This window comes from Alosa alosa, chromosome 3, assembly GCF_017589495.1.
Source record: "Alosa alosa isolate M-15738 ecotype Scorff River chromosome 3, AALO_Geno_1.1, whole genome shotgun sequence".
In the NCBI taxonomy this organism is placed as follows: Eukaryota; Metazoa; Chordata; class Actinopteri; order Clupeiformes; family Clupeidae; genus Alosa; species Alosa alosa.
The window spans coordinates 16,620,992-16,691,905 of record NC_063191.1 but is presented as its reverse complement, the minus strand read 5'-3'; the positions used below and the strand labels follow the sequence as shown (position 1 = coordinate 16,691,905).

Below are 70,914 nucleotides of genomic sequence, written 5' to 3'. Positions count from 1 at the left end.
TCACAGAAAAAGGATGGGTTGTTGTGGTATGTTTAGAGAGGGACGTTTAATACAACGTTCTCTTATGTACATGTGAGGTGTAACCACTCTTCAGAATTCGCCCCCAGCCCTGAGACAATCAAAGCCCTGCACCAACTATAAGACCACAAATAGACCATTAGTCAAATAAGTGAATGCTGTTGTGGAGTCTCTCACTGTTCCATAACTCTGCAATTTGATTCTGCAGGTATGTAACAGAGTTTGTAAACCTAGGCAATGTTTCAGCTCTGCGCACATTCAGAGTATTGAGGGCTTTGAAAACTATTTCAGTGATCCCAGGTAAGCAGTGGCTATAGTCCGACAGTGCTGCTGCCAGCCTGCGATGTTTGCGTCCGCTCTTTCTCCTCTTCCTCCTCTTGGTCCAGCTCCTCCTCATCTCCTCCTCGGACTGCTCCCTGTCCTCAATGTCACTGCATCTCTTGCCCTCCCCACTTTCCCCTCCCCCACTCTCCCGCAGATATGTCACATTTTTTCTGGAGGGGTATGTGGACCTGGGCAATCTGACTCCACTAAGAACATTCAGGGTGCTACGGGCCCTCAAATCTATATCAGTCGTTCCAGGTGAGAGCCAGGTGAAAGGGTGGAGTTGACCGATTAGACAGCCGGCTTTAACGGCCCTCTCCTCTACTATCAGTTTTGTACTATAAACAGCCAAAGCAACAATAAATTATTTCGTTTTCAGAGGAGAGAAAAGATCTCCTGTTTTCTTTTCTCAAATTCTCGTAGGTTTTTAATCGGTATTAATTATCATTCTTTTATATAATAGATAGCATATTACAAGCCTTGAGGATGGCATTCCGTTTTATTTGCATGAGGTATTGAGCATCCAAAAGGCCAGTCAGGGTGATTGACTGCATGGTTAGTGGGGAATTCTTTTCTTTCCTTTCTCTGCTTTCACTCTGCTTGATTTGTCCTACTGGTTCTTATATTGAGTTTGTTTTCATCACATAGTCCAGTTATTAGATATTCACCTCCTGATCTACCCTTGTGCACTATGGTTGTACCCTGTTCATAAGAGTATTAGATTGTCTACTTCAAACACTGCTTTAATAGGATGAAGTGAAAGCTAGGAAATGTGTTGCATTCGTCAGAAGCTCAGCTGTAGAGACTGATTAGAATGCTGTCTACTCACACTGTGGAATGTCCTCCATCACTTCCCATAGGTCTGAAGACTATTGTAGGAGCACTCATACAGTCAGTGAAGAAGCTGGCTGACGTCATGATTCTCACCGTCTTCTGCTTAAGTGTCTTTGCTCTGATCGGGCTGCAGCTCTTCATGGGCAATCTAAAGCACAAATGTGTGAGAATGCAATACCCCTCCAACAGAAATGCATCAATGAGTCTCATACTTAACTCAACTAACTATAGCTCGGACCCAAGTGAGTTTTGACCAGTGACGTGTGGAAACCGTCATGTTGCTATATGTGGGTGTGTTTGAAAGATATTCGTTTGAATTCATTGTTGAATAAAACAAAAAAATATAACACTGAGCAAATATTACCGTAACATTGCAGTACTTTCAGTTATGTCAGAGGTCAATAATCATTATTGTTTGCAGTCGTAATGAGACTTTTTCAGGTGGTCTCTGGCCACACAAGAATTGTATGACTCAAAATGAAGTTTGTGTGTGTGTGTGTGTTTGCTTTTTTTTGTTTAATGCTTTTGAGTAGTATCCAAGGTACTTGCCCTTTTATGAACGAAGTGTGTATTTTTGCTGGGATTTTGACCTTTGAGCTTTGATTATGTTTACATATTGTCAGTATTTTTGTGAATGTATTACTATTAGCAAAACTGTAACTCCAAATGTTCATACATTTCTAGGTCTGGAAAACAGTATTTGATAATATCATACTTTTACAGACAGTATAACTGTGTCTGACCATTCTTCCAGGGATGCATATTATACTAATGGCTTCCGCTGCATTTTTGTTTTCAGATAACCACTACTTTATCCAAGGCCAAAGAGATGCCTTGCTGTGCGGGAATGGCAGTGGAGCTGGGTAAGACCCCAACAGCTGCCCATATTGTTCAGACGAACCATTGTGCCAATTCAGCCCGTCTCTCTATTTCCTACACATGTGTATGCAGAGAGAGAGCCAGCATTTAACGAGGACGCATTTGTAATTGAATCTTTTCCAGAGTATGCCCAGACGGATATTTGTGCTATAAAACGGGCAAGAACCCAGATTACGGGTACACAAGCTTCGACTCGTTTGGCTGGGCCTTCCTGTCTTTGTTCAGGCTGATGACCCAGGACTACTGGGAGCGACTCTACCAGCAGGTGCGTGAGGACTGCCTGCTTGGCTCCTTTAGATGAGAGTGTTATTTCCAAAGGATGCTTTGCATGCAGTTTGTCCTGCTGCTTTTGATGGACTTTAAGGGCTGGTCTACATAGTAAACAAATGGAGGGCTTCCATTTGTCTGTATAGATTTCACATAGGCTATTCAAACAAGGGCAATTGTCAGTTGTACAAACCCCATTCTTAACGTGAACAGGTGTGTTTAGAACTACGTTGAGAATGACAATTTTGTACAGTAAGTAATGAAAGGGATCGCCACAATGGTTTTCAAAAGCAATAAAGCTTATGGTTTATTACTGAAGGAGATGCAGATAAATGCTCAGCCCATTCTGTGATTGATAAATGGCTGATCTAATAACAATGGGAATAATGACCTTTAAAGACTCAGAATTTTTATCTTTCTGTCTGAACTGGACTGTTTCATCAGGCTTAATTGAGCTTGGGTACGAGTGATTAAAAAATATTTTCTGTTGTAAACGAGGTTTGTAAACTTGTAAAATGGAAGGTGACTATAATTCCATTGGGTATTTGTCTTAAGACTCTCAGGGCAGCAGGAAAGCCCTACATGATGTTCTTCATCCTGGTCATCTTCTTGGGGTCCTTCTACCTGGTAAATCTGATCCTGGCTGTGGTGGCCATGGCCTATGATGAACAGAACCAGGCCACCATAGAGGAGGCCCAGCAGAAGGAGATGGAGTTCCAAGCTATGTTGGAGCAGTTGAAGGACAGCATGGTACAAAACGATTTAAACAAAGTAAAACAGAATAGCTTGATCTATTGCTTATGTATTGTCTTTGTTAGCATCATTTCTTCTCCTTTGGCTTTCAAAGGAACATATTTGTTCAAGGCCACAGTAAAAAATGACACTGCCTTTGACTGCTAGCAGTAGAGTATGTTGATAGGGGCAACAGGGGCTTCAAGTAATCAATCAGTTTTGTAAACATACTGGCAGGGGACAACATTTACAGCTTGCTCCTGAAACATGACCCATATGAGAATTGTGATGAAACAAACAAAGATGAAACCAGATAGTATTTACCATATGTGCAATAGATAGATAAACAGACTCACAGACAGACAGACAGACAGGAACAAATAAATACTTCAAATCATCCACTACATTTTACTGACTAAATTTTACTCTGACTTGTGTTTCTGACCCACAACTGGCAAATAGGTTAAGACCAAAATAATAAGTGACATAGTAGAGAACGAGGCCCTGTCGGAGTCATCTTCCAACATCTCGAGACTCAGCTCCAAAAGTGCCAAGGAGCTCAGAAACCACAGAAAACGCAGAAAAGATGGGGAGAGGGGTGACAGTGTGCGGTCACACAATTCCGAGTCAGAGGACAGCATCAGAAGGCCCTCTCTTCGTTTCCTGGACGGCAAACATCGCCTTTCCAATAAGGAGCATCCTTCATCCCCACATCAGGTTAGACTTCCCCTCTTGCTGTTGGCCACCTCGACAGGGTAGGCCAGAAACATGACATGGCAGGTGATTAATAGATGGATGGATGGATAAATGTTCAAATGTTGTTCTTCATGAAATTGAAAGCTTTAATAGACACTTAAGAAAGTTTAGAATTGTATGTTTTTGGGACTTAGTATCAATTAAATGGTGTCCCTTTAAAAATATTGCTTTTTTGTTGAGATTGTTCTTTTTATCACCTTGTCATCATATTTTTTAGATTTTTATTTCGGTTGTTGTTTCATCTTATTTTCTGTCATAGACACCATTGTTATTATCATCCACCTTTGTTATTGCAATCATTACTGTTTTTTTAAATCATCATCAGCATCATCAGCAACATCATCATCCTCATCACCATCAGTGGGATGCATCCATGCTTATTTGCTATTGTCATCTTTTAAATATTTTCTGCATTAGTATGGGACCATGACTGGTTTCATCACATTTGTATCATCATCATTATCATCATCACTGTCATCCTTATCAGCTTCACTGTAATCATTCATCAGATGTGTTCCTTCAGATTGCCCTTTTGTAATAGTCAACCAAGACCGAGGCATGTCTTTCTCTTCCAGTCGATCCTTAGTTTCCATGGGTCCATTTTGTCACCCAGACGGAACAGCAGGAGTAGTGTCTTCAGTTACCGTGGCGGGGCATTGGACGAAACTGGTTTCGCTGATGACGAGCACAGCCCCTTTGACAAGGGCAGCCGGCGTGGCTCCTTATTCCTGCCGTGCAGGCCCCGCTTTAGGCACGTCAGTGAGAACAGCGTCTCCTCCCATATCCTCCGGACAGCCAACAGCAAGATCCAGAGCTCCGTGAACCACAATGGGATAGGGTCCCAGGTTTCCGGGGGCTCACTACCCTCGTCACCTGCTCACCTTCGGTTGCCTGTGGTGATGATAGATGCCCCCACCCCTTGTGATGACGTAAGAATTTGGGTTCTCATGATCTCATGCTGAGCCAAGTGTTTTTTCTCAGTCCTCTGATGTCTGACTGACGGGTGTCGGATTTCATAGTAATTGTTTCAGCTCTGATTAAGCATGTGATCCTCAAAAAACATACAATACAAATAGCCACAAAACATTTTGTTTTGCTTATTGCTCATTTTTTTTACAGCATCACTGTGCTGTCATTTGCCATTTTGAGGCATGTTTTTAATAAGAAACTACAGTATTGTTAATTTGGGCACATGGTCATATGAAGGGCAGATAAACACACCTGGCATTCCCACTTAACATCCAGGGTATGCAACATTTAGTTATGTCCTCACACCTGGCATTCCCACTTAACATGCAGGGTATGCAACATTTAGTTATGTCCTCACACCTGGCATTCCTACTTAACATCCAGGGTATGCAACATTTAGTTATGTCCTTTAAGTCATCATTTTCAATATAAGAAAATCCTTACAACACGACATCTCCAACAATACTGGCAAAAGATGCCAGCTAGCATGTTAGCAAGTTTTATCAGTGTCAACTGGGCTTTTTTTGCTTCTTTAACTTAATTTATATGAACTTGACTGGAACTTGACTTAACTGAATATAATAAGTAACTGAAACACTGAACAAAGCTACATTTCCAGGTCCATTCAAGTAATCAATATTTTTGTAATGATACTAATTTGATGCTGTAGCAAATTGTGTATAGTTCTGAGCAGAATTTGTGTTATTGCTGCAACTTTATAGTAGGAATGTCATAAAAATAGTTTTATAGATGCAAACATATGATGTGTCATAAGAATGAATGGAATAGTTCATTTATTTTATTTCTATTTTAAAACATTTTTGTTCTTGTTCTGCTTTCTTTGTTTTGAGTTGATTTTGTTGTAAGGATATTTTGTCTTTTGTTACATTTGATGCTTGATAATATTAATGCTTGAAAAGATATATGATGATATGATAAGATGATATATGGGTAGTTTCACAATCAGGGTAAGTGACTAAAATTATGATCATTCTGTGTATATGTATATTCTGTGTATATGTGTAGCAGATGACTATCAACAGATGACTTTGCAACATTTTTCATAGAAAAAGTTGCTAAAATAAGTTCTCAGTTTGATGAACCTATAAGTAGGGCTTTGCCTTGTTTTGGCATATGGCATCGTTGGACTCTTTCTCTCCTCTTGATGAGGAAGCGGTCTCTCAAGTGCTTCGGCGAAATCGTCCAACAACATGCCCTTTGGGTCCTGTCCCGTCTATTCTTCTACATTCTTCACTCAGTTCTGGAATAGTTCCTTTTTCTTTAAACAGGAAAGGGTTACATCTTTGCTAAAGAAAAGTACACTTAATCCAACTGATAGGAAGAACTACAGACCTGTCTCCCTTCTTCCTTTCTTGTCAAAGGTTTTGGAGAGAGTGGTCTTCAAGCAAGTATGTGACTTCCTTTATCAGTATAACCTACTAGACCCTATGAAGTCTGGTTTTAAGAGTGGTAATTCTACTGAAACTGCTCTTCTGTCTGTGACTGAAGCATTGAGAGTAGCTAAGTCCTCTGCAGTCATCACTATTAATTCTACTAGATGTATCTGCTGCCTTTGATACTGTTAAACATGAAATTCTCCTTTCTACTGTACAAGGCAAATGACTGAACAATGTGTTTAATAATAATTTTGTAGGTGCTGCTAAGTCTCCTTATCAATGATAACTTATAGTTAGCAAACATAATCAGGTATCTTCAGGTACACAGATAATGTCAAGCATTTACCCTGATCGTGAAAATATCCATATACATGATCCCCAGGAGGTGTTTGTTGATATAATGTATCTTCCATGGACTATGTTTAGCTGGAATGAAGAAATGTCCAATAGCTATCCATTGCTGCTGTCTCCTACCACTTCCTAAAGTTGTGTGTTATTTTGCAATAGACATATTGTTTTGTTGTGTGCTTTATGGTTCTATGGGAATGTCTCTCTCCTCATCAGGCAAAGTCTTCTGGGTAACACTTTACTTGACAGTATCGACATAAGCGTGACATGACACTGTCATGAACACATGACCTTGTCATGAACACATGACCCTAATCCTAACCCTAACTTGTTATGACAAAAACCGAATATTTGGACACTTAATTACAGAAGTGTTATGTCATAAACGTTTATGACTTGTTTATGACATGATCATGACAGTGTCATGTCACTCTTATGTCGATACCATCAAATAAACTGTAACCGTTTTTTGTTGACTCATACATGAATCTCAAATGGCTAAAGCATTGCCCAGTCTTGAATTTCCCCTTGGGGATCAATAAAGTATCTATCTATCTATCTATTCCTTAAAACAGGAACCTTAAAAAAGTTCAGGTCAGGTCCTTCAGAATCTGTGTGTGTGTGTGTGGGGGGGGTGTATGCTGGTGGGGGTGGTAGTGGTTGTATTTCTGTTTGTTTGAGAGATGTGCCAAAGCTTGCTCCTGACTGAGCTTTGCATTTTCCTTCATCTCAAGGGTTCTCCTGGCAGTGGTTCCTTCAGGAGGGTCCGATATGGTTCTAACTCGGCAGACTTTTTAGATGATGTGTCCATAAGGCAAAGAGCCCTGAGCGTGGCCAGTATAATCACCACAGTGGAAGGTATGTGTGTCTTTTATCTGTTCCTGTGTGTAAAAGATTAATTTGACCTTACTGCAAATTTGAAATTACTATTTTAATATCCCTATTCAACCGAGACCGGACTCGAGTACTACATCACTAGTAGCTAGAATGCATCAAGAAAATACATAGGAAAAACACTGTTTAGACCACCAAGTCATGATAAACTATTGGCGCTGCGCAGCACCAGTTGTGATATTTATCCTACTGAGTGTAATCGTAGGTAATGTCATGTATGAAAACTAGTATTGTTAGGCAAGTTAGACACTATAAGTGTCAAGTCCAGGGCAGCTGTGGTGTGGCGATGACATCATCGATACGCAAGTATACGGTTTCGCCGTACAAACAAACTCGAAAGGGCTACGGTTTCGAAAATGTTCACCCTGGGACCAGGTTTTTACAGGATTCATTTGGTCGATCGGGCAAGACGATGCAAAACATGTGCGTTTAAACCAAAAAGCGTCTACGTGTGGATGGCCCCTAACATAGGGGTATGTATACTTATGGTCCCTGTTTTTTTGAGGAAGAACATTTATTTATTTGCGATAAATTATTCATACACAAATAAAATTGGTGTCCTTAAAGGTTGGATTTTTCCTCATTTTGTTAATTAAGGCATTAAGATCAATTTCCAATTTGTTACTCCTCTTTTTAGTCAACTTTAGCATGTGTATGTACAGGGTATGTAAACTTCTGGTTTCAACTGTATGTGCATTTGACAAACACACCACATGTGAGTGCATTGTTGGATTCCGAAATGTCACGTGTCGCAGACCGCAGGTGCTCGGGCACACCATCGCCGCTTGGCTATATTTTTTGTTTTGTTTTTTATTGCATATGACAATAAATGTGAAATTTTCAACAGAACTTGAAGAGTCAAGACAGAAGTGCCATCCATGTTGGTTTGAGCTTGCCAGAACTCTTCTGATCTGGGACTGTCCCTCATGGGTGAAAATCAAGAAAGTTGTCTACCTTATTGTGATGGACCCTTTTGCTGATCTAGCCATCACTATCTGTATAGTCTTAAATACAGTGTTTATGTCAATGGAGCAGCACCCAGGGTCACCCACGTTAACAAGTGTTCTCTATGTAGGGAATCTGGTAAGACACCCCCCATAAATAGTATTTACATTATTTTGTTATTTATGTGACATTCTTGCTAAATGAGTCTTAAATGTGTCCTAATCGATGCATTGTCTTATAATTTATTTTCTTGAATTATCTCATTATTTACTTACTTTAATGGCTTCGCTGATTATGTTTCTATGGGCAGGTATTTACAGCAATCTTCACTGGTGAGATGATTTTGAAGATTATAGCTATGGACCCATACTATTATTTCCAAGAGAGCTGGAATATATTTGACAGTGTTATTGTCATCTTGAGCTTGATAGAACTTGGGCTGGCAAAACTATCAGGGATGTCTGTTCTCAGATCTTTCAGATTGGTAAGATCAACCTCCCAAATGAGCTTATTGGTAGATTTTAGAGTCGTTACACTGACTTATATTTCTCTGAAACATTTTTTTAAGGACACTGTAAACTTTTAACTCATTATTGTCTTAAAATTCACATCATGTTATTGCAGTGTTTAAGGAAATTCTGTAAACTGTCAAAAACATTTTGTACTCACAGTTGAGGATCTTCAAACTAGCTAAGTCATGGCCCACTCTGAACATGCTGATCAAGATCATAGGGAACTCAGTTGGCGCCCTGGGAAACCTCACCTTGGTGCTGGCCATTATTGTCTTCATATTTGCTGTGGTTGGCATGCAGCTATTTGGCTCGAGCTACGAACAGAATAGTTGCAAGATAACGGAGAAGTGTCAAGATGACTGTTCTAAGGATTGTTTGCTGCCACGCTGGCACATGCACGACTTTCCCCATTCCTTCCTGGTTGTGTTCCGAGTGTTGTGTGGCGAGTGGATTGAGACCATGTGGGACTGCATGGAGGTCCATGAAGGCCAGGCCATGTGTCTCACTGTCTTCATGATGGTCATGGTCATCGGAAATTTGGTGGTACGTTAATGTCTCTACAGTGACTGTTAAAAGCAAGCATATTTACACTATAGCTATGTATTTGAGTCACAAAACATATGTCTGTCTTGTGTTTTTGAAACACCTCAGGTCCTCAACCTCTTTCTTGCGCTGCTGCTCAGCTCTTTCAGTGCTGACAACCTGACGGCTATAGAAGACGATAACGAGACAAATAACATTCAGATAGCCATGGCTCGGATTCATAGGGGCATTGCTTGGGTGAAGCTCACAGTGCGTCGCTCTTTTCGGAGCCTTTGCATGAGAAAAAAGAAGCAAAAGAAGCCCGTGAGCATGGTCAAGTCAGGGGACGACCACGCCAACAATGGAATGGACAATGGAATCTATTTTCCCAACCACAGCACTGTAGAGTTCATCAAAGACCTGGACTGTTTGAAGGAGCGGAACGGAGTAGCTGCAGGGTTGGAGGACACTGCAAAGAACTACATCATGTCCAACGAGGATGTGTATTTGCCTTTCGTCAGTAATTCTGACGTGACTGTCTCAGTCCCCATTGCTGCAGGGGAATCTGACTTTGAGAACCTCAACACAGAAGACTTCAGCAGCCTGTCCTCTGACATAGAGGATGACATCAAAGAGGTATGGAGAAATGAATTACTTGTTTGATTGTGCGTTTGTGGTTTGGCAACTAGAATCATTGATTTTGTTAGTTAAAAAAAAGCCATTTGTTTTGATTGTTTTGGTTGGTCCATTGTTTTGGCCTAAAAAATATTTTTTATTTTCTGAACTCTTTGGAGATGGGTTTCCATTTGTTGTATTAGTTAGCTAAATTTAGCTTTGCGATGCTCAGTATGTTTACCCTGTTAGGGTTTTGAGCAAGGTAGTAACCCTCATGTGTAGCCTCAGTAGTGCAGCACCAAAGCACTCAATCCAGACCAGAAGTCAACAGATATTAGCCAGTGACATTCCCATTCCTCTGAGTCATTAATCTTTGCTGTGACCCTTGATTAAGCCGAGGCAATGGAAACAGGAAAATACCAGTCTACAGATTACATTATCTGTCATGTGAGGCAGAGTGTGCTGGAGCTACCTCCTCCTCAGAGAGTAGAATGCTTCCTTTTGCCATCTTTCCTAGCCTGAAATGAGTAGGTAGGAGACTAAGAGGAAACATTCTTAATGGCAAGGGTTAAAGAGAGCACTTATTTGGCCTAACTACAATGCATAAGAATCGATATGAAAGAGTCATGTGACATGTGCATCCTCTACTATTACTTTGTGCACTATATTTCTCTCTCTCTCTCTCTCTCATACAGTGTAGTTCATGTCTCTGTGTCAGGTGTTAGATAGATAGATAGACAGATAGATAGATAGATAGATAGATAGATAGATAGATAGATAGATAGATAGATACTTTATTGATCCCCAAGGGAAAATGTAACACCTGAATTGGACAATATCCAAATATGATTACTGTAGTATTATTTTCCCATAGACACAAGGACTCTTATCATACTTATCAGTGTGCATCTTACATTGCTTACCCTTATTTGTTATTGCAGCTGTCTCAGAGATGCTCTGACAGTTTTCATTGAGAGGAGACCTGTAAGACACCTTTATTGTACATAACAAAACCATATTGCATATTGCCCCATACATTTTTTTGCCCCATACATTTTCCATACATTCACTCATTGACCCATCTGCCTCAGGATAGGTCAGTTTCCTCCATCCCATGTTTTCTAGGTTGAATCCATTTCTACCATCTCTATGATGCAAGGCTTCTTTGTTGTATTAATAATGACTGGGAAGCACTACTACCATTTGATAAATGTACAAGTATAATTTTCTGTTGTTATTTTTATACATCTTGTTACTTGTGTTGGTTTGATTCCTGAGACTTCATTACTATTACGACTCTGGTTTGACACACAGGATGGTAAATAGGTATTATTCTTGGAGTTTTAGAAATAGTCTAAAATTGGATGGTGAAAGTACTGATGTGTTGTTTTGAAGTTGAGAGGACCTATTTTTATTGTGTAGTTCACTATTGAAATCCAGGCAGGCTTTTCTATGGATACATACAAGTCAAACTTAATAGTAGAAATACCCAGCATTATGGAAGAAATGCTTTTTAACTGGCCTACCCAGACCCAGTTAGTTGGTCCTAACGGAAGGTGTTTGCTCTAAGAGTGGATCTGAGTTAAGCCTGCATTACTTACATCACAACCCCATTAGCATCTGCCAGTGTCACATGATCCACAGCGGAGAGCTGCTGCCCAGGGCTGAGAGACATGTCTGGCAGTTGTTCTCACAGTGTTTAGTCCAATTAATCTGACGGACACAGAAAAAAATGGAGGACAGTTATTGTCATTTTACACATTTGCCTGGTATAAACAGTTCTGGTTGGAGTAATCAAGCAACCTGATCGCCTCTGATGGTCTAGTACACAGCATTGGACTGGCCAATGCAAATAATGCCATCTAGGACTAGAATGATTATAATATCTACAACATCCTGTAATGAGTATAATATCTACAACATCCTGGAATGGTCGCCTGTATTTTCATGTTAGCTATTTTGAGACAACATAGCTAACTGGTCCACTGACGTCATTTTGCCAGACATGAAAATACTGAGCCACACGAAGTCTCTCATGTCTTACTCAGGCATCCCAGAAATGAGAATGCAAAGTTCATAGTGCATGTAAAATTAACAGGTCAAATCAATTTTACCCACAGTCATCGAATGGAACAATGTAGAAGGCTCTGTCAAATATTTAGTTATTGTTGGCCAAGACTTCAGTGATCTCATTAGCATATCACATGTCTGTGGGTACTTTTGATTAATAATGCATGAACTATTTTACTGTAGAAATGATAAGAATAATAGTAATCAAGTACTTAATTTAAGCATTAAAGGGGCAACCACTGTTTTGGGTGTTGCTCTCTGAGTCTTAAGCCTTTTAGTGTACCAAGTTTCAGTGCTTTGATCCTGTCCTTTCCCGTTTGTTCTTGTAGAAGCTGGAGGACAATGGCGATTGTAGCTCTTCAGAGGGTAGCACAGTAGACATCAGACTCAACTGTGGAGAGTCTATGGACCTGGAGCTGGAGGAGTCCATGGACCCTGAACCATGCTTTACAACAGGTAAAGATGGATGGCTTACTTGTTTTTATTGTATGTACCGGTAGATCCTAGTAATGCAATCATTTCCAGATAATATAATAACTCCCAATAGTATGTTAAATATCTCCTCTTTACTGCCAAAATGTAATCCTGATGATGTAATGAGTTCCAAATAATGTATAAAATGTATTTTTTACATTAATGGGAGGTTATAACATTATTAGGTTTAACCTTATTTTTTCAGCATCCAGTTATGTAATAATTTCTCAGTACTTGGCCAATGTTGCCATCAATAACTGATGGCCAAGCAGAGGATCTATGCAGACTATCTGTTTCTATACCTTTTTTTATTGGGGACAAAGCAAGGTGGTGTATCATTGTGAAAGGTGGTGTATCATTGTGAAAGGAAAGGTGTCATGATTCCTTTCATAAAGTGCCATGTCTGTGCCTTGACACGGTTGGATTTTTATGGACCACAGATTTTAACCAGTTATCTTAGCATTGATGAACCAACAAACCAATGGCTTTTCTTTTTTCAAAAGCTTCTTAAAACTTAAATGGCACCATATTTACATGGCAGCTATGCCCTGCTCAGCTGCTCGGCCTCCTAATTGATGCTTGCACCTGTCTGGACTTTAAAACCTTTAAACATTGAAGTGAAATCCAAAATTGTGGCACTAGAGCACATAAGACGTAAATTGGATATTGGTGGGAAGATAGGACCCTAGGATAGGATCTAAAAATAGCAGAACGTGATGCATCCACTGAGATCACTCCTGACCATTTAAGCGATGTGTGGAACGTTTTTGGATTTCCATCAGAAAATGAAATAAATAAATAGCCTAACAATGTCGTAATCTGCAGAATATGTAGGCTAAGGCCCAAATGAAATATCACTCGACAACGAGCAGCCTGAGTGCATATCTGGTAATGTTGCACCCTGACAAGCTAGATAGGTAAACAGTCCGAAGACGAGAAACCGTAGCTAAAGCAGGCAAAAATTAGTCGGGTTTTTGCCTCCCTCCTCTATGTCCAGTGCTTTTGTCACTTGTCTGATAGGCATAATGGTTCATGGAAACGTGGGCTGATAGAAAAAAAGAAAGCAAACTCAATCAGGAAGTACTTGCTAATTTGGCATCATCAAACATAGAGGCATACAATTAAGTGGTAGTGGTATGAGCGTTCATTCAGTGTGTGTGCGCGTCTGCGCGAAAGAAACTCAACCACTCAAGTTGCACAGATATCGTTGGAAGACTTGAGCTTTTGTTCAATATAACAAGTCAACCACGCATTTATAGAGGCATTGGCAATGCATAAGCCCGTTTATACAGTGTATAGAGATGCATAGTAAATATTAATAGGCCAAATTTGAGCATTAAATATTCGAATATAAATTGATTAATAAAAATAATAATGAATGAAATTCGAATGGGATTATGGAGGAAGATTGACAGCCCTAGTACTGTTTACATTTTTGTTCTGTTCATGCACTTCAGGTTGTGTCCAGAGATTCCCCTGCTGTCGTGTTGATATAGAGAAAGGTATCTGGAAGTCTTGGTGGACCCTGAGAAAGACATGCTTCAGAATCGTGGAGCATAACTGGTTTGAGACCTTCATCATCTTCATGATCATGCTCAGCAGTGGTGCACTTGTGAGTTACTGATGCCATGTGGAATATTCTTATGAGACAGAGGAGACGTTTTAAAAAATATTTCCATCAAGTAATGCTATTGTACAATTTTTGGCAAGGTTACAATTTATTTTGTGTGACAAACAATGCAGTGGCTTTTAAGCACGTCTGCAGGTTTAAGGCTGTACGCATAGTGCATACCATCAGGCTACCCAACAAAGAGAGATAATTTTGTGTGTGTATTCACACAAAATTGGCCTACCATAACTTCCCAACTCTGCACAGTATCCCATTAACTGCATGACAGTAGGCTATTTACAATTTTCTGTAAAGTGACGGGAGATGGCATTGGTCATCCCATCTTACATGGACCAGACTGAATCAGACTCTGATTAGTGCCAACCTGGCAATTCGAAGCAGATAGCTACACACAGCTACAGATAGCACACACCTTCACACAGACTAACACACACCCACACACGTACATACACATAAACACATATGCGGACACACAGACACTCAAAGACACACACGCACATTCCACAAATTTACATGTAAAAAAAGATGTGACAGCACTTTACTTTTTTTACATGATCTGAATGCCTGGTGATTCTCTCTCTCTCCCTCTCTCACATCCACATGCACAAATGTACATATACACACACACACACACACACACACACACACACACTCTCTATCAAACGCACGCTGGCACCCATACACACACACACACACACACTCAAACACACACAAATATACACACACCATATACTGGACGCCTCGTAAATCAAACTAAAACAATTGAGAACTCTCTATAAGTAAATTTTTTTGGGCTTTATGCCTTTAATGATAGGACAGTGGAGAGTGACAGGAAGCGAATAGGAGAGAGAACAGGGGTGGGATCTGGAAAGGACCACGGGGCGGGAATCGAACCCGGGTTCGCCGGCATACGTTGCAGGTGCCCCAGCCAGTTGAGCCACAGCTGGGGCCACAATTGAGAACTCTCTGACTGTCTATTGACATGGTTTGGTATGGCTTCTCACTCCAACACCTTTCTACAGCTGCTCTACAGAGACATTAGACTAAATAGGCAGGTTTCATATTTTTTCATTTTAGTTTAGTCACACATTATCATTCTTATGCTAATATACTGTCCAACACTTAATTAGTTACTTACTAATATAGGAATCTAGTACTGTTCATCATTCTTATTTTTCCACTCCAGGCTTTTGAAGACGTCGAACTTGTTAATAGGCCAAAGATAAAGGTTATCCTGGAATATACTGATAAAGTATTCACCTATATATTCATCTTGGAGATGCTGTTAAAGTGGGTGGCCTATGGATTTGCCAAATACTTCACCAACTACTGGTGCTGGCTGGACTTTGTTATTGTTGATGTAAGTTTCATTTAAGCATTATGCTTTCCAAATGCCATCTGAATATCACTAATATCTCTGACTATATATTAGTGCCAGCATCGGAAAAAAAATCCGCCACAATGTAGCAAAGGCTGCCTGATGATTTTCTCTTACAAAGAGGGCAAAGGTGACATAGTCATTCTTGGGTAACACTTTACTTGACAGTATCGACATAAGAGTGACATGACACTGTCATGAACACATAACACATGACACATGACACATGAACCCTGACCCTAATCCTAACCTCTAACCCTAACTTTAACCCTAACCCTAACTTTGTTATGACAAAAATCGAATGTAACAGAAGCGTTATGTCATAAACATTTATGACTTGTGTATGACACGTTCATGACAGTGTCATGTCACTCTTATGTCGATACTTTCAAGTAAAGTGTAATTCATTCTTGTCCACTCTCACGATCATGCAGAGTTAAAATTCCTATTCACTAACAATGCCCATTAGCTGTTCTAAAATCACTGTAAGCTATTGCCTCTTGGAACTAACTTGGGTAAGTTAGACAATAAGACAAGGTATGTTAAAATGTAGGCCAAATGTTATGCTAGTCACATTTCTCTCTGATATATTTTTTTAATTAGTTCTTCACAATGATGTTTACTAATCTGAGTGAGGTGAAAGCAAGGAAGACATCATCAAATGCATTGTGGAAGTCTTTCTTCTAAGGGCTTTTGGGCTCTGTTTTGTTTTCAGATCTCTATAATCAGCATGGTGGCCAATGCTTTGAACTGCAATCAAGGTGCAATTAAATCCCTGAGGACACTGAGGTCTCTAAGACCCCTCAGAGCTATGTCACGCTTCGAGGGCATGCGGGTAAGACTTCATATAGACACAAAACACACACAAATGAAAGGACACACTCATAAACACAAACACACATACACGAATAGCCGTACATTCAGAAACCATAGACAATCTTAGCATGCATGTGCATGTATAATTAATTGCAAATACTTTTCCTCACCTTGTCATCCTTCTCTGGCCAATTGTCTTATTTTTTCAGAGCTTGAGATTTATATACACTGTCAGGAGGGATGTAATGCTTGTACTCTAATTGAGTCTATATGTGACTGTCACCTACCCATTATTTTAAAGTCTACAAAACTCACTGGCCCCTAAATTGAGCAAGCCCTAGCTGCTTTAGTCACATTCCTAAAGAGTATACGCCCACTCGTTATGATAAAAGGAAAGATGATAGACTTGGCTGCAGGTTTAATTATGGAAATAATTGAAATTGAAATTCTTTGCCTCATTCTACTAAATAACTGTGGCTACAGTACGCATGCAAAGGCTTTAGCTTATGTAATGGGATGGGGGAGGAGTGTCGGGAGGAAATCAATGTGTTTCCTATTGATGAAATGTTTGCATGTTTGGTGGGTTAAGTTTCCAGAGCTGCTGTGACAGTGGCCTGTCCTCACGTGGTAGTCACTGGCTTTTCCTGTCTGCATGCTTGCCTCTGTCCTCTCTGCAGTTATATTGATGTTTCTCATTCTCTCTCTTTTGCAAACTTGCTCTTTCTCTTTTTCTCTCTCTCTGTCTCTCTATCTATCTATCTCTCTATCTATCTATCTATTGTCTCTTCTTATTCTCCTCTCTAACACTGTACTGAGTTTTGGTGTTGCTTACCAGAGGTGGATTTAACATGATTTTTTCATGTGTCATTTTTTCATTTACAGTAAACAAAATTTTGTGACTTCACCATGCCTCTACAAGGTTTTATTTCTGATTTGTTGTCTCACTTTAAATGAACACACAGTAAACACACTAGTAGTGACCTAGGCATACGACTCTCCCTCCTCTTTTCCTCATCTCTTTCCGATCACTTTCCTCAGTTGTTGTTTTTGCTTTAGCTGTCAATGGTGTGTGCTGTAGTCGCTTGTGTGTTGTACAGATATTGATATGTACTGTACACTTGCAGTATATCACTTCACTTCATTTTGTGTTTTCCTATTTTCACCACATCTGAACTGTTTAGTGTCTAAACTAAAAACAAATGCATCACTGTCATGGAAATCCACTGTGAAAATATGGGCTCCTGTTTGTTCCTCCAGGTGGTGGTGAATGCCCTGCTGGGAGCCATTCCTTCTATCTTCAATGTCCTGCTGGTCTGCCTCATCTTCTGGCTAATTTTTAGCATCATGGGAGTCAATTTCTTTGCCGGAAAGTACCACTATTGTGCCAATAGTACCAATGGAGAACGCTTTAATGCAAGTGAAGTTGCAAACCAGACAGAGTGCAATAAAACAGAAGGGGCTCGTTGGAAGAATGTCAAAATTAACTTTGACAATGTGGCGTCAGGCTACTTGGCGTTATTGCAAGTGGTAAGGTTTTTCAGTGTAACTTTGTGTTTATGTTATGTTTCCAGTAGACTTAGTAATCCTGTGAATTTTAGGAGCTCCTATGTTGTGGGCGGCATCCAATGCATACATTATTACTGTGCCATATTTGCTATACACTGAGAAGCTAGTATTAGCACTTGAGCAAAGGTTAAATATTAGGCCTAATGGTACAATGGCCGCTAACTACAAGATAAACATACAAGCAGGGGAAAGAAGTGCTACTAGGCTGTGCTGGCTTATCCTACAACAGGCAGTAGCAGGACTTTGATGAATACTTACGGTTGGGACACACCAACCCGACGGCCGACCGTCAGCAGAAAAGCAGTCGTACTGATCAGTCGGCTCCCATCTCCCCGAGTCAGTCCAAAAAGTGCCGTGGAACACACTAAAAAAGGTGACGCGGAGCATTAGAACATATACTATAGAAATATATATTTTGTACTATTTAATTGTCATTGCTTGTGTGTGATGCCAATGAAACACTCTTTTGGACACAAAATAAATCATTTATTTTTGCCCGTTAGCTAGCTAACGTTAGCAGTAAACAAAAAGTTAATGGGAATGTTCGCGAGCTAGGTAGCAACTAAGGACTTTGGTTAAACTTGTATGGTGTTGCAAACTAACCTGAAATAACATACGTTCAGCAACTGTATGGTAGTCTACTAGTTCTAGCAAAATATGTTAGGATAGTTTATCAAAATGGGTTCATAACTTCCATCGCTGAATGTAGGGCTAATGGTCATAGGTCTACTAATCTGAGATAATGTTTAGGCTAGTCAAGGGTTTTAGCCAATTAGATTGGTCATGGAGGCCGACGGCCAAAATGAACGGTGACTGACGACGGCACGGGACACACCGAACCGACTCGAGTCACCGACCTCGTCCGACTGACAACAGCCGAACGACTCCAGTCACCGACCTCGCCCGACTGACATGGCCGATAATCGGGTTGGTGTGTCCAGGCCCTAGTGGTCAAAACACATGGACTGTTTACCTATGCTCTGAAAAATATATAAACTTACATTCAAGACAGAGGGCCAGATGTACGTACATTTGCGAACATAGCGTTATCAGCGTCATGGACAAACCGCAGATTGCGAACGCTGTCAGACCCAAGTTTCCGTTGTATTTATCAATCGTTCAATCCATGGTGTAAACTGCGCCTTTCTCTGCCTTTCTCCGCCCATAAACGCAATTTACGAACGTCCACAACTGAATGGCAGAGCCTACATACAAGCGCAGTTGAATGAAGTTAACTGATGACAACATTAAAAAGAATCAAACGTTTAGCGATCATGAAATAATACCATACAAACTACTTGTGCACGTAGGCTATGGAAGATTGGTCAAATCTAGCAAGTAGGAAAGTTTAAGTGAATGACGTAAAAGTGAAAGTAAGACATTCGAAAGGCCAACTAAAGTTAAGGTTGCTTTTGATAGTACAAAGACTTACAAAACTGGTGCTCCAAATAGCGATTCTGTTGTCTTTGAAAGGTTCTGTTATTGACGAATTGAACTGCAATTTGGATTAACACCTGCTTTTACAATGCGGAAGTATTTAGGCGCAGAATAGATGTGCGCTTTCAGGAGCAGTCTTTGTACATACTGCGGAATACATAATTAGGCGCTCTTTAATCTTTTTACGCTAAACTCCCACTTTCCCCTGGATCCTCCCATGAATGCATATGCATGACACGAAATTTGCCATGTTCAGCTCCCACGACAGGCAATTTGCGATTTTACATCATTGCGGCCTGTTTGTACATACCTTGCAATGATTTTACACGCACGTTGCGAAACATATACGCCTGAAGTGGGCGCACATGCGTTAGTACATCTACTGTCAGAATGACATACTGTCATTCACTATTGCCTCTTGAAGTACAACATGGAGAGGTCGAACCGATGCTAGCTGGTTGGCAGATATCTGTGCAACACTGTGCATGGATGCTTTTGATATAAAGGAAATAGTTATTTCTTCACATCATGTCTTACAGCACTATTTAGAAAATGGTAACTTTCTGCTTAATTAAAGGAACCATATGTAAGATTGTGGCCAAAACTGGTACTGCAATCACTTTCAAAATACTGAAGAGCAATGTATCCCCTCCCCCTCCCCCCTGACTCGAGGTTGCCAACCCTGATGGCGAAACACTACTGACTTGACTAGTGTCATTAGTAGATAGTAGATAGGTGGAGGGTGGCGCATCAGGCCAAAACACAACATGACATGACAAAACACAACATCAACATCAGTTGAGGGCTGCAACTTCACTTTTTAAATGACAATATCCTGGCCGGACTACTGTTGTCAGTGATATAAGTATTTGAAATGAACATGATTTCTTAATGTCTAGTGACATATCAGGGCCATTTTATGATTAATTGAAATATTTTTCTTACATACGGTTCCTTTAAATAGCTAAATATATTTATCACTCATTTCTATACTACTAGCATGTGTAACATGGATCGATGACTGTGAATTTAGGCAAAAGATAGCTCCTTCCAATGGTGACCATTTGTCTGGATTACGTCTGGACAGTTCAGCTTTTTCACACTCTGTCAGGAACTAGGTTGTGTGCGTCTTCCTTTTTGGCATGCCATTTGACAATGCAAACTATGTGTAAGAAACCATGTTATGAATACCGGTATGTGCATTCTCTGCTGGGATTTGGAGTGGCATTCTATATTATGTTATAGGCTGTATAGGGCTTGGCAGCAGCCAAGACAACCTCCCTGTCCCCTCAACAACTTTATTGTGCTGAATGTAATTTTTGCCCCTTTGTCCTTTTTTTGTGTACTCCTTTTCAGAATCTCCAGTGGTTGCCTTACTCCATAGGTTTTACATTTCAAAAGTAGCAAACATTGTTGCCCCCAGAACTTTTTGATCAGAGCTTACTCTGACATTAATATTGTTTGAAACTTAAGAACACAAACTACCTGTTTTTCAAGGCCATACATCAGTGGTCACCAACCTTTTTGAGCCCAAGATCCCTGACCTCGGCCCTGAACAAAGGCAAGATCTACCTTGAAGCATCAAAACCAAAATACTTCCAATTTAAGGCCTTTTATTTAGGCAAATGTATCAGGTCAAAAATATCAGTATCAATAACAGTTGTTGATCGCTACATTTTTCCTTTTCCTTTCTTTGAGAGTGCTCCTGCAAAGTGGTTCTGTGTGCTTGTGTGTGTCTCTGCAAGAGGTTACATTCGGTTCATAATTAGATTAATGTTATCAGACAGCTGTAAAATGTGTGCTGGAATTTCTCACATTATGATGGCTAGAGTTACATGATTGGAATAAATCATGTGCTATACCCACAATCCCACACTTAAATTTAGGCCCTAAATCGACTAACTAGCGCCAGATTTCTAAGAATAGGAGACAAGACGAGATGAGCTATGAGACATACGTTCACACTCGGTATCATGTTTCAACACACTTTAGGTCAATATCACACCGGAATTCTCCTTTAAGGACTTTTTCCTTACATGGTTTGTCTTTTGTGCCCTCATCATAGACCAGAACCACATTTGGTTATGTTTTAGTCCCTCACATTAGTGTTGTGTATTGGGTGCAATACAACATCATAAATGCCACCTATTTGACGTTTTTGTAAAACTTTATTTTGGATATTCCACCAGCAGCATCACTATACATCACCTTAACCAAACCCATTCCCTAACCTGAACCATAGATTGATGTTAATAGTTTGAGTGTCAACAAGAGTCAACAACTGAGTATCAACAGGGGCAGCCGTGGCCCACTGGTTAGCACTCTGGACTTTTGTAACCGGAGGGTTGCCGGTTCGAGCCCCGACCAGTGGGCCGCGGCTGAAGTGCCCTTGAGCAAGGCACCTAACCCCTCACTGCTCCCCGAGCGCCGCCGTTGAAGCAGGCAGCTCACTGCGCCGGGATTAGTGTGTGCTTCATCTCACTGTGTGTTCACTGTGTGCTGTTTGTGTTTCACTAATTCACCGATTGGGTTAAATGCAGAGACCAAATTTCCCTCACGGGATCAAAAAAGTATATATACTTAACAGATAGTTTGTTTACGATCTGAGCATCTGAAGATCGTCTTTAGGGCACCATTCAAATAAAGTGTGGCTGAAGTGTTTTCCTGACGCAATTTACCAAGACAATGATAATGTACAGTAATAGGTTTGTCACATACTCTGGTTTAATTGTGGCCTTTTCTCTTTCTCTGTCTCAAGGCAACATTTAAGGGCTGGATGCCAATCATGTACGCTGCTGTAGACTCACGTCAAGTAAGTAAGAGTTACTCAGAGTAATTCAAATGAGTGTTTCATTTATATATTTTTTAATAATTGGAATATTATTTGATTTGGAAAGAGTCAAGGAAAATTGCTATTTGCATCTATACACTTATAGGTTGTTGAATATGATATAATTTAATCTTGTGGAAACAAATCTGATGTTTGTTGGTGTTAACTATATCCGCAGAGAGAAGAATGACCATGCTATGGTAGTACATACAGCAGCGTATTTTAGAATAGGGAGATGAACCATTCAGCAAAAACAGTGGTTGCAATTTATTGAGTATGGAACAATGAATATGTCTTTTCATTGGCATCGGCAAAAAATGTTTTAATTACCTACATTATATGTGGGAATTGCTTAATTGTGCCAAAATACTATACACAATTTGAAATACATGTACAACAGTACTAAAGGCCCACACCACTTTAGTAAAATATTATTTTCAATTGAATAAGATATCAGTTCTGTAACTTGGTGATCAGTGTTGCACTGTTTAGGATTATCATTCACTTCAATTTTCATAGTTATACATTTTGAAGATGCTCATTACTGATTTGAGGTTTACAGTAAATCCCAGAGATTACCTCCACATTTATTGCCATTGTAAAGGTGCGTAAACAGATGGTGTGTAATCTTCGTTTCACAATGAAAAAAGTAACACCTCTTTTTAATGCATCTCATATTAAACGGGGTTAGCTTGCTCCTCGGCCGCAGTGAGGGCTGGAGCAGTCAGAGGAAAGATCTGATGAGCCTGACCCAACCCAACATACTCAAAACCTTATACCCACTCCCTCTTATAACTAGGATACAGTACCACGACTCACAACATCTTATACTAATCCTGCCAATCCTGCTGATTTCAATGCATAAACATTCATCACTCACACACTTACACACACGGACATGTCTATTCATGCACACACACACACACGCACCTCCTCCACCCCCATTGTAATCGGTCCCCTGTAGCGTAGTGTTTTGTCAAATACTGTCTTTATATGTTTCATGTTTGTGCTCGCAAACTCTGTCTATAATTTCAAATAGTCTTTGTGTACTGAACCTTTTCATGTCTTTTACACTTAGTTGGGTTATGTAAGGTTTGTGGGTTTTTGTTAATATTTGTACACAAATGAACTCTTCACAAACTTACAGAAGCACAGTAAACCTTAAGGAAAAGATTGTTCCTAGAATTCCCCCTAGAAGGCACCTAAGACTTCACATGTCGTATGAGATATTGGAAGTTACCCTGCAATGGAGGGTAATGGTTTTTTTCTGTTGTTCTTGATGTTTTTCTTGACAAAGACATTGTCTGCCTACAGCTAAATGACCAGCCTATCTACGAAGACAAAATGGTTGCGTACATCTACTTTGTCGTTTTCATCATCTTCGGTTCATTCTTCACCCTCAATCTCTTCATTGGTGTCATTATTGACAACTTCAATCAACAGAAGAAAAAGATAAGTATTGAGAAGGGTATTCATTGGGTCATACAAATGCCCATCGTTCTGTTAGATTCATGAATACACGATTTAGCAGTCTAATCTTAACAGTGCTCAATAGTGTCAGTAAATAGCATGTGTTTATAACTAAATTATTGTCTAAACTAAACAACAACAACAACACATTACATTTATATAGCGCTTTTCTCGATACTCAAAGCGCATCACATGGATGGGGGACCTCACTAGTAACCACCACCAATGTGTAGCACCCACCTGGGTGATGCACGACAGCCATTATGCGCCAGAACGCTCACCACACACCAGCTTGAGGTGGAGAGTGAGGGAGTGAATGAGCCAATTACAGTGGGGGATGATTAGGGTCTAAAGTCTTGTTGCCAGTAGTACCTATTTTCTGGCAATTCCAACATATCCATCTATTAACAAATTAAAGATTTAATTACTTTTATTGTACAGAAGATTTTGATATTTGCACTAACAAACTGAGAACAAGTGCTCTTTTGGCAAGCATTTAACTTGTTTGCTTTTCCCCTTTACTTTGGAGGTCAGGATATCTTCATGACTGAAGAGCAAAAGAAGTATTACAATGCCATGAAAAAGCTTGGATCCAAGAAGCCCCAGAAGCCTATTCCTAGGCCATCAGTACGTCTGTAGTTGCCTTTCTCTTTACGTTTTAAGTTCACTTTATGAGGCCATGGGCAAGGCATGGGAAAAAAGTATTGTGCCTCTCTCCTATCCTTTGTGCAAGCTGCAAGCATCACACCACTCCCGAATATTTACTTGTTACTTTTCCATCTGAATGTGTCAGTTGTGTTTGTGTTTTCAAAGACATGCAAAGAGTTTAAATTATTGAGAGTAAAGCGGCAAAAGTGCATTTCATGTTAAATTTAATATTCCATGTACCGGTACTGTACATCAGTGTCATCTATCATGTTGTGAGTAACTTAATATTCATAATGACATCCACGTAGTGTGCTAACATGCTTTTCTCTTTTTCATTTTCAGAACAAAATACAAGGATTTGTCTTTGACCTTATAACCAAGCAGGGCTTTGATATTTTGATCATGGTTCTTATATTCCTTAATATGGTAACCATGATGATTGAGACGGATGAACAATCCATTGAGAAAGAGAACATCCTTTACAATATCAATTTGGTGTTCATTGTGCTGTTCACCTCAGAATGTGTATTAAAGATGATTGCACTTCGCCATCACTATTTCACTGTCAGCTGGAATGTATTTGACTTCATTGTCGTCATCCTTTCAGTAGTTGGTAAGTACAGATTGACAAACTGTACTGTGCAAATATTGCAACACTAAGAAATATCTTTGGCTAAGCAGAAACCTGCTAAGGACCCTTAGTTTCATCACTTCTCTCTATTCTTCCAGGTATGTTTCTAGCAGACCTGATAGAAAAGTATTTCTTCTCGCCAACCCTGTTTAGAGTGATTCGTCTTGCGAGAATTGGGCGCATCCTACGCCTCGTCAAAAGTGCCAAGGGAATTCGCACTCTTCTGTTTGCTCTGATGATGTCATTGCCGGCCCTGTTTAATATTGGCATCCTCCTCTTCTTGGTGATGTTCATCTACTCCATCCTCGGCATGTCCTTCTTTGCCTACATAAAGAAGGAGGATGGCATAGACGACATGTTCAACTTCGAGACGTTCGGCAACAGCATGATCTGCCTGTTCCAGATCACCACCTCGGCTGGTTGGGACCTCCTCCTGTCGCCCATACTCAACGTCGAGCCAGACTGCAACAAGACGAAAGAAAACCCCGGCAGTCGCAACAAGGGCGACTGTGGCAACCCGGCAGTGGGCATCGCCTTCTTCGTCTCGTACATCATCATCTGCTTCCTGATCGTGGTCAATATGTACATTGCCGTCATCCTGGAGAACTTCAGCGTGGCCACGGAGGAGAGTGCTGAGCCGTTGGGCGAGGACGACTTTGAGATGTTCTACGAAGTGTGGGAGAAGTTTGACCCCAAGGCCACGCAGTTCATCAACTACGACAAGCTGTCGGACTTCGCCAACGCGCTGAACCCGCCACTGCGCATGCCCAAGCCCAACGCGGTGGCGCTGATCAACATGGACCTGCCCATGGTGAGTGGCGAGCGCATCCACTGCCTGGACATCCTGTTTGCCTTCACCAAGCGCGTGCTGGGCGAGGGTGGTGAGCTGGACGTCCTGCGCGGCCAGATGGAGGAACGTTTCATGGCCTCGAACCCCTCAAAGGTTTCTTACGAGCCCATCTCCTCCACACTGCGCCGCAAGCAGGAGTTCATGTCGGCCATCCTCATCCAGAGAGCTTTCCGGAGGTATCTGATCCGAAGGACTGTCAAACAGGGCTCCAGCATATTTAACTACAGCGAGAGCGACGAAGAGAACCCTCCGGACAAAGGCTCCACAGACAAACTGAACGAGAACACTTTGTCGGCTCAGGGCTCGGACAAAAGCCCGTCCACACTGTCCCCGCAGTCCAGTAATAGTGTAAGAGGGCCAGGAAAGGAAAAGTATGAAAAGGACAAGAGGGAGAAGGAAGTGAAATGCAAAGACAATGAACAGGGCAGAAAATAAAATAAATGATACCATGATGTAGTATCATTTTGTGGCCAAAACAAAATTCCCAGCCCTTGAAGGTTACTAATGGAATCTAATCCCTTCAAGCCTTTGGATGTCTTATGTCAAAAAACAGCACCTGCAGATTACTGCAATTAAAGCTGACTGTTTGTGGCATTCTTAGGCATTTGGGGGATAACATTGTAGCCGGTTAATATAAATGGGGGACATAATTGAGGAAGTGCTATAAGTGTTTCATCTCAGTAAACAGTATCTTCTTCAGCAGCTCTCAAATGTCAAATGATGCAACCAGTCTCTATCATCAAAATGCCATACATTATGAAAAGTATGTGTCAAATAAAAACAGTTTTAATTATTTTACCCTAAATTGGCAATGGGGCATGTGTGCAGGACATGCGGAAACATTTTAATGTTTTAATCTTTAAGAGGCAAAAAAACGATGAAGCATCTTGAGACTTGTGTGTTCATCTCTTGCATGACAGTGCTGGACCAATCAAACAGAGGATAGGGTTGGAAGCACAAAGCTTTAGTCTCTCTGGTGATGTAGATTGGTTCTTAGTATACTGTGACGTTTCGGTGATTGAAAGCTGAATTGCTCGAGGCTAAAAGCATGTGCCAGTGGTTTCAGATTAGCTGCATCTAGCCCAGAAAACGTGTCTAGAACCATCAGCTTCAGGACATAGTTGATTCCCTGGTAAACATTTCTTAACTACATTCCACCGTGAGGCAGCCTATTGTAGTCCAGTGTTTCCTATGGTTTAACTGGTAGAAAATGTGCTATTTTTAGTAGTCACATTTTTATACCCATTTTCCAATCTATAGAACACCTGATCTTGAGAAGCATCACCGACATTCTTTGTGCATTGTGAGCATGTGTTATTTTCCCAGAGGAAACTGGAAATTCTCTGAATTATGGTCATACCTCCCATCAGCAAGAAGGCTTTTGGTCCAAAACTGCTGTTGCAAAGTGCAATTTTAAAGAGATAAATGAAAAGGCAACAATATTTATAGCTTTGTATGTTGCTCTCACATGTAAGAGTTATTGATTGTAGATATATAAATTTAAGCATAACATATGTATATATGCATTTCTTGTAATAGTATACAATTTGTAATATGTATTACGTTCATATGGTTCAACATTACTACATATGTTATGCAACATATACATACATATATATAATTTAATGTGCATAATGTATGATATTGTCTCTTTTCTGTATGCAAATTCTGTTGGAAGTTTCACTCTGTTCCTCTCTGTTGTAGTAATAATGTAATATACATGTTACTCATTATATGTTTTTATTGTTTATTTGAAGATATATTTGCACAGTCAGCATCACAGCCTAAACAGCAGATTTCATTCAGCTACTTCCTAAAGTGGTCCTCCAAAAGTGATGTTATTATTATTATTATTATTATTGACACAGATTGTCAATGGCAAGCTTAGACCAGGATAAATAATTATTTCCAGGACAGGTCTAGAGTGAGCACGGCAGGATATGATTGTGGCAGTGGCATGGAATTTAACACATCCTTCATGGACACTTACATTTTTGTTTACATTTTTATATTTTTTCATCTCTTTCATGATTTTCCTTTTTCCCCATAATCCCTCTGCAGAGACCACATGACATGTCTAATAAGTGTTGCAGTTACACTCCTAAATATAGTAAAAAAAAGTCACACTGGTTTGATATGCATGCAATAAAAGCATTCATTATCTGTGTATAATTGATATGCCTAAAGTACATGACATAGCCTATGCATGTGATATACTTACAAATAATGAATATTTTGGTTGCACAGACACTCCATCTTTTATAATGTATGCATTATGCTTGTAGGTAATAAGGGTGCTGCATGCACAAGACACTGTTTTTTAAAGCCAAAAGAATAAAGATGCCATGTACCTTAGGTATGTCTGTGCAACTTGTTTTATTCCTTCTCAACAGAGTTGAATTCATCACTGTTTAGAACGATTATTTTACAAACAGCGGTCTATTGCATGTAATGATGGTGATGTATTACATTGATTTGAGCTGTTCCATGCAGCTTCTAGAATGCTAGATAATGTGACAAAACAAATCACTTCCTGCATAATGCCTCACGCAATAGCCCTACAACATATGGAAGTCCATATCAAACAAAGTTAAACATTATTATTATTATTATTATTGTGTAAATGAGTGTACAACTCATTCACCAGCCAGGGTCATGCATCTGCATGTTGGGCCAGCGTTAATGGACAGCCAACAGGAAGTGGCTCCGCAGATGAGCGTGCGAATGGAACATGATCTCTCAGTGCCATCAGCAATCTCTGCCAGCCATGGTGCTTTGCATAGCCCTAGCCTAGTCTCACAAATACTGAGGCGAGACATGGCAGTCACATCAGTCTCCTCGCATGGACTCAACCAGTGTTTCAATCAAACGGTGGTTTGCTTTGCAAATACTTTAAAACCAAAAATATCTGGGAAGCTTACTCAAATTACAGACCATGGCTGAAACAGTATACGGTTGAGATGTTGATGATATTTTGTGAAAATGTTGAAGCTGTGAACATAATATTGGTATCATGCACCCTGTATCTAACCCTCCCCAAATACCACCATAGCCACTAGCCTATTTGGTTCATTAGTCTTTTACATGTTTACAATTTTCATGTTCTGTTCTACCCCCTCTTAGGCTGTATCAATACAAATGGCAGTGATGAGAAAACAGCAGTAGAGAGGCCGCATGCTATGTATCACTCTGAATCATGTTGGATTCTCTATCCTAACTCCATCCTTGATTTGAATTATTACATTTAAACTGGTAAATGTCAGGCGTGACCATCATCACCATCATCAACTACCATTGTTTATTCAGGAAAGATTCTGAATATTCTGAATACAAATGTCAGGTTAACAACATTTTTAATTAATGTTAGTTGATGTGTAGATAAATCAGTGAAGACATACATATTTTTTCAATTATTACTCTAAATGCATGACAACATTTATAGCAAGCATTTCAAAACACAAATGAGTGATGACATCATAAAAGGGAGTCATGCCAGGAAAGTAGCCTACTATGTAGGCTAAGGGATAATGTATAGAACACCGGACATTATCAGGAAAATAAGTCCCGACATGGTGAACCGGACCCCAACGCACCATAAAAAAAAAAAACTCCACATGATATGTTTCTTTACATTTATTTGTAACCGGCGTTTCATCATATGACTTTTATTGAGAAACAAATAGTTCGCAACACACCCTGAACTTGAATAAAACATTCTAGAACACAGCTAATCAACCGTCTGCTTTCACCATTGCAAGAGGTGACCGGACTACTTGCGGAGTGATATGAAAGACATAAATCTGAAGCACAAAACTCGTTGCCATGACCTCAGGCAGTTGGGTTAGCCCCTTGAGCCTTAGATCTGCCCAAGGTTTCTTTGATCTGCCCAAGTTTTTCCTTGCCCCTGTTGCTCTTGGGTGCTCCTTGTTGGTGCCCCCCCCCCCCAATCCCAATCCTCCCCCACCTTTCTTATGCAGCCCTTGCCACTTAATCTACTAAACCCCTCTTCTAGTGCAATCCCCCCCCCATAAATGCACAAATAGGCTGACACCAGACATAATTTCACTGCATTTCTTACATCCAGTAACTGTATGCATGTGACAATAAACTTCCTTGTATCTTGTATCCTTGGGAACTAGACATTCATTTTCTCGTATTTGAAATTTACGAATGCCCAGAGCCGTTTATTGGGCGCTACGAATGTCTATCAAATGCGTCTGTACAAAGCTCATAACGGCTTGCTGCCCTCCCTCCGTTCTGTGATTGGTTCCTTCATTGAGGTGAAAACGAAGTCCATAGAATCCAGGCTGCCTAGCAGCGTGAATAAAATTGCGCGAGTAAGGCAGCATGGGAAAACCCAGGCTAGGTAATTACATGAATAGCCTATATTTTACCGTAGAACGTTGGGAAATCCCATTCAAGTCAATGGAGCGTTCTAGCATTGTGAAGTAAATAATATATATAAATGAAAATATCGAGAGTTTTGAGGCAGAGGACATCCCAAAAAATCCTACTTAAACTGGTCTAGTGAGTTTGAATACCTCTTGTAATTTGTTTCCATTTATTGGGTGCAAACATATTAGTTTTTTCTGTTTTTTCTTTACATTTTTTGTAACTATGGCTTTTTTTTGCAAAACTCTACACACAAATAGGAAAACCTTTCACCCAATCAGCAAAACATTGTAGTTCTCTTGCAAAAGCTAACACACCTTGTTTAACTTTTCACACCTTCGTAAAAATGGTGTTTTCGTATCAAACAGTAAACACAAGCCATCACAATAAGCAGACAATGTGCCAACTACACACTGATGGTATGAATATCTGGCTTTTGCTTTCTCTGTGCACAAGGTAGACTATGTCAGTTTGAGGTCATACTTTTGTCATAGTTCTGTACACATACAGGGATCCAAACTTCAAGTATTGGTGTTTATTTACACACATCAAAACAAACACAAGTGTGTTTTTCCAAGTCAAAACACAAAATAGCAATTTCACTGAGACAAAACAAATCAGTCTTCATTGGGTCGTCCCTCTCAAAATTTCGTCTACATCACATGCAATGTCCTAGTCCAAGGCACCGGGGAAAATATATTCTGGGATGCCGTATGACAATATCCCCACATGTAGACTGATTTTTTTTTGCCTGTAAAAGGGCTATTTCTTTCTCTTCTTACCCTTCCTCTTCCCCCTCCTCGTCCTCTTGCTCCTCCGTGTCCTCTTCACCTCCTTGTCCTTGTCATCCTCTCCCTCTCACTTCTTCACCTCTGCATCCTCTTCCTCCTCCTCCTCTTTTTCCTCCTACTTCTTCACCTCCACGTCCTATTCTTCAGCCTCCTCTAATTCTTACTTTCCTCACTCTTCCTGCTCCCTCCATTGTTCTATGTTTTGTCCACATGATATAGGTCTATGTCTAATCATTGTTGCACTTGAACACTCATTCATTAGGCCTAGTCCTCCCTTTCAATCGTCCGGAGCGGTCGTTCTCTCTCCAAACTAACTTTATTCTCAAAAAGTTGAGTTTAATGTCGACACGTCGAGATTAAAGTCGACATGATATTTCAACTTTATTCTCGAAATGTTGAGTTTAATGTCGACATGGCGACATTAAAGTCGATACGTCGAGATTAAAGTCGATATGCATTTAAACTTTATTCTCTTTCCCTTTCAATCGTCCGGAGCGGTCATTCTCTCTACAAACTAACTTTATTCTCAAAAAGTTGAGTTTAATGTCGACACGTCGAGATTAAAGTCGGCATGATATTTCAACTTTATTCTCTAAATGTTGAGTTTAATGTCGACATGGCGACATTAAAGTCGATACGTCGAGATTAAAGTCGATATGCATGAGTTTAATCTCGTCATGGCAAAAATATTTTTTCCTTCATGTGTGGCCCTAATACTCCGTCGTACATGTAACTTGCTTATAGTTGATTGACTATAATGGGCAATTATAATTATATAATGGCCATTCAGTTTTCCAGAGAGAAGCATGACCTGATCCTGTAGTAGGCCTACACCATCTCTGAGACCAAGTACAGTATTTGTGTTTTAAATTATTGTTTGTTTGTCATCTAGCTAAATAACCAGATATTTGTAATTGTAAGTTCAATTTGGGTCTCATTCGGGGAAGAAACACTATAGGCATTAAGATCACGCTTGATCTAGTAAATTTGAGAATTTCAAAGGATTTCTGCACCCGACGAACCAAACGAACCAAAATGAAAATCATTCTGTTTTCAGTCCCTGATTATAATTGTGCATTATATCGTTTTATATATGAATGGCTGCGTACGAGTGTATATTAGATTTGCATACAGTAGTTTCTATAAGGCTGATATTTGGTAATCCAAACGTACAATCCAATATGTCACATGGCAATCTTGATGGATGGCAATGAGTGTAACAAATCAGCCATGATGTAGGAGCTATGCTAGTTAGCCTATTTTTATTCTTGAAGTCACACCATTCAACGAGCAAACTTGCAGCAGTCTTAAAGCCAAGAGTATACAGCAACAAACGTAAACTACAGTCCAAACTGTTTAGAGAACGAAACAAAGGACACGGCTTAGCGCTGTGTAGCATTACAAACGCTACTCAAAGAAGGAAGTGAAACTAAAGAATTTAAATACACAAACATGTGATTACTACAACCAAAGGGGGAGTCCAAGAGTTCAGGTGCTGCTTGTTAAGGGTGACAAGTTAAAAACAAAGGAAATCATCCAATTAGTAAGTGGGTGACCAGGACCTAATTGAGGCTGCAGCTGCCAGGAGTTGTCACAGATAGTGTATAGCCTATATCAATATGCACAACAACAGAAACACTGGCTTTACACTTTCAATAATCCTACAATAAAAATGATTAATCTCCTCTTTGTAAACAACATGATGTCTTTCTAAGATAGGTAGGAGGCCCTGTTTCAAGTGGCTAACCACACATAATTGCAAAAGCATTAGGGCCCATGCAGGGCTTTTTTCCAGTTCCCCGTTGTAATGAATGTTTCTCTGATCATTTAAGCTCAACCACAATCAGCATTAGTCCCACTTCACATCCGGAAAGGCCACCAACTCCTGAGCATGTCCATTTGTCAGGGCTTGTAATGAGCACTTTACAGCAAATGCTTCATCACTGCATGATTTAATAAATGGACATTCAAGATACACCCTTGTGTCATCCATCTCAAGGACTGTAAGAAACATACTACGCATCCTCAAAAATATAAGTCAGAGTCGGTGTATGCAATCGTAAGTCATTACTGGTTACATCATTGAGGAAAAGTGGGAGGGTTTCATATCTTTAGCTAGGAAAATATACCTATATATACAGGTGCTGGTCATATAATTAGAATATCATCAAAAAGTTGATTTATGTCAGTAATTCCATTCAAAAAATGAAACTTGTATATTATATTCATTCATTACACACAGACTGATATATTTCAAGTGTTTATTTCTTTTAATTTTGATGATTATAACTGACAACTAATGAAAAGAAATGTTGGCTTGAAAAGTATGAACATGAAAAGTATGAGCATGAACAGCACTCTTAGTTGTGGCTCCTTTTGCCTGATGCGGCGTGGCATGGAGTCGATCAGTCTGTGGCACTGCTCAGGTGTTATGAGAGCCCAGGTTGCTCTGATAGTGGCCTTCTGCATTGTTGGGTCTGGCGTATCGCATCTTCCTCTTCACAATACCCCATAGAAAATGTTATGGGGATAAGGTCAGGCGAGTTTGCTGGCCAATTAAAAACAGGGATACCATGGTCCTTATACCAAAGTCCTTTTAGGCAAGTCCCTCCACTCGGCGGCCATATTGCAATGCTTTTTGGGCACTCATCGGGCATCCTATTCGGCAGAAATGCGCGTGTGCAAGGCTTCACGACACCAATCTTGCTCCAGCTGATTGCACGATGTCTTCACAACACACCATATGATTGGCTCAATGTATTCACATCACACCACATGATTGGCTCAATGAATTCACATGTCAACGTTTTGCCGAGGAAGGGGTGGGATATGTGTAGACAACGGCCATGTTAGCGTGACAAACTAGCCCCATGCATTTCTATGGAGGATTTTTTGAGTGCTGTGTGTCCTCATTAGAACGTCTCTGCTTAAACCAGCTACTGGTAGCTTTGGCACTGTGTGCAGGTGCCAAGTCCTGTTGGAAAATGAAATCTGCATCTCCATAAAGTTGGTCAGCAGCAGGAAGCATGAAGGGCTCTAAAACTTCCTGGTAGACGGCTGCGTTGACCTTGGACCTCAGAAAACAAAGTGGACCAACAGACATGGCACCCCAAACCATCACTGACTGTGGAAACTGTGCCTCTCCTCTCTTCCTCCAGACTCTGGGACCTTCTCTGGGACAGACTCTTCTTTCAGACTCTGGGACCTTCTCTGGGACAGACTCTTCTCATCAGAGAACATAACTTTGGACCACTCAGCAGCAGTTTTGTCTTTAGCCCAGGCTAGACGCTTCTGACGCTCTCTTGTTCAAGAGTGGCTTGACACAAGGAATGCGACAGCTGAAACCCATGTCTTGCATATGTCTGTGCGTGGTGGTTCTTGAAGCACTGACTCCAGCTGCAGTCCACTCTTTGTGAATCTCTCCCACATTTTTGAATGGGTTTTGTTTCACAATTCTCTCCAGAGTATCCCTATTGCTTGTACACTTTTTTCTACCACATCTTTTCCTTTCCTTTGCCTCTCTATTAATGTGCTTGGACACAGAGCTCTTTGAACAGCCAGCCTCTTTAGCAAAGACCTTTTGTATCTTGCTCTCCTTGTGCAAGGTGTCAATGGTCATCTTTTGGACAACTGTCAAGTCAGCAGTCTTCCCCATGATTGTGTAGCCTACTGAACTAGACTGAGAGACCATTTAAAGGCCTTTGCAGGTGTTTTGAGTTAATTAGCTGATTAGAGTGTGGCACCAGGTGTATTCAACATTGAACCTTTTCACAATATTCTAATTTTCTGAGATACTAAATTTAGGGTTTTCATTAGTTGTCAGTTATAATCATCAAAATTAAAAGAAATAAACAGGTGAAATATATCAGTCTGTGTGGAATGATTATACAAGTTTCACTTTTTGAATGGAATTACTGAAATAAATAAACTTTTTCATGATATTCTAATTATATGACCAGCACCTGTACATATGTTGTCTGAGGGCCTCTGAACAGAAAGTGTAGTGTTAGAGCCTATAAACATCTTGTGTGTGAAGCTTTTGATAAATTATTAAAGAGAGCTACAGTTCTTGCTTTTGCCTGCGGTTTGTTCAATTTGTTCTTAGACAAGAGCAACACAATCAACCTTTAGATTTATTGTGGTACCTGTAGCCAAATCATCTAGAAAATAGTTCACTGGGAGATATTTGCAGTAATATGAAAGTAATTATCCTCTTAAGCCATGTGGACAAATAGAACATTGACCTGTTATGTTGTGTGTATTGAGTATATGATCTAAGAGCTACCAAACATTTTGTGCAGAACCACCAACCATGCACCAAAAATGCATTAAACTCCAGAAACAAACTCTGTAGGTTTTTGTGTAGGTTTGTTGTAAAGGTGTTGCTCATAAGACATCCTTTGAACAAGTAATTTGATATTTCTGCCAACATTTTCCAGCTTATAAATGCTGGTACTCCATCTCTTACTGACACACAGCAATACTAAAATGCCAGTCAGAGGAAAATCAATATGCTCTCAGCTAAAGCACAAACAAATGGATGCGTTTGACCACCTACAGCCCCCAATGGCCTCTATTCCTTAGTGTTTTCATATGGCCAAGGAAATGGACAACCGTGGCAGCGATGTCTCTTCATTCTCCACTATGGCGTCCATCTCTGGAACCAGCTTCCAGAGAACATAAAAAAACACCATTTTTAAAACTAGGCTAAAGACCAAGCTGTTCTCAGATGCTTTCTGCAGTTAATGCACATTTGTTTAATAGTTTTTATGTACTATTTTACTAATTACTAATTTACTAATTTATTTACTTATCTATTTATTTTTTATTATCATTATCATTGTTTTTGTGTGAAGCACATTGCATTGCTAAAGTGTATGAAATGCTCTATACAAATAAATTTGCCTTGCCTTGCCTCATGGGCTTGTGTTCCCTACGCTTTAGGCAGGACTGAATGCAGGGTGGTCCTGTCTCATTCTGCCATTGAAATGTGCAATGAGGTTGCAGATTCTCCCCCTCTTGTTGCTTGGCAACATGACATCATTGCTCTGTGTGTATTTGACTGGCCTGCTCTTTAATTTTGTTTCCTGTGCTCAGAACTTAGGTTGTTCTGCAAGCTATCCTCTACCTTCACGTGTCTCCAAACTTTAGTCTAAACTGGCTTACTAGCTAGAATGTGTAAGCTTAGCAATGAATCCAAATCTGATTATTGTGCAAAGAAACCTCTGAGTTGTCTTAAGATTCCAAGCACCTGCCAAGAAACAACAAATGTTCAATGATAGAAGCATATTGGAAAATTAAATCTATACAGTCATACAACTACTTATGAGCTATTGATATAACTTATTAAAACTACAGCGGCAGTGGATAAAGGACGGTTTGTCGATACCAAATGCACTACTGTGGTTGCATATTAAATTAATAAAGAGTCCTACAGAAAAACGATTGACAAACGGTTAGATGGGAGGGGTTATAATGGGCTAATTTTAAGCTTGCCAGGCATAATACATTTTAAAGGGTTTTAAAAGGTTTTTAAAGTTCCTCTTAACCTCTACACTTGTAAGCATAGGTCTACAGTAATGTGGTTCAGATATACACCATAAATGTGACACAAACCTCTCTAGCTATAATGATGCATTTATGACTGCAGAGGAAACAGCTCTGGCTGGGCACGGTATCATTTATCACAATCATCCACATCAGACCACTGAGGACTCAGGTCCACAATAACTAGCCCATCTAATGGCACTGAAAAGAAAAGGCCGTTTTTTATTATGGGGTGAGGGGAAGAAGATTTTAATTTGTAATATTGCGAAATAAAACAGAAACACTAGTAGCAGGGAAATGTGATTTCACTAAAACAACCTTAACTGCCTATAGAGATTGAAATCTGGTACTTGACATTATGTATAAGGTTTACGCTCATGCTGTGTCTTAATACAACCCATATGGTGATCTGAGATAGCAAACTCCTGGGGAAAATGTTTTGGTTTACCGACTATCAGTTACCTTCACGTTGTTTTCAAGTTTGACACACATTAACAAAGGATATTTTTGTGGAAAATACCACATTTAATCTCAATGGCATTCAGAAACCTCAATTCAACAGAACTGAGTGGCAGATCAAATGAACAGTGTCTCTTGGGCAAATGTGGAGCTGCCGCCTCTCTACTGTGTGCTTTGGAACCAGCCAAACCAGAGCCACCATAGCTGATGTGCAGGGCTCAATACCAACCTGATTTACTCTCCCATTGATGACTGCTGCAGAAAGTAATGATTATATGCCAGGACTTGTGTGAAACTGTATCTGACAAGGCGTGTAAGGTCTCCCTTGGGACACAATCCCTGGGCCTACAAGTGGGACACTAACCATTTGCAAAACTCTTCAGTGCCATCCCAAGTTACTCAAAGCTCAGGTTTCATAATTTTCCAATCATTTTCACTCATTTGTATGCTGTGCTATTTACCTACTTCTGGGAGGTTTGTTTCATATCAGCAGATTTTATCGCGATAGTAGCAATATGATGTTGGAATTATGGTGACAACTCAGCCAGAATAACACAGGAAAACTGTAAACAAAGAGCCTAATACCAACAACGTATAACACATCTGAATGCATAATGACAGATTTTGGCATATACATAAAAACATTTTGTAAACTGAGGAAGCTTTGCGGTGAATTTTAGAAAAATAACATTGATCCAGCTTGTCTGAATTAACTCTATTGTGCACAATGTCTGCTTACAGGGCAGATTGTGTGACTACCAACTGACCACCAAATGTATTCTGATGGATCCTATCTTAGAGTTTCAGATGTGCTCCAAACCACAGAATCTGACTCAGATCATTTCCATCTATTCAAAGCACCGAAACCCCAGTTTTACATGCTATGGGAATGGTGAGTTTCCATGTGACCCCTACTTTTTGCCATGTTTTGTCTGCATAATTAACACAATTATTCTGCATGATTAACATAATTTCAAGATTTGACAAATGTTTTACAGAATGTAGCCTACTTGCAGCTTATAAGCTATAGCCAGGCTACCAGTCATGACAAGAATATGTGGCCAAAGGCTGTTGCATTGACATCTCTGTGATTAGTTTTCTGTTTTTTGTTTCCTATTATTTTCTTTTATATCCGGAAAGGCATAGGCAGGGCCTACTACACACTTTATGGTTATGTCCAAAAAGAAGTTCTACCCTAGGCCAATGTATTCTGGAAGACAATGTTAAAGAAGTTTGAGGGACATGCTTGAAGATGGGGAACAATTGGGAATCAGTCAGAAACCTTTTCATATTAGATAAAAGCCTTGGCCTTCCTTTTAAGAGTGGTCAAAGTAGGTCTACCAGCAAAATGTAACCTAGGCTGATATGCCTGCAGGAGTCATAGAGTGATCCCAATTTGTGTTTCTATCCGTTAGGCTATCTAGAATACAAGTTTCCGTACTGATGGCTCAATAGACCCTAGAGAAAAAAACTGAGCAAAAATGGGATGATTCCACAAACTGGAACACGGTGCACAACAAACACTTCAACACGATACGCGCAGCTCAGTCAGAGCCCAACGCAAGGCGAAAGCGCCATCTAGCGTTAAAAGCATTAAAAGTAGGTTCAAACCTTAACGCACATCACTTCCTCTTGACCTCACAGAAATGGCGTCGGTTGTTTGGTTGCTAAGACGCTCTGTCGTGGTCAAGATGGCGCAAAAACATTAGTATAGCTCTTGTTGCATATTCAACAATTATGTTACATTGTTTCGATTAAGACAACAGTATATCGATCGTAACCATGGCAGATATACAAGATGAAGAAACAGCCTTGGTAAGTAGGAGGTGCCTACTGGAAGCTTTGCCACCACCATCTGATTAATCTTGTATGAAGCTAAATACATACCTACCTACCTACGCAACTTTATAATTGTAAACTTTAGAAATAAATCGTTGTCAGCTGTCCATTATTCCCACATATGATGAGATATTTTGCATACGCACATTATCAAAGCGTCAGGTATGATTTGTCTAGATAACCGAAATATTGTCCCACTGCATCATCTTCTTGAGCAATCGATCGATAGATAGCTTAGTAGTTTTACTTTTAGGCCTGCCTGATTCTTTACAAATGTATCATTAGCACTTGTATGTGAAAGACGCTGACGCCGCCTATGATTAGCTTACCTTGTGATATCTTGTCCAGTCGTACATGTCTATTTGCCAAAACGCTGCGCTGTGTCTTATTGTTTGCTGGTTGGTTGCTTGTGTTTTCCAGGCTTCAATTCTGTATTATTGCCAGGAAAAGTATTCAAACAGTGTCATTGGCATTGCTGCCGAAGCTCAGAGGAAATTTAGCAGTAATCTCATCTTTGGGTTTTTCCATGCCTATGGCTTGCTTTTGCAAGGTAAGCTATAAGGTAAAAGGTCAAAAACGGCTAATAATCAGCACCGTTGTTATGACTGTGGTACAGTACACAGGATATATTCTTTATTTTAGACCAAGTCCAAGATGCCATCCAAGAATTTGAGCAGACAAGTGACAAACGCGATGTATCTCTCTGCTCCTTCATGGCACTTGTGTATGCACACAAGAAGAAACCAAACCCAGGTAGGCGCTCTTTCGCCTCTGACTGTTTTGGAGACTGTTTGCATTGTCACTGATATAAATCCATCTTTTGGATGTTGTATGTTATCAGATCAAGATGTTATCCAGGAGTATGACACAAGAGTTAAGGAGGATCGCAAGAGTGCAAGCCCAAAGGGCTTGTACTATGCAGCCATGTTCCTCTGGCTTTTGGGGCGGAATGATAAGGCAAGAGAATATGTTGATAGAATGATAAAGATCTCCAATGGTTCTAAAGAGGTAAGTCTGCCGAAATAGTGTATAACCCGCCTGACGCCTGTATCTCATATTGTCTCTTGATTAATTCCCAAATAATTATATGCCAGTTAAGTGCATGGTATTTAGGAGAATAGTAGAAATTAGTAACAATCACATTAATGTCAGTTAGTACTGACATTTTGCAAGCATAATTACTTACAGAGAGGGCTTTGGTCTGTTACTATTGTATTAATAAAAAAGCTACAAATTCTAGAAGAAAAGAGAAAAGAAGAAAAAACTCTTGAAGACACAACTCTTCCAAAAATACTTCCTCTCCTAGCACTTCTGCCAACCTCGCACACCTAATACACACTTATTTAGCTCTTCCCTCTCTTCCCCTCCTCTACCTCTTTCCTCCTCACTTTTCTTTCCACCTCCTCTTCTACCAATTCTCCTACTACCATACTTGATTAGTAATTAATATGTAGGCACTCCTATCCTCCAGTACTATTGTTGACAAATGCTTAAATGGCAATAGCTTAAATGTTATATAAGTCACTTTGGATAATTCCCTCTGCCAAATGAATAAATATACCGGTAAATGTCATGTTAATTAGATAGTGCAGTATGCACATTATTTTCCCTTTCTATTGTCATGTGATTTATGTCAATGTATGTTTCCAGGGAATTATCCTGAAAGGATGGATAGACCTTACATCCAATAAGGAGGCTTATGCTAAGAAATCTGGGAAGTACTTTGACGAGGGCCTGAAGGAAAGTGGCAGTATTCTGGCTCTGATGGGAAAGGTGGGCAGCACCTTATGTCTGAGTCTATTGTCTTTTAATGAATAGTTTTATATAACCAGGATAGAACTGTATCACAAATACTGGAAGTATTTGCTGAATTTTCTTCCGTGAGTCATGGGCACATTTTCCTCTTGATGTACTGTAGACATTGATGTAGACATAGACTAAATGTAGACATGGTCTATCTTTCAGCAGCGCATTTGTATTTCTCTGCAGGTTCAGTATTATGAGTATCGCCAAAATTACTCAGGAGCCTTAGAGATGGTGAGCCATATCATTGTGAGCTACCCTGGGTTCCTTCCCGCATTCGTCAAGAAGATGCAGCTGTTTCTGACCCTTCAAAATTGGGAGCAGACTGTAGATGAAGCTCAGAGGTAGTCTTTTTAAACTCCTCGTGTATGTTGTTTTTGTTGCTGCATACACATCACAGGAGTGAATGGTCTCAGCAGCATGGCACATCATACCACGCATGACCAGTGCAAGAATGTTATCATTGCTCGTAAGGCCAAAAAAGTGCTGTCTAATGCCAAAAAGAGTGCTGTCTTGATATGTAGGACAAAAGGGGACAAAGATCTTTGTTTTCCAGACTTCTACCTATCAGGACAAGTGATGAGTGTCTGTAACAAAACAAAATATCTGGGTCACTACATTCCAGATCAGTTATCTGATGATGATGATATTATGTTTACAGGCAGCGTTGAATATTATATGCTAACGTGTTGGTAAGAAAATTCTGCATGAGCATGGATGACGTCAAAATTAGCCTCTTTAGCGCATATGGCACTCCACTGTATACTGCTCCCTTATGGACTAAATTTAAAAAGGCACGCATGCAGAAGCTTAAGGTTGCTTATAATGACTGTATGAGGATACTGCTCAAGAAACCCAGGTGCACTCGTGCAAGTGACCTGGGGCCTGTACTACGAAGCGGGGTTACTGGCTTATGGGTAACTTCGAGAGTAACTTGATCACGTGTGGCGTAACTTCCCGATTAACCCGTACTACGAAAGGTGGATTATGTTTTAACCGAGGTATGCTGCCATGGCAATTTACGCTGCATCTCAAACCTGCTCTGACCAGGTTATGTTCTTGGTTAACCCGAGGTTTCCGTTAACCACACCCTTTATAAGTACCACCCCCTCCACTAACAATTTCTCCCGAGACATGTCGGCGTACCTGGATGATCTATACGACAGTGTAGCTCAAATCGTGAGGGACTCTCTTCGCAGGGCGAGGGGTTTTAGAGACCGCCAGAAAATATATATAACCTACCCGGACGTTATTCTCTATGAAGATATAGATCGTCAACCGAGGGAATTCGTTATCTTTGTCAGATGATCTAGGAAGACGTCTCGTAGCAATGCCCGTACGTGGACATTCATGTATTCCATCGGTGATGCTGAACATCTGAGCAAGAATAGGCCTACTGTATGTCCGAAAATAAATCGGACATAGGCCTACAGTATGCTGAACATCTGAGCAAGAATAACCTAAAATAAATCGGACATAGCCTACAGTGGGCCTAATAAATTAAAATCACCATTTTAACAAACTTGTTGAATTGAATGTCATATTACTGTACCCTGCACATAAAGGCTACACATTTCCACAGCACCAGAATCCGACCGAATGCCCCCCTTAAAGGAGAATTCCGGTGTGATATTGACCTAAAGTGTATTGAAACATGATACCGAGTGTGAACGTATGTCTCATAGCCCATCTCGGCTTCTCCCCTGCACTCCAAAATCTGGCGCTAGTTAGCCGATGCTACCAACAGCTTTTTCAATAGTGGTGCTTAGGCATCGGGCTAGCCATGCAAATAAATCACTGTTTTACACCCATTTCACGAGGCTCAATGTATCTCCACACTTCATTGGTAGACTTCGAGGGCCCTGACATTTAAAAGCGAGACATTGAGAACTTTGAAAAAGCACTGGTAGTTTACTTACAAGGCGATTTATACAGACGGTATCTTCCGCGAAGTTTAGCGTTTGCAGCCATCTTAAATTTAGTCCGCGATAAATTAGAACAGCGGTAAGAATGAACAGCTATGATAAGGGATCAGATTAAAAAATAATTCGGTGGAAATGCATGGATTCTGGTTTGCTGCTGCTGGAAGAAACTGGAATCCATGCATTTCCACTGAATTATTTTTAGAATCTGATCCCTTATCATACCAGTTCATTCTTACTCCTTGCTTCGACTTTATCGCGGACTAAATTCAAGATGGCTGCAAACACTAAACTTTCGTGGAAGATACTGTCTGTATAAATGGTCTTGTAAGTAAACCACCAGTGCTTTTTCAAAGTTCTCAATGTCTCGTTTTTAAAATGTCAGGGCCCCTCGAAGTCTACCAATGAAGTGTGGAGATACATTGAGCCTCAGAAATGGGTGTAAAACAGTGATTTATTTGCATGGCTAGCCGATGTCAAGCACCACTATTGAAAAAAAAGCTGTTGGTAGCATCGGCTAACTAAGCGCCAGATTTTGGAGTGCAGGAGACAAGCCGAGATGGACTATGAGACATACGTTCACACTCGGTATCATGTTTCAATACACTTTAGGTCAAAATCACACCGGAATTCTCCTTTAACCCCTTCCACAATCGGCCTTCCACTATTATTTGCGATGGCCAACTCCTCTACTACTGTAAAACACTCCTTACAGTAGTGTTCAAAGACAACTTTTTCTTGTTAGCTGTAAAACAGAGGCCAAGTGAAGGCTATAAGCATACTAGGCCTACATGTTTTCATAATTAAGAAATATTAATGCAAGCAATAACTATATAAACCTACTATTCTGAATAATGTGTTTGTGTTTCATTTTCACCTGCTGCCATGTGCGTTTGGCAATGGTGTTGCATCTGAAATGTTCACAGGATTAGGCATAAACTAAATCAGTCAATGGGGGGTACTTAAACATTCAATTATCCTATTACTGTAATCTATATGCCCACTTCTAAATTGTGTTGCATCTGTAGGCATTTCTATGAACTCAAAATAGGCAATTTAATTATTTCAACTCATTTTAGACATTCCGCAAGCTATTAATCCTCCGTAACACATATTTGAAGAACATGTGGAAATAAAACTTTACTTTTAGGCATTTAGGCTACCCGATCTGCAATACGTTGCCAACAGTCTTGCCTTGCTTTGTTCACTGCCGGCGTGTTTGATTTTTTTGTCGTAGAGTGGGTTTTAATTCCTCATAACTTGGCATAATAATTGTGCATTCCTCATCCGTAAAATAAGGTGATCGCGTCATCATTGAAAGTGGTGACTTGCGCTGCAACCTGCCCATTTTATGTGAACGCGCACAAACTCCAATTAGGTTAACCCTGGCTCAACAAATCAACTTCATAATCAGCGTCGTAGTACCAATTAACACCACTTAAGATAACCAGGTTTTGTCAACCCCGGTTTAACAAAGTAACCCTGGGTTACATCTGGGTAGGTTAAGCTCCCTTCGAAGTACAGGCCCCTGTTCTGTAATGTAGGGGTCAGCACCTTCCAGGCATTATTGAGTCTGATCTACAAATTCATTTTGTCCCCCAAAACAACATTGTCATGCTGCTGGCAAATCCTTAGTGTAATACGATAGCAGTCATCACTGCCGAAACACTGACATTTATAGAATGTCTTTTATAGAAATGCAGTGTTTTTCTTTTCTTTTTTCTCCTGTCTTTTCTCTATCTGTTTATCTTTATCTTTTTAATGTACGTTGTGTGTCATGTCTGTGTTGTCTGTGTCTTCTGAATGGACCTTGAGTCTGGCACTGAAGTTGACTCCTCACACTGTTCAGTGACTATGGAGGATTTCAAGTTGTGTGAAGTTTTTTTTACAAATATTTTCTGTTTTTGCTTGCTACTGTCCTGTTTTGTCTTGGTAGGCTGACTGCACTCACTGAAAATGGAAGTCACATAGGGCATCAAATCAGTAAACACCTATCTCATTGAGTCAATCCGTCACAGTTCTGAGCACAACTTGTGACCATTCCATTCCAAATGATATCTTCATTGGCATCGGCTGTCTCTCATTTCTCAGCACTAGTCAGACCAGTTATGGCTGAAGAGTCTGACAGATCGGTGTATGTTTAGCATTTTAGTTTTATCTCTCATTTTTCTCTTAAATCCCCATGAGATCACAACCTTTGCTTATTGCTCCATGTTAAACAGGAGGATAAAAAGTGCATTTGTGTGTGTTTGGGAGTGATTGCAAGTGAGGCATCATTCAAGTGCAAATGAATATCAACTGCAGAGCCACGGAGCTTGTGTGGACTGACTGAGCCATTGTTCCTCAAAGCTCTCCGAGTTGGACGGCGGCCAGGGCCGGCCGGCATAAAGAGCCTTTGAGTCTCAACGCCGGAGTCACACGTATCCCAGGATGCACTGCGTTTTACACTGCTAGCTGGAGAGAGAAAAAGAGGACGGATCAGGTGGATCCACTGTGTGATCAGCCTCTAAGCTCTTTCTCAGTACCTGAGCAAGAAATGAATGAATGGATGAAGGAAAAGATGGATGGATAGATGTAGGAAGTGTGTTCTGATCTGGTAACACTGGCTTGTTCATTCTTCCCTCTAATCTCCATTGTGTAGGAGTGTCTGTAATGATACTCAATAGTCCTTTGGTTTCAAAGATCTGTGATTTCCTGATCAAAACCATGATGGGACAGCTTGGAAAGACAATGATAATCCACTTCATCATGTAACACCTCTGAAAATCAGTTGAATCACTTGCCCCAGCATTCATACACTAGTATAGGCTGCCTTGTCTTTTGTTACTCATTTTGACCATCTCACTGACACCCTTTTAACATTTGGTCTTAACTGCTTCCCTGCCTGCGTCTTTGCCAATTACAGGCTTTTGCAAAGAGACAAAAATAACCTTGAAGCCCTGAGAATGCTGGCACTTCATTCCCTGTGCAGGGAGGGGGACATCAGTGAGGTATGACCTACACCAGCCCCTGGCCCATACACTACTCCTGCAAGCTGATTAAGCGTTGTGTAAAAACATTCCCTGGGACTACTTTGTTTTCATTACACAGATCTTTGCAGAGAAAGATGTTTTTGTCATCAGTTAGGCACTCTATGGACTTAGATTCCCATAGCAATGATTAGATGTGTTTTTTTCATGCTGATATCACTCCTAACACTGGTCTGTTGATTATGTGCATCTGTAGGCCTATGCTGGAGTCAAATGAACTCAATTAAGATTTTTTTCAGCAGTTAATAAAACCTTAACAGTTTCCAGGGACCACTTAGCATCTAGTGTGACTCAAGATTTGGAATGCTAACCTGAAGAAAGACAAAAAAGATCTGTAAAGTTGTATTCTCCGTCACACTTTCACTTCACTCCTCTCTCCTCTCCACAGTCCGTAAGCCTTCTCTCAAACCTGGTCAACAGCCTGGACATCCAGGAGCCTCACAACCCAGAGCTTTGCTACAGGATGTCTCTCGCCTTCACCCGACTGGTAGGATTTCTCAGCCTAAGTCACTTGACACCCCCCTCATAACTGTTGACATTTTATAGCCAGCCCCCAACCACTGTCCAGTCGCCAGGCCTGTCTGAAGCTGTGGCTAGCAGCATTCAATATGGTGGTGAACAAAGCCCATATGGTTCTTCTATTAGGAAGTGTATTACTTCCTTATCTTAACCAGGTTTGTCACTAAACTTGAAATGCCCCCCCTCCACCCCACATTTGCTTGTTTTGTCTCCAGTGTGGAAGAGCGGAGCCTATCCTCCAGCAGACCCATTCCATGGTGGAGCGAGCATTCTCCCGTGCGTCCGGCGAATCAGACCTGGCCACTGAGATGGGCTATCAGATGGTCCTGCAGGGTCGTGTGAAGGAGGCCATGAAATGGTACAAGACAGCCATGACGCTGGACGAGTCTAGTGTGTCCGCTTTAATGGGTAAGGCCAACTGTTGCTCTGTAATCTTAGAGAACACATGACATGGTATTACAGTTCACTGGCCCACACTTTGAAAGAAAGGGCTATTGGTCTGTTTTCCCCCCCCTTTAACTGAGCCCTGTCAGCCCTCAGGCAAATATTTTCTTTAACACTCTTTAACTTTATAACCCTGTTCAATTATCCTTTAGAAGTGTTTAGAACCATGTGACAGCAGCATGTTGTAACTGCTATTCTATGTTGATCTTTAGAGGTTTTTAGAGACATGATTTTTAGAGGAGTTTTGTATTTATTTTAGTTATGAATAACATGACTTTGAACCTATGAGAAGGTTTGATAGCACAAGTTTTATATGGGAGGCAAGGATCAAACTCAGGGTTGACTTTATGTAAAACAGAAAAGTAACACCGGGCCCCCAAAAGAGTATTACACACCATGGAGTTTTAGAGTAAAATAATCTGTTTAAAGGTTGTATCAGCAATAGCAGGGATACGTCACTTGTGTTGATGTTCAAACAAAACAGAGGCAGATTTTTGACGGCCTTCTTATGGGGCAGACAGCTAGCGGATCGTTAGAAAGATTAGATTTTTTGTGATCATTTATGTTTGGGCCTTTTTTGGGCCTGAAATCGCTGATGCAGCCTTTAAGGACTTTAGAACAGCCATATGGATTTGCTAGTCAGCCCAATTCTGAAGTTAGGGAGAGCAACAAATTAACTCTGCTAGCTCAGAGCAGTGACCTCCAGGAAGAGGGAGAACCCATGCCCTCTCCCCTCCTAAACCTCTCTGTGTTCCCATGCGCTGCAGGTATCATCAGGTGTCAGCTCCTAGAGGCCCATCTGGACGACGCTGAGCAGCAGCTAGAGTTCCTCACTGAGATCCAGCAGTCCATCGGCAAATCAGGGGTGAGTGTGGGGGGGGAGAGAGGGGGGGAGAGAGAGAGAGAGGAGGGAGAGAGAGAGTAAGAGAGGGAGAGAGAGACCCTCCCTACAGCACGCCCACCATCCATCAGACCATGACATCTGTATTTTTGTTTGGGTGATGGGTGTGTTTGCATGTGGGCGTTTAAACTGCTTTCTCGAAAGAGTATTTCATCATCTCTCTTTTTGGAAATGATAGTGTAAAATTACTTGATTGTTTCAGTCGTTTTGTTGTTTTTCTGTTAATGGAGATAAGACATTTATTTTGGTCTATAAGCTAAACAAATCTGAGTAGAGGCTCTATACACCCTCTAGCCTGTGGATGATATGAAGAGGTCTATGTTGAGAAATACACATTGTTTGTGTATGCTGAGTGTTTCGCTATGACGACAGCAGAGGATAGTCATAGGAAGCTGAATCTACTTTCCTGTTGACCAACGTAGTAGGACTATGTATTGCCAATCTTTTATTATTTATTTCTAGGTCAGTCTGCCTCTCTTGAAGTATGTTTTTGTAATATCCACCCACTCACTTGTACAATTCCATAGCGCTGTGCATTGGGTCCCTCCATTAAAGTGTTTGGATTTAAGCCATTTTTACTTAAGCAGGCAGGATTGACTGAGTAAATGATGAGTGAAATTGAGGTTATGGAAAATATGCTAGAAAAGAATTTGTTGATTTTTTTTTTAATAAAACAAAGCAATATATTCTTTCTTAATTATGACTATACTTGACATAATAAGCATGATGCATTCATTACATGTAGTTCCCTTATTCATTCATTCATTTGCTTTATTCAATTATTCATTCATTTTTCCATGCACTCTACCTCCCTCCCCTTCTCTCAGGAGCTGTTGTATCTGCGGGCGGTGCTGGCTCTGAAGCGACGGAAGCCGCAGGACGAGGTGACCAACCTGTTGAACGATGCGGTGGACACCCACTTCTCCACGCTGCAGGGCCTGCCGCTCGGAGTGGAGTACTTTCAGCGCCTCAACCCTGACCTGCTCCTGGAGATCACCGCCGAGTACCTGGCACTGTGTCCTGCCAAGGTCAGTGACCCCCCCCCCCTCGGTTACAGCTACTGATCTAAAAGCAGAAGCATTTTATACAGTCTATGGTCTTTTTATGCTTCCCGGATTGAAACATTTAAACTGCTCATCTTTGTATGTAATGATAGTTGTGTCAGCCATGTTAATCGATTCCCCTTTGTCCCATCTCATGCTGCTTTCCCTCAGCCTCCAGCCCAGGGCCAGTCCCCCGCTCCACAGCTGCAGCACTGTGCTTCAGTCTTGGACACGGTGGTGAAGATCGTCCCTGGCCTCCTCCAGGCCATCTATCTCATGGCCAAAGTCAGGTTTCTGTCAGGTGAATAGTATTTTCTAAGTCTAAGTAAGTTGTTGGTGGCTTAAGGTCTGCTATACAATATTTAACAGTGTATCTTTCAAAGTTATTTGGAGAAAAGTCATTTAGAGAGCTTGAATCCAAAAAATGGCCTAATGTGATGGGATACATTGGACCTTTACGTGCACCTGACTTCAGCATCTATAGCCATACTTTGCTTTTATACCACAGTTGGTGCAGTATGTAGGTATCATTGCCCTCAGTTTTTCCAGATGCCTTTCTGTGGTAGTTCAGTTGGGTAATGGTGTTGTTGTGCAGGTGACGTTGAGGCTGCTCAGAGCAGCCTCCAGCACTGTCTGGAGCTCAACCCTTCCCACGCAGAGGCCCACCTCCTCATGGCTCAGATCCACCTCCTACAGGGCAACTTCAAGCTCTCCTCCCAGTCCCTGGAGCTCTGCCTCAGCCATAACTTTGAGGTGAGGACTTGTTTTACTTGCATGATCTTTTTTTTTTTTTTTACAAAAAATCTTATCAGGCTGCCTGTCAGAGTGAACTAAACTAGGCTGCTGTACACACCTAATAGTCTAATAAAACATGCCTTTAAAATCTTTAATTAACCAGAACTTCATAGTTGTGCCATACACATAAGCTAGTCTTTCTCAATCTGTCTCTGTTCTCTGGTTTCAATCTCTCAGATAGTGTTAAGTAACAACACCCAGACAACTAACTTGCATCTAGGCATTCTAATCCTGTGACACTAAACCTTACTTATAAACCTGTGTACCCTTCTTAGGTCCGTGAACACCCGATGTACCACCTGATCAAGGCCCAGGCGCAGAGGAAGCTGGGAGAGCTGCAGGAGGCCATCAAGACGCTGCAGATGGCCATGGGTCTGCCCGGCGTGCGTCGGGTGGGCTCCCACAAGGTTAAGGGCAAGAGGATGGATCTGGGCCCAGCCGACTGCGTCTCCATCTTCCTGGAGTTGGCCGAGGCCCTCTGGGTGAATGGGGAACAGGTCAGCCAACAGTGGCCCGGGTTAGATAAAGGTCAAGGCCGTGAAGGTCATGAACTCGGGCCTTCACATGCAGTGCTGTGACATTATGAGATAGATGAACTGCAGTTTCTCTATGGAATTTAGCCACAAAGTTTGACTTAGTTATTAACATGTGCAGTACTCAGTTGGCAGGTGTTTTCATTTTTTCCATGTAATTCCTTATGAAGTTGTTCTAGTCTCTGTAAGTATTTGGAGGTCACTGGAGGTCTGGTCTGTTGGGTGGGAAGTTGAATTTTTGCATGAATGTCTCTGTGCAGCATGAAGCGGCCAAAGTGATGCAGGACGCCATCAACGAGTTCACTGGAACCCAGGAGGAGCTGAGGGTCACCATTGCCAACGCCGACCTGGCACTGCTGCGTGGTGACACAGAGCTGGCACTGAGCATGCTCCGAAACATCACGCCTGAGCAGCCATACTATATCCAGGCCAAAGAGAAAATGGCTGACATCTACCTGAACCACAGGAAGGAGAAGCGCCTTTACGTCAGCTGCTACAGGTGGGAGGAAGCAGTGACTCTTTTCGTCTTAAAAAATAAGCACAAACACAGCACTGCATAATCATGAGTCATGATTCACAGTCCCATAATTACTTTAGTGTCTACGGTAGCATCAGCAGCTGTGTTTAGCGTTTCAAGACTATATAATGTGACAAAATTAACCCCATATTTACTAACTTTTTCTTTTTTTCTTTTTGGACTATATCTGGAATGTGTGCCCCCTCACTGAGTTCCCTCACTAAGTTGTGTGGAGTGTTGCAGAAACACAACCTCCAATTAAGCTCTGCCCACCTGGGCCTACTTCTGTTCATTTCCGCGCTTTGCAGGACTTCCACCACACCATGCCGTTTCACAAGAGCCCGACGGAATTTGCGACTTGTCCAGGCGGCCTCTGCTGCTCCTAAAGTGGGCTTATTTAGTTGTCATCACTTAGCCTGCAGGTTTCCTCCTCGCTTTGCCTTTTGTGCTTGTGTTGACAAGCTGGGCGAGTACAGTTGCGCCACACACCAGGCCACGAGACAAAAGAGTGAACTTAAGCAATGTTATATGCTCATGAAAATGCACGTCGAATAACATTTAAAGTGTTTGATGTGGGTGATTTTAAATCGTTTCTTTGCTTAAAACAGAGAATTGGTGGAGAAGGTGCCCAGCCCCCACACATATCTTTTACTGGGTGATGCCTATATGGACATCCAAGAGGTAATGCAATGTTTTGGGTGTGATATTATGATTGATATGTTAATCACAACCACCGGTATGTTCTTGATATTGCTGATGCAATAGTGGACACAAGAACTGACTCAAAAATGGCACCTGTGCATTGCATGCTGCCAGGAGTTTACGTAGCATGTTTGTTGAGTAAATATTTGCAACATAATGTAAACAGCACATGTTCTGCTTCCATAGTGCTTCAGATGACTCACGTAGTCTGTGAAATATGTGACTCCAAATATGTCCTTGTAGCCAGAGAAGGCCATCGAGGTGTACGAGCTGGCCCTGAAAAAGAACCCTAAAGACGGGGCCCTGGCCAGCAAGATTGGCAAAGCACTTGTCAAGACCCACAATTACGCAAAGGTTTGCACTATAGTCCAAAGTCATGCTTGGTGAAACACTCCATCTGACCAGCTCTAGCAATTGAATGTGTGGACACATAATTAAAAGTAGTTATCTGGTGATTTATAGGCCATAAACTATTACGAGGCGGCCCTGCGGAGCGGCCAGCAGAACTTCCTGCGCTACGATCTGGCGGAGCTCCTACTGAAGCTGCGGCAGTACGAGAGCTGTGAGAAAGTCCTGCACGAGGCCCTCACCCATGATGCTGGTGGGTTGGCTCTTCATGGACACCACCATCTTGTGACATGTGTTTGTAATAATATGTTTTGGTTTTGGATTGTGTTAGAAAGTTATGATGTATTCATGGCATGCCAAGAGTTAACGGCTGTGCTCTTTAGAGTGAATTTCAGCTATGATATGAGACTGTCTCATTTCAATGGAATTTTGGAAGATAAATTGTGCTGTTTTTGTATATAAATTGGTAACATAAGTGTTTTAGCAGGTTAAATTCACTAATTACCAGCGTCACTGGCCCCACTTCTGCGTTCCAACTCATACCTCATTAAAATTGTTGTTTCCTGTCTTGAACTAATTAGATTCTCCTAAAGAATATATATAGATTTCTGCAGCATTGAAGTAAGTCGATTTCTGTGTTTTATTTGGTCTCTAATGCAGTAAATGAGCTGTCAGCCCTGTCCGAGGATTGTCGGTATCTGGTGTTGCTGGCCAAGGTCCAGAGCAAGATGGCCAAAAATAACGAAGCCATGCTGTCCCTCCAGAGGGTGGGTATTCTCACTTCAGATTTGGTTTTGAAATCGGAGCCCTGTCAGTCAATTTGACTCTCCCCCACACAAAGAAGCCCTCTCAGTCCTGCTACTATCCTGCCTCACTTGAGTCCACTGGGGTCACACTTATCCTTGGCGTTTGCCGAAGGTCGAACTCAGGCTTACAGTATGCCGGACAACCTTGTAGTTGAGTTGAACTTTTTTGCCGTTTCCTCCGTCCTTGTCCAGGCGCGAGACGTCCAGGCCAAAGTGCTGAAGCGCATGCAGCTGGAGCAGCCGGATGCTGTGCCCCAGCAGAAGCAGCTCGCCGCCGAGATCTGCGCTGAGATCGGCAAGCACTACTCCAGCCAGAGGGGCTACGAGCGCGCCGTCAAGTTCTACAAAGAGGCCCTTGTTTATTGTGAGAGCGATAGCAAGGTCAGTGGGCCCGACTGAGGAGCTCTCAGTGTGTCTTTCTGCAGCTGGATCACACAACAGTCTCTCTCTCTCTCTCTCTCTCTTTCACTCTCACCCACTCACTCTGTCTCTCCATCCATTCTGCCCTCTGCTCACAGTGGTCTGTGTTTGTCCACACTTACTACTACATCATTTGAAATCAGTTTATCTTCAGAAAACATTACTGTCTTTTTTTTCCTGTACATCTGGGCAAACTTTTAATCTCAGGTCTAGGTTACATGATGTATGAAAACATGTAGTGTGTCATATTTCCTGAAAACTGACCCTCTGGCTGAAAGGTGATGCTGGATCTGGCTCGTTTGTACCTGACTCTGGATGATGTCGAGGCCTGTCAGCAGCAGTGCAGTCTGTTACTGAAGAGTGACCAAGTCAACGAATCAGCCACCCTGGTCAGTTCTTTACCACAGCATTCATTTGTGTAATGTGGCATAGGCGTACACCCACAGTATGGTCCATATGGAAAGGCTATATATTTATTGTCCCATGAGATGAACTGGAGATGTGGTTTCCTGTATGTAGATGATGGCAGACCTGATGTTCAGGAAGCAGGACTACGACCAGGCCATTTTCCACTTTCAGCAGCTTCTTGAGCGCAAGCCTGGTATGATATAGGTCATGTTTCCTTCCATTTAAAAAAAAAAAAAAAAAAAAACATGTTGAATTTCCCCCTTTAAAATCATGGAAATGCTGTAACAGGAGACAAAAACTCAAACACACTCTGTAAATATTGGTGGTTAGCCCATAATTTATTTTGCATGTGCTCTCTGCAAGACAACTACCCAACACTGTCACGTCTGATCGACCTGCTGAGGCGAGCTGGGAAGCTGGACGAGGTCCCCCGCTTTCTGGACATGGCTGAGAAGCATTCTCCAAGGGCCAAGTTCGACTCTGGGTTTAACTACTGTAAAGGACTTTACCTGTGGTGAGTTTGAAGGGAATGTTTTCTGTGGATTTCAGCAGCAGAATCTAACAAGACCTTTAGAGGTCATAAACAGGCCTGTAAGCAAAGTTACTCAAAGAGTGTGAGAGAGAGACTAAGCATATGATGTTCCCCACATGGTAATGAACAGGGATGGGGCCATAATTCTAGTGTTACATTATAAGATGTAAGGACTTTGCTAAAAAAAAGGCCTAATAACTTTAACGCTTACTTTAGTTTTTCTTTATGGCCTTCAAAAGGAAATTGTTGTGGTAAAGCTCTTAACTGTAACTTATCTGCATATGTCTTGTATCTACAGAACTCTTTAAAAGTCCTTGAACTAGAAAAAAAAATAGAAATAAAAAAGAAGTGATGTTTTTCCACATTAGGTATACAGGTGAACCCAACGATGGGCTTAGGCACTTCAACAAGGCCAGAAAGGACAACGAATGGGGACAGAATGCTGTGTACAACATGATTGAGATCTGCCTGAACCCTGACAATGAAACCGTGGGTGGAGAGGTGTTTGAGAACCTTGATGGTGACATCGGGTGGGTTTTCCCATGCAATCACACTTGCACTCTTTGTAACGCGCAAGCTGTTTTAGGCTACCTTCTTACTTGTGGCTTTGCAGTTCTCAGCTCTGGCCCTGCTGCCTGCCTGCCGTTTTTGTTGCCTGATGTTTGCTTTTTGTTATCCGAGCCTAAAACTACAGTTTAGGGGCATGGGAAATGTCAGGTCTTTGAAGGGAATGTGTGTTTTTTTTTCTTCTTCTTTCTCTTTCTTCTCACTCTTCCTCTTTTCTTCTCACCCCTCGATCATTCTGCCTTTTCTTTCAGGAACTCCACGGAGAAGCAGGAGTCGGAGCAGCTGGCGGTGCGGACGGCCGAGAAGCTGCTGAAGGAGCTGCGGCCGCAGACGGGCGAAGGCCACGTCCAGCTGCGCATCCTGGAGCACTACTGCTTTCTGGCCACCAAGCAGACAGCCAACGTGGAGCGGGCCCTGGGCGTGTTCACCGAGATCGCAAACAATGAGGTGAGCAAGCAACAGCAGCAGCAGGTGGTGGGGTGGGGTGGGGGTGTTGAGCAGGCCCACACCCCAAGTGCAAATGGGATCTGCCCAAGGGCTGCTCTTTATCACAGGTTTTGGGTTGACTTTGGCTGCAATCGGTGTTTGCACATGAGATCAATGCTCAAATAGCCCCGCACCTTAAATGAACGTGATGGGGGGCTCATATCCTATTGTCATACTGTGTGTGTGTGTGTGTGTGACAGAAAGAGATTGAGAATTTCCTTATTCATGTGTCAGTACGCATTTGAGATTACTGTGACGCACTGTGGAGATATGGAACGTGAGATGACCTTCTGATGTGGAGTGCTTTTATGTGACAGTGCCCTTAGTGTAGACACATTTAACAAGCATTGGCAAGGGAAAACTTGTGGTCTGAGTTTGAACAGTTTCTAATCACCCCAACCATTCATTTACACTCTGAATAGATTATTTGAAGATCCATTATTAATAGCTGATTATTTGAAGGTCCATTATGAATAGCTATTTTTTTTCCCTATCAAGGTTTATCACTGTTTTTATCACTATGTTTATCACTACATCCTGCATCTGCTCTCCAGAAAGATCATGTCCCTGCACTGTTAGCCATGGCCACAGCCTACATGATCCTGAAGCAGACGCCACGAGCTCGTAACCAGCTAAAACGCATTGCCAAGATGAACTGGAACATCGTAGATGCTGAGGAGTTTGAGAAGAGTTGGCTGTTGTTGGCTGATATTTACATTCAATCAGGCAAATATGATATGGCCGGCGAGCTGCTGAAAAGGTGCTTGCGTCACAATAAGGTCAGAGTTCAAACAAATTGTGACACAAGTTTATCAGAAACATTCTTATGAGTGCATCGCTGATGTTATTTTTTCACACCAGGATTTATTCAGTAGAATGCCTTATCCTGCTAAACAGTATACTGGTAATTTTAAAAGACACGGAGGCAGCCGTGGCCTACTGGTTGGGGCTTTGGGCTTGCAACCGCCGGGTTGCCGGTTCGATCCCTGACCAGTAGGAAAAATGTGGGTGGGGAAAGTGGTTGAGCGCTGCTCTCCTATGCCCACATCCACGGCTGAAGTGCCCTTGAGCAAGGCACCTAACCCCTCACTGCTCCCTGAGCGCCGCTGTAGCAGGCAGCTCACTGCTCTGGGTTAGTGTGTGCTTCACCTTACTGTGTGTTCACTGTATGCTGTGTGTGTTTCACTAATTCACGGATTGGGATAAAGGCAGAGACCAAATTTCCCTCACAGGATCAAGAGTATATATACTTATGTTCTGCTGACAAAAATAAATGTTTATTCTGATGTTAATTCTGGTAGCCTCTGCTCTCTAATGTGGACACAACGACTGAATCAAGTTTGCTGTTTATGTTCTCGCTGTAGTCCTGTTGCAAAGCATATGAGTACATGGGGTACATAATGGAGAAAGAGAAAGCCTTCAGAGATGCGGCCTTGAATTATGAGATGGCCTGGAAGTACGGCAATCAGACCAACCCAACAATTGGTATGTTATCTGGAAGAGCAATGAATGTTATGATGTAGATGGCTCTGTTATTTGGGTCATACCAGCAGTAATTCCCCTCATTTATTTTTCAGGCTACAAACTTGCATTCAACTATCTCAAAGCCAAGAGATATGTGGATGCAATCGATGTGTGTCATAAGGTACGTTTTGATTCACACGTGTCCTTTTGTGTAATATGTGTTAATAATAGGTCCAAAATGTCTATTGTTTCATCAAACATAAATATATTTAAGTACTATATGTTTCACTAAGAATTATCATGTTTCTGTTTAATAGGTCTTGGAGGCCCATCCCAATTATCCAAAGATAAGGAAAGACATTTTGGACAAGGCCCGAGCTTCTCTCAGATCATAGTGTTATGATTTCACCTTGTGGGAGAGTGAGTGAGTGAGTGAGTGAGTGAGTGAGTGAGAGAGAGTTTATTTGTGTATTAGATTTTCTTTCTGTTTGAACCCATAGACTGTATAAAAGTTTGAACCTGCCGAAGACGTAACACCAGTTTGTATTACTTATTGTGCAATTAATGTCACAGCCATGATTTACTTCAGTCTAATGGATGCAGTGCATTTTATCATTAAATGTTTCAAACTCCAAATTTTTGCTTGGATACTGTAACGTGTTTCTTTTAAAAACATTCATCACCTCTTTTGTATGGTGGAAAAGCTAGTGATGCTATACATCTACAGCAATACATCTATCTGCATTAATTTAGAAACCAGTGTCAACATCCTTGTTGCAGAAGCTAATACTCTTTCAGTATTCACACCTAATTAAAATGTGACATGTCTCACACTTTAAGTCAATCTTCTGTGCCCTGGGGAGCTGGGAACAACTGCTGTGCTGAGCAGGATACAAGAGAGGGGAAAAAACACTTAAATTGCAGATTTGGCTTTGTTGTATACAATCAAGATAAAGTTGAGATATATTTAGGTTGGAGTTTCTACAGAAAAGAGGATGACTCCCATTTTAATTAAAGGAGGCTCTTGAACTGTGACTCCTGGACAACCCCCCTTCACAAGGAAGTAAAGACTCGGATGAGCGCTCCTATTGTCATTCTTGTTGAGCTCACCGAGTAGACTACTTGCATATTCCACATTCTATCAGTTTACCAATTCTTTAAAAAAATCAGTGTTTGTAGCCTACATAGCCTGCTCTGTGAAACTAATGTTCAGCATTCCGCTATGTTAAATATATTATGCTATGTATTGTGACATTAGACTAATGTAAGTGATCGTAGTGAAAACATTATTTGACCGCTACCTAAGGCAGTTCTAAAGCGATGCCTGGGAACTGACATGGTTTCAGCTAGGTCCTATCACTGAGCTCTCTTACCCCCAGCACCACTGGGCTTCGGTGCGGTAGAGGTACCCATAGATACAGAGTGGGGAGGCACGGCGCTTCGTCTTTTAGGCTACTTATCTTTATTGGTTTGAGATATTTGATAACTTTCCTCTCGGACAACGATCACATGGGCTTTACAACAAGGAGCGCGGAGAAGTTTGAGAACAACTGCATGCTGACACTGAGCAAACGCGAACATAGATTCGTCATGTCCACCAGCCCAACGTGTTCGGTAAGAAGATGACTTTATGGAGCTTGTGTCTCAGTACAATTGTCTCTAATGTCTACTGTATAAACTCTTCCACTATTACTATTAATTTCACATTTTACTTGGTGGTTTTGCTTTTAGTTCCTTTCATTCACATTAGGCTACTCTCACATTTATGGCAGTGGTTAAGTCAGTTTTATGACAAATCTTCATTTGCTTTCCGTGAACTGCTCTGCGATAAAAAAAAAAATAAATAAATAAATAAAGTAGAAAAATCTTTGAGTCATTTTTGCTAATCCTTTTGGTCGATATTTTGAGAGTCTACCACAATTCGACGCGGTTTGTGTGAGAGCCATAGACGTGCCGCAACTTTGTATCCCAGCAACAGTTTCATTGAACGCATGGTTGAGTAGGCTAAATCCTGTTACTATAAGAATTGAGCGATAGGCTGCTTAGGTCGGATGTCCTGGTGAGTTGGTTATTGTCCAGGACTAACAAGGGTATGCAAGTCAATCTTTTTTTATTTACCCTATATACGATGAAGTTTGTGAGGGTTAGCCTAAGAGCCTATTTCTACCACAGCGAGAATGCCCTGAGGAAATACTGGTCTTGACAAGATTATTTCCTTCTGTATATTCGAGTTTGAGTATGAGTGTTCTGTGTTTGAGTGCTGTGTGTTAAAGATAGGGACCGCCAAATTGTTTGTAGGCTATTAAAACAACATATCCTAGGTGGCCAGTCCAGAATCACATAAGATTTTGTAGGGCATTAGGCTAAACCGTAAGGTATTTTTTACAAGAACAGTCACCACCTGAACCCTGTTATTACCTTTAAGTAAATGAGCCCAAGGGGGTAGGCAACAGTCTACGCACGCGTGTCAAGTGGTCTCCACCCTCTACCTGAGAGAAACACCTGGATCCACCGAGACGGAAGTGCTATGCAAAGATTTCCAAATCTTAGCGGAATACTGTTGAGGAATTAGGCTACGTTTATCACAGCTGATGGGTTCCAAAGAGAGATGGACCTCGACTAGTTTTTGTCGAATTTGGTGACTATAGAGACTACTTTCCCTCAGCTTCTTTTTAGTTACATATTTGGTAAGGTTTCAGCAAAGTAATTTGGTAGAATATGTCTGATTTTAGTGTGTTTTTCAAAAGCTACCTGTACATTTGCACGCTTAGATACATCAACACTAAACCGGGTATGTAGCCTTCTTTGCCTCTTGAATAAAGACCAGCAATGTCAGAGCACAGGGTGTAATGATGGCCTACATGGCCTGCGATTGTTTTTAAGGGAAATTTCGGTATTTTACTTTTCAGGAGGTCTTCGATTGTATGTCATGTCGTTCAGAATTTTTCTACAGTAGGCTATCTAATTTCAACTTTCAAAACCAGCCTGAAAGTCAGTGGTGGTCATTTCCTTTCAATAAACTAAAAATAATCTTCTGTGTGTTAATGTGGATAATGACTCACATGAGGAATTCTTTCTGTCATTCTTAAGTAGGCTTAAATATCAGTGTAAATGTTACCCTTGGATTAGAAGGATATTGAAGACCGGTTGAATGACTTAATAGTTTGCATAAACTGTTACTTTAGAAATGTTCAGGAATTGGATTTTTTCAATTTCAATAGACTTTTCTGGCACACTGACACACCTCACTTTATTCCTTTATTTTTAAAAGGTCTACCCACCAGTGATGTTTATAACCAGGTTTGACTCTGGCAAAAGTGTGTCTTCTACGTTCTAAGAGGACCTTTTCGTATTTTCCTGAACTTTGCCAACTTGAGAATGAGTGGCTTTCGTAGATTCCTAAGGCGACGTGTACACCCATGGAAGCTGGCCATTGTTGCCCTGGTCTTTGTCACATTTCTGTTGCTAATCCAACGGGAGGTGGTCAGCCAAGGTCCTCAGGAGGAGCCATGGCTGAAAGAGATTGTGGTCAAGCGGGACGCTGTGCTGGGAATGGTCATGGGGGCGGTCAATAACTTCAGGGACTCCATGCCAAAGATGCAGATCAAAGCTCCCGTCCATCAGCCTGAGGTACGTGGTGAGCAGTCGTGTTTGCCTGGGTACTACACTGCAGCTGAGCTCAGGCCGGCCCTCGAGCGCCCGCCCCAAGACCCCAGTGCACCCGGAGCATCGGGGAAACCCTTCCACACGGAGAACCTGGGGCCAGTCGAAATAAAGGAGAAAGAAAAGGGTGAGGCGAAGCACTGCTTCAACCTGTACGCCAGTGATCGCATCTCCCTCAGTCGAGACCTTGGACCAGACACCAGACCTCCAGAGTAAGTTTTCACTCATTCATTCATTCACACACACTCACTCACTCTCTCTCTCTCTCTCTCTCTCTCTCTCTCTCTCTCTCTTTTATATCAGCTATTTGTAGGGAAGGCAAATCAGTTGAAAGTCATTAATATTCAAAATGTAGTTGCAAAGGTAATTCATCTTTGTTTAAAAAAAATGAGAACAGTTTATAAAATAAACTGGATGCAGAATAAGGGAATATGAGAAGCAACTAAAAAGTGCAATTCGTTAAAAGGTATATTTAAGTCATATGTTTGTGTTTACATTGATGGAACTGTGTTATACTCTGTTCTTTTTACTTTGTTTAGCTGTACTCTGACCTTTTTTTGTCCTAGTGAAAGATAGACCCTATAGAAATGTCAGAATGATGCTCTAACTAAAGATATAGCACCATCTAGTGGCTTAGAGTTTGCTGATATGTTATAATGGGTAATATTAATCATTCATAATTTCCCATGAGGATCTTTGTGGTCACCTTTTAAAGTGCAGAGCTATGGCACATGAGAAGAACATGGATCAAAGAACAGTAAAAATGCTCCATGTGTCTGCCTCTAACAGAAAAAAAAAGTACAACCCGGACATGCCTCTTATATTTGTCTGCAGTTACATAAGAAATTTCACTGAAACCACAGGCGGGCTCTCCTGAAACATTGTTCGGCATGCCAGACCAGTTAATGTGGCTGAACTTCGAGAAAGACTGTGTTTAGCTTGGCTAATTAAACAAGTCTGTTCCCGTTCCTGTGATTTTTAATGGGAGTAATTTACACCACATTTGGTGGCATTTTATTTGAGAATTGAATTGTAAAAGGATGTCACAGTAGGTGCACAGCAATGAAAAGCAGAGCTTCAGCGCCAGACATTTAAGACTGCTGTGAATGAAAATACAACCCTGTGCCATGTACACCCCACTCCCCTCCCCTCCCCAGGTGTATCGAGCAGAAGTTCAAGCGCTGCCCCCCGCTGATGACCACCAGCGTGATCATTGTTTTCCACAACGAGGCCTGGAGCACACTGCTGAGGACCGTCTACAGCGTGCTCCACTCCTCGCCGGCCATCTTCCTCAAGGAGATCATCCTGGTGGACGACGCCAGCGAGGACGGTGAGCGAGCGGCACGGGGGTGGAAGTAGGGGGGTAGGGGGAGGAGTAGAAGTGCAGCCAGGCGGGTGGTCGGGCAGTCGGTCGGTCGGGAAGTGGGCCTGCGGGAGATGGACCACCCTGCCTTTGGGGAGCTCTGTTTACAGCCAGCCCGCTGGGCAGCCTGCTCGCTCACTCACTCGCTTGTGGCTGTGCCGTGGAGCACACAGACATGTGTCTGCGGCCCTGGGTGCGTGTGAGAGTGGTCGCAGAGTGGTTGGTGTTAAAGCAGGAAGCGTCTCTTTTTGGAGAATGGATTTACTGAAAGAAGGCAAGGCTGTGACCATTTACCGTGTGTGTGTGTGTGTGTGTGTGTGTGTGTGTGTGACAGAGACACAAAGGAGAGCGAGATGAAGAATGAAGAAGTAGATATATAGTGTATTTGTTAGAGGGAGAGAGAGAGAGAGAGAGAGGGAGAGAGAGAGAGAGAGAGGACATTCTGAGTCGGTGTGAGGACATTCTGAGTTGGAGAGTACTGCTGTAAACAGGCTCCCAGGCTGGGAGACTAAATGAGTGTACAGAGCCTGCAGTATTGGCCTGGCCCACACTCATTTGGAGGGAACAGCACTGCTATTAGCACACAGCAATAAAACTATTGTATGACTCTCCTGCAGGAGGGACCGGTCAGACAGAGTTGGCAGCAGGCCATGTCAGGGAAGGAAGCCAGGCAATCTGTGTCTCTCCCTTTCTCTCCTTTCTATCTCTCTCTCTGTCCTTCTTTCTCTTCTTCCCCCTCTGTCGTTTACTTTCCTCCACCCCCTTCTCTCTTTCTCCCTGTCAGCTTCGAAAGAATGCAGCCAAACCTACAGTAACACAGTGCTCATTCCACAAAGGACTACCGCAATTCAGTTGGGCAAAGATTTCAGCTGACTAACACATTTATAATGGGAGGTTTGTGTCTTGCTCAATACTGGCATGTTAGTGATGTCATTTATGAAGGCATTAGTAAACTAGATATCCTAGTAGAAAAATGTCAGTGAACAATGGCGATGTTTCCACAGACTTGACTTTGAATGGAGCATTCCACAGAGACCATGATTGTTTAGAGGCCAGTTACAGCCCCCCACAGTCTGTGTGCATCACCGATACTGCTGTTGTGTCTCTGCAGAGAGGCTGAAGGAGGATCTGGATGAGTATCTGAAGAGGCTGCACATCGTGCACGTGGTGCGTCAGCTCGAGAGGAAGGGCCTGATCACGGCCCGACTGCTGGGAGCGTCAGTGGCCACCGGGGACGTTCTCACCTTCCTAGACGCCCACTGTAAGTGGAACCTCTGTCGTGGTCACACCGGTGTGGCTTGTTGTGTTAAAGAAACACCTATTCTTGAATGGATGGTGGGTGCCATGTCTCGCCTATCTGGTACAAACCTTGCCAGCAGCAAGCAAAGCCTCAGAGCTATTGGTCTAATTTGTTATTGAGAGTAGATATTGATCCTAGCCCTTGAGAAGATATTGCTCCTAAAACTACTGAAAACAAACTACAATTCTTGTTTGTTAATCTTTTTTGTGTTCTGTTGATCTTTTTCGTTAATTTAATTAGCTGCAGGCATCTAAGGTTACATCCACACTATTCTATCTGATAGACAAGGCTGTGATAGATAGGGGCTTATGTGTGCTGGGTAATAATGTCTGTGCATCATTGGAACAGGTGAGTGCTTCCATGGCTGGCTGGAGCCTTTGCTGGCCAGGATAGCGGAGAACTACACGGCTGTGGTGAGCCCTGACATCACCACCATCCATCTGGACACGTTTGAGTTTGTAAAGCCTTCACCATACGGGCAGAACCACAACCGAGGAAACTTTGACTGGGGGTTGTCCTTTGGCTGGGAGACCTTACCTGACCACGAGAAACAGAGGCGAAAAGATGAGACGTATCCCATCAGGTGAACATGCTAAGACACTAAAAGTGCAGTTGGGAAAAAGGGTATAGTTGGAAGGAAGGACTTTTTCTGGCCTTAGTTGCCTTTTCATTTAGAACTTTAGACCTTAAGGTAACCTGAAATAATCTAATAATAGGCATCCATTTGAATTTGCAGAACACCAACATTTGCTGGAGGGCTGTTTTCCATCTCAAAGGACTACTTCTACCACATTGGGAGTTATGATGAGGAGATGGAAATCTGGGGAGGTGAAAATATTGAGATGTCCTTCAGGGTATGTTTGTAATATGCATGCCTTTTCATTTGGGAGCAATGTGACAGCTTCATATGAACATTGTGGTGTGATGCAGTGTTGACACTGCCATTGGTTTTTTGTTATTGCCATGTACATCTTCTCTACTGATATATTTTGATTTGTCATGTATCTCATTGCACTAGGGGAAGAGAGTAGAGGAGAGTAGGACTATTATTATTTTCCCAGACAATCAAGGATTAAGACCAACTAATCAGGATGGCACATCTGATTGCCAATCAATCAATAAGTTCCTAGATGTAATTATATTTTTCCTGAATATGAGGACACTACTGTTTGTTAAGGGAAAGTGCGCTAAAAGGCCTTTTAAGCCATGTTGTCCACACTCCGTGCTGTTCATGATGATGTGCCCTTTGGAAAGCGATCCTCACCTGATCATGTCTGCTGCTGTTGCCGTGGCTCCCGTGCAGGTGTGGCAGTGTGGTGGCCAGCTGGAGATCATCCCCTGCTCCATCGTGGGCCACGTCTTCCGCACCAAGAGCCCCCACACCTTCCCCAAGGGCACCCAGGTCATCGCCCGCAACCAGGTGCGTCTGGCCGAGGTCTGGATGGACAGCTACAAGGAAATCTTCTACCGGAGGAACCAGCAGGCTGCCCAGATGGCCAGGGAGGTACGTGTTTCATTACATTTTCATTGCAGTTCATTATGTTTTCATAGTTTTCCGGAAGCTTCTCTGAAGCCCCCTGCTGTTTCCACAGAAGTGCTCACTTCAAGTGAAAACATTTACATAACCAACTTTGTCTTCTAAATGAGACATATAATAAAATGTTGCATCAAACTTGGTCTGCCATCCTTTAGCTATTTTGTACAGGGCCAGTGGGACACTTCCATGTTTTTGTGTTTCTATACTGCATTGCCTGCTAGCCCACAGTTTGTGCAGCCACATGCTGGCTTCTGAAGACTTTGTCCTGTATAGACAAAGTCTAAGCGAAGCACAAACACAGGCCGATAATGCTGCGATTCTTTAACGTATGCCTGATCCCTCAGGCGAGCCGTCTGTCAATGTTTTCCCTTAGTGGACACAGTCATGAGACCTTTAGGATGACTTGCGTGGGAGCAAACAAACGCGGAGGGCTTTAACATATGACCGAAACATTCGGTAAATAAACTGGTGTCATTGTTCAGGAAGCACTGGCGCCCCGGTTGTGAGCGGGAGAGAACACAAGGGGCACCTTTTGAGTGGGCCGGGAGATGAGACTAAGTGACAGCTGACTGGGGAAGCCTGAGGGGAGTGCTCTTCCAGGTCTCTCAGTGTGCTGCTGAGTGGTCAACTAACAGCATGGAATGCACATGCAACTGGACCGGGGCCAGGGAATGTTTGTGTGCACAAATGTCACTCAAACTCCCACTGCCCCCACCCCCACCACCAACACCCCACCACTGATCTCAGGCCAGTCGTGTGGCAGACAGCTCCCCTGATCTCATGTAGTTCCCAAAAGTTTATTAGTGTGAGCTTAGGATAAAACCACAGCCTTATTGTACGTTGCATTTTTTGACGGTTGCATTAGACTTTTTTTATTTTGGAAACTAGATTCACATTTTTAGAAACATGTTTAAATATCACACCATCTGTATGTAACCTCAATGTTGTCATTTCATTTGCATCTCTTGATTAAGATCAGCGATGCAAAGCCTCAGCTCTTCGTTTATACATTTCCATAAATGCCGCTGCAGTTGTGCTCCTGCACATGTGATTCACGAGGTATAAACATGCTTGTCTTTTCTGCCTGGAGGACATTATTGAATGAAATGCAGCCGAGAAAGGGGTTGCTTTGCTTGGCCTCGTCCACCACCGACCACATTAAACTAGACTGCCAGTGGGGGAAAGGGAGAGGGGGTGGGATGTGGTGGAACTGAGTGGTGATGGAAGCTTTCCCTGCCGCTCTAGAGAGGGAGGGAGAGAGAGTGAAGGACGGAGGGAGTTGGGGGTGGTGACCTGTAATGGGGGTCCTCGCTCAGACTGTGATTGTTTCCACAGAAGTCGTTTGGCGATGTCTCGCGCCGCGTGGACCTCCGGGAGAGACTGCAGTGTAAGAGCTTCTCCTGGTATTTGAAGCACGTCTACCCCGAGGTGTTCATGCCCGATCTCAATCCCCTTCAGTTTGGCGCAGTGAGTCCACCATATCATCTCTCTCTCTCTCTCTCTCTCTCTCTTTCTCTTTCTCTTTCTCTTTCTCTTTCTCTTTCTCTTTCTCTCTCTCTCTCTCTCTCTCTCTCTCTCTCTCTCTCTCTCTCTCTCTCTCTCTCTCTCTCTCTCTCTCTCTCTCTCTCTCTCTCTCTCTCTCTGTCTCTGTCTCTGTATCTCTCTCTTTGCCTCTCTCTTTCTGTTTCTCTTTCTTTTTTGTTCTCTCTCTCTCTCTCTCTCCGTGTCTTAACCCAACCACAGCCAGCTCCATCTGCCCATTGTGGTTTTTAGCTCCGAGCATCTCCAGAGATTCTGTAAATCTGGCTCGCTGAGTGTTGGAGAGCGAAGCGAGTAAGTGAGCGAGCAAGCGAGCGCTCCCTGCCACCCAGGCCACGAGGCGCACCACTGTTTGAACAGCTTGTGCATTACTGGAGCCCATTTCCACTGACTTTCACCCCACTTTCCCCTCCTCCTCTTCTTTCCCCTCCTCCTCCCCCTCTCTCCATTCCCTCTCTCCCGTTTCCTCTAGGTGAAGAATGTGGGCAAAGATGCCTGTCTGGATGCCGGAGAGAACAATGAGGGAGGCAAGCAGCTGATCATGTACCCCTGCCACGGCATGGGGGGCAACCAGGTCTGCCAGGCGATAACCTACACTCACGTTGACATACATTCATTGTAATTCAAGGAGTCGAGGATGACCGTGTTCAGAGAGAGTGTTTAATGAAACACCTTTTTGGTTGCCTCTTCCAGTACTTTGAGTTCTCAACACGTCACGAGGTCCGGCACAATGTTCAGAAGGAGTTGTGTTTGCATGGGACGGAGCGCACAGTCAAGCTGGAGGAGTGCCAGTTCAAAGGTCACAGCACATTTGTGGGAGGAGAGCAGAAGTGGGAATTAAAGGAGGTAAATGACTGGACACACTCTCACATACATACATTTACATACACACACACACACACACACACACACACAGATGATTTCCCCCGGTTCACCTTTCTGTCAGCGCCTGTATGAGTTGTAATGTTACACCACCATTTCTCAGAATCAGTAGGCAGCTCTTTGTGGACAGTTGTGTGGTATTGCCTCAGTCTGTCTTCAGATTGAGTCACACCAGCCTTGTGTGCACACAGTTGCCTACATTCAGTGCCCTCACAGTTGCCTACATTCAGTGCCCTCACAGATTACTTTTTTTTATAAAACAGTCTTACATCAACTGATCTACCATATGTTTTATTTTATTCTTGTTGTCAGCTGTTGAACTCTGGTTCACAGTGTCTTACAAAATGTATTATTATGTATTATTATTGTAGTATTGTAAATCAGGTTTATAGGCCAAGTATACTTGCGTATGCAAGGAATTTGGTCTCTGCACACAGTGAGGTGAAGCACACACTAACCCAGAGCAGTGAGCTGCCTTGCTACAGTGGCGTTTGGGAAGCAGTGAAGGGTTAGGTGCCTTGCTCAAGGGCACTTCAGCCGTGGATATGGGCATAGGAGAGCAGTGCTCAACCACTTCCCCCGCCCGCCCATGTTTTCCTACTGGTCGGAAAATGCCCAAGCCCAAAGCCCTAACCAGTAGGCCACGGCTGCCCCCGTATGAGTACAATGTGATATACTATACGTATACTTAATGTGAACAGTACCCTTTCGTACATGTACACTTTGGATCATAAACTGGTAATGGGGGAATGCATTAATGAGTGTTATGACTAATCTATAATTTTCTCCTTATTTCATGCTCTATTCAGAATCAGATGTTTTTCAACTCTGGGTGGAACCTGTGTTTAAGCGCTAGATATGAACATCCCTCTCTAGTGCCCTGCAATGCTGCGGACCGATACCAGCAGTGGCTCTTCACCTGAACCCTGTGGAGATCTCTGAACATTTGAACTGTAGATTCAGATTTTTAATTTATTTTTTTTATATATATTGAATAATTGCTGCTGGGAGTGTGGAACCTACAAAAACACCAATATGAAAACAGAAAATGCCTTCAAGGAGGATGCACACAGTGTATGCTGGAACAGAACTGGGCTAGACTGAAGCCTGATTTTATTTTTCCTCTTTTGTGCGCTCTTTTTTTTTATTTTTTATTTTTTTTACCATTTTGTACATTGGGAAGCAAATTGTTTATAATGAAGTTCACAAAGTCTTAGAAGATTTTCATCAGTTTCATCTAAACTCCTATCATTTCAGTAGGGTGCTCCACTTTCTTTATGCTTGAAGATGTGTCCTACAGGTTTCAGTCAGTCAACTTTGGGAGATGCCCCTTGTTTTGTTTTTAAGACTGAATACATTCTTTGTAGACTACAAACTTTTAAGGGTAGGGAATCTCCAATTGAAACTATGTTATACTATTTTGTGCAAAGCACCAAAGATCGCTTTTAAGTGTTGATAAAATAACATTTAATTTCAACATTGTTTAGATATGTCAGTGGCAGATGGTACATCTTGTCAAAACATTTCCTTGGTGGTTCTGTAAGATAAATGATGTGGTATGAGTTTACCATGATGTGGACCCTCATGCAGTGTCCAGTTTACAGTGTAGATTTTGCTAATTCACTCATTGTTCCCTTTTTCATTTCGGAGGGTGGGTGATATGTGAAAAGTTTTTTTTTTGTTTGTCTGTCAGCTTGAGATTTTAGTAAATTTTTTAAGGAAAAATGTTTCCCCTCTCTGGACTTATTTTGAAGTCTATTTGTATGTCAGATTTATAGCAATATTCAGCCTGTTCAGTTTTAGGTAGAACATTCTAGCATTAGGAAATGACCCTTGTTATCTGTCAGGTTTTGTTTTTGCATATCTAATATTATGGTTTATTTTCTTGAGTCACGCAAACAGTTTTCTATTTAAGCATTCCAGTCACGTTGATGCCTTTACTCAAATGCCTCCCTTCACTGATGGCCTGTTGAAAGGACATGGTGTGCCTATCTGACGCGCATACAAAATCGGTTTTACCCGGTGGATTGCGCTCAGAGAGAGTGGGAGTGAAGTCCTGCGATTAAACCAAACAAGTCACGACTGACCCCCCTGTGACCTTAGACCCGTGGTTGTCCTGCAATCAAAACACGAGCTGAATGTGACATGTAGCCTACCCACTGCTCCACATCTGTTCTTGAAGACACACTAGCTGTTAACGCCGTTGTCAAGCAGACACAAACACGTAGGCCTATCATGTGCTGAATAAATTGCTGCCGTCTGATTGTGAATATTTGAAATCCTTTTACTTTAGTCAACATCTACCATTTAAGTTTTCCATCTGAGAGGATAAATGGATCGAACTGATGCCTTTGCTTGACCCCTTACTGTTTATTCACCTAGTTATGGGTGTTTCATGACATTTTAGCGTTTCCATTTACTGCTATTCCGGCAGACAATGTATGAAGCCTAATAATGTGCCTAAAAAAACAGCCGACAGTGTTGCCCTTTTTGACTTGCCATTTTTATATTTTAACAGCAGAGGGCGCTCTGGTAAGGGTCTGGAATTTCTGGAATATCATGGAATTTTGGAAAGTCTATTCTAGACATGTATTTTCGTTTTTGGGGCAAAGTCATGGAATATCAGGGAATTTTGTTTAGTTTAAAATGCACTTGCCATAATACAAATATTTACATGCAGAATTGGTGTATTTGTGGTTATTAGCTTTATTGCTTTCTTGACTAGCTCAATCCCATTTATTCATCTCCCGCTCTAAAAAAGTAAAAGAACACTATGCGGCTGCTCTGACATCATTGATCAGTATATTGTACCATTCATTATATAGTAAGTCAGGAAAATTCAATTTGTTTTGTCACGGAAAGACAGGGAAAAGTCATGAAATTTTACATTTGACTTGGAGTGGGAACACATAAATTATACATCATAATATAATAGGCCTACATTTAGGTGATCTAATTGTATTCCCCTGAATAAGTATAGATATTCAACTAATCCAGGCTGATTATTTTTACAACTATAGACTTATAGTTGATTCGACTAGATGATTTATGCCCATGCCTATAGGCTTATCAAATGACCACTTCAACCATATGGAAATACACAAAATTATGAACTGTATTAATATCACTACACTGTGATAGCCCATCTTAAGATCTGTTCTCTTCATAACACAATGACTACAGCACATTTAAGAAAAATGTGTTTTATTCAATTACATACAGTTTCAGTAAACCACAATAAATACACATTTCATTGGATCATTCATAATAAATACCAAAAAAACAACAAACAAACACAGCAGAGATACTAACTTGGATACAATGTCAATGAGTGTAGCCTGTGCTAGAAGGCTTTGGCACTAAGCAAACCCCAGGCACTGTGTGCCTGATAGCTATACAATATCACACACTCAAACGCTGCAGCAGAGTCAATGGGAAGCTTGAAGAACACAGGAGTTGACGGAGCAACAGAAGAAGAAAAGCAAGGCATTCTGTTTCTTTTATGTGCTACTGTACTGTAGTCAAGGATATATGGTCATTTGGGCCCCCACCAACCACTTCATGGCAGCGCTGCCTGGAAGGCGCTAGGGTTAGGGTTAGGCAAGGCAGCACTGCCTTGATGTCGCTGGTGGCAGCGCTGCCTTGAAGTCGACAGTGGGGACCCAAAACACCATCAAGCGCAGTCAAGGCAATTGTCTGTTCGGAAACACCCTATAATTCCCTATGAATGACGTTAATGTATTATCATAAATATCTTTTTAAAGATAAAAAAATGCCATTATTTCCAAACGAGAATAGCTACTGTAGGTGTTTGTCACAATTGATAATTGATAGCGGCCCTGTTTATTTTGTAGTGATGTACAGGGCCAACGAGAGCATTTGATTGTCCAGTCTTGAGAGCATATCAAGAGGCTATTGTGTAAATGAGCCACCGCTGCTGAGGAAGGGGAGATGAAATGGGATGAGATGAGAACTCAACGAGATGCATAGTGGAGCATTTCACTTCATAAACTGCACAGATGCACTGTGGGGGCTGCATCGGTGACCTCAAACGCCTCTGTTTGGGGCCCATATGTTTCCCTTCCACAAACGCATATGCTATTGCACTTCACATTCAGATTAGTGTTAATGAAAACCCTTTCTGTGTCGATACAGGACCTGTTGTTAAACTGTGAATAAACTCAGATTATATTTATTGTCAATCATTTCACTCAATGGTAATTTTCATAATTTGTAGCCTATTCTACTCTTTGTTCTATTCTAGATCCACATCCGCAGCCTCATCCTTTTTAATCTCCCGCGGTTCACATAAGATTTGCTTCACAGTTTCTCTGCTTTACAATACTGTTATATTGTTGAATTGACATTTCAAAGTGCATTCGAGAGGAAATCCCTGTATACACCATCAAGTAATTCCACATCTTTCCACGACACAGTTCCCGAGCAAAGTACTTCTCTTGAGCGTATGGACTAAAGCACGACAACACAAATAGATGGCCCAAACAAAAGAGAACCAAAGGAAGTGACACTTTCTTATCACACCCTCTGATA

At 41.7% G+C, this 70,914-nt stretch overlaps 3 protein-coding genes across 11 annotated transcripts in view; all 3 read left to right on the top strand.

The window, feature by feature from the left end:
• scn1laa (sodium channel, voltage-gated, type I-like, alpha) overlaps positions 1–28,167 on the top strand; it is a 42,339-nt gene extending 14,172 nt beyond the window's left edge. For 2 of the 5 annotated variants that reach the window (XM_048238786.1, XM_048238787.1), the window contains 22 exons: positions 497–600; positions 1,203–1,418; positions 1,976–2,039; positions 2,179–2,320; positions 2,878–3,072; positions 3,517–3,771; positions 4,386–4,739; positions 7,259–7,382; positions 8,266–8,501; positions 8,674–8,847; positions 9,035–9,418; positions 9,527–10,033; positions 12,412–12,538; positions 14,014–14,168; positions 15,373–15,546; positions 16,280–16,399; positions 17,638–17,907; positions 22,142–22,195; positions 23,528–23,665; positions 24,206–24,310; positions 24,674–24,944; positions 25,061–28,167. In XM_048238786.1, the coding sequence (XP_048094743.1) occupies positions 497–600; positions 1,203–1,418; positions 1,976–2,039; positions 2,179–2,320; positions 2,878–3,072; positions 3,517–3,771; positions 4,386–4,739; positions 7,259–7,382; positions 8,266–8,501; positions 8,674–8,847; positions 9,035–9,418; positions 9,527–10,033; positions 12,412–12,538; positions 14,014–14,168; positions 15,373–15,546; positions 16,280–16,399; positions 17,638–17,907; positions 22,142–22,195; positions 23,528–23,665; positions 24,206–24,310; positions 24,674–24,944; positions 25,061–26,247 (5,356 nt within the window). In that variant the 3' untranslated portion in view covers positions 26,248–28,167. Of the gene's footprint in view, positions 1–226; positions 319–496; positions 601–1,202; positions 1,419–1,975; positions 2,040–2,178; positions 2,321–2,877; positions 3,073–3,516; positions 3,772–4,385; positions 4,740–7,258; positions 7,383–8,265; positions 8,502–8,673; positions 8,848–9,034; positions 9,419–9,526; positions 10,034–12,411; positions 12,539–14,013; positions 14,169–15,372; positions 15,547–16,279; positions 16,400–17,637; positions 17,908–22,141; positions 22,196–23,527; positions 23,666–24,205; positions 24,311–24,673; positions 24,945–25,060 lie in introns of all 5 variants that reach the window. The other 3 variants (XM_048238788.1, XM_048238791.1, XM_048238790.1) reach the window with 3 other exon arrangements.
• Positions 28,168–38,646: 10,479 nt separating this feature from the next.
• Positions 38,647–56,715, top strand: ttc21b (tetratricopeptide repeat domain 21B). The gene is made up of 29 exons (XM_048238780.1): positions 38,647–38,816; positions 39,261–39,390; positions 39,483–39,593; positions 39,682–39,848; positions 40,491–40,613; positions 40,830–40,987; positions 45,471–45,555; positions 45,983–46,081; positions 46,329–46,521; positions 47,325–47,422; positions 48,286–48,486; positions 48,673–48,802; positions 49,097–49,254; positions 49,572–49,793; positions 50,090–50,328; positions 50,955–51,027; positions 51,292–51,402; positions 51,511–51,649; positions 52,057–52,163; positions 52,395–52,583; positions 52,901–53,011; positions 53,142–53,223; positions 53,394–53,544; positions 53,931–54,092; positions 54,381–54,576; positions 55,170–55,394; positions 55,980–56,100; positions 56,193–56,260; positions 56,397–56,715. Exons 1-29 carry the CDS (start codon positions 38,784–38,786, stop codon positions 56,472–56,474), a joined length of 3,960 nt encoding a protein of 1,319 aa, XP_048094737.1. The 5' UTR covers positions 38,647–38,783; the 3' UTR covers positions 56,475–56,715.
• A 360-nt stretch (positions 56,716–57,075) lies between these two features.
• galnt3 (UDP-N-acetyl-alpha-D-galactosamine:polypeptide N-acetylgalactosaminyltransferase 3 (GalNAc-T3)) lies at positions 57,076–68,092 on the top strand. 5 transcript variants are annotated; one of them, XM_048238785.1, is made up of 11 exons: positions 57,076–57,693; positions 59,457–59,954; positions 60,900–61,072; positions 62,217–62,366; positions 62,754–62,988; positions 63,142–63,259; positions 63,709–63,909; positions 65,278–65,409; positions 65,954–66,055; positions 66,175–66,327; positions 67,173–68,092. In XM_048238785.1, the coding sequence occupies exons 2-11, from the start codon at positions 59,458–59,460 to the stop codon at positions 67,284–67,286; spliced, it is 1,875 nt and encodes a 624-aa protein (XP_048094742.1). In that variant the 5' UTR covers positions 57,076–57,693; position 59,457; the 3' UTR covers positions 67,287–68,092. The 5 variants fall into 5 exon arrangements, with proteins under 5 accessions (XP_048094742.1, XP_048094738.1, XP_048094741.1 ...); XM_048238781.1 differs by having other exon boundaries at positions 59,351–59,954; XM_048238784.1 differs by lacking the exon at positions 57,076–57,693 and adding an exon at positions 58,057–58,138 and having other exon boundaries at positions 59,351–59,954.
• Positions 68,093–70,914: the final 2,822 nt, after the last annotated feature.

Coding starts and splice junctions, on each gene's coding strand:
- ttc21b (XM_048238780.1), top strand. CDS start 38,784: ATGGCAGATATACAAGATGAAGAAACAGCCTTG. Junction 40,988..45,470: donor ACTGTAGATGAAGCTCAGAG/GTAGTCTTTTTA, acceptor TGCCAATTACAG/GCTTTTGCAAAGAGACAAAA. Junction 45,556..45,982: donor GGGAGGGGGACATCAGTGAG/GTATGACCTACA, acceptor TCCTCTCCACAG/TCCGTAAGCCTTCTCTCAAA.
- galnt3 (XM_048238785.1), top strand. CDS start 59,458: ATGAGTGGCTTTCGTAGATTCCTAAGGCGACGTGTACACCCATGGAAG. Junction 62,989..63,141: donor GATGAGACGTATCCCATCAG/GTGAACATGCTA, acceptor TTGAATTTGCAG/AACACCAACATTTGCTGGAG. Junction 66,056..66,174: donor ACGGCATGGGGGGCAACCAG/GTCTGCCAGGCG, acceptor TGCCTCTTCCAG/TACTTTGAGTTCTCAACACG.